Genomic DNA, 72089 nt, shown 5'->3' with positions numbered 1-72089 from the left:
GACAACAACAAAATAACATCTGCAACAGACACAATAATAAAACAGGACAACAACAAAATATTAGCTGCAATAGCCTAATTAAAAGATCATTACCCACACAAAACCAGCAGCAACCCATATCAGTAGAAAATGGACATCAAAGCAAGAACATCAGCAACAACAGCCAATTGAAAGGGATCACTGCCCACACAGATCAACCACCACAGAGTAGATACTCCTTTTCACCAAGTAGAACCAGCATTATTAATAAGCACAACATTAGTAGCCCATCTTCACCAACACCAACCCAAACCCTTGGAATCGAGTTGGAAAGATTCCAATAGAACAACAGAAACAGCAAAAACACCCAAGCTTACAAAAAAATCTATAAGCTTTCAGCCTCCTAAACATTTTCTAATATGAGAAAAATTAAATAAAAAGTTAGAAATAGAATACTGGTACTCTTTGAAGTAAGCCTTCAACCAAATAGCTAATTTGATGATGATTGCCTCCTTCAACTTCCCCATTATTGGTTGTATACCGTTGAACAAGCAATCATTTCTATACTTCCATAAAGACCACAAGGCAACCAGAGGTAAAGCCATCCAAATTCTCCTCTCAGATTTTTTGACTCTGTTACCATCCCACCATTGTACCAACCTTTCCACTAATTCAGGAACCACCTATTGAATTCCTCACCACTATAGCAAATCAGTCCACACCCTCCAAACCAAAGGGCATAAGATTAGCACATGCTGAACTGTTTCTAGCTCATTATTGCAGAACGCACATTGATAAGACACACTTCCGTCCAAAATTCCTATCCTCTGCAAAAAATCAGATGGTTTCACCTTGTGTTTCCATGCAAGCCACCCAAAGAATTGCACTTTGGGTGGGAGATAATTCACCCATACCAGTTTACTAACAGTAGACTGCTCACTAGCCTCTAAATCTGTATACTTATAGAGGGTGGAAACAATATACTAACCAGATTGTGCTGCTAACAGAACTGGTTTATCCTTTTCATTTCTATTTAGTGATAGACCCAGACATAACTCCCCTCTAAGCTTGTTGAGTTCCTCCTTCTCCCAAACAAATAAATTCCTTCTGAAGCTAATTTCCCAACCACCAGTACTATCTTGCTTTTCAACAAAAGACCTTAAAGAACCTCCTCTATTAATGGATAACCTAAACAACCTGGGAAATTTCTCTTTGAAACAACCATCACCACACTATTTATCCTGCCAAAGCCTCACTTTGTTCCCATTACCCACGCTAATCTGAACATTGATTGTGAAAAAATTGAACATCATAGGCCTGTGCTCTGCAGCAGCTAAAATATCACTCCACAACTTTGATGCCCTCTTACCTTAGTTCAAAGTCAGAAACCATACTCTCCCATTTAGATTGCATTTACTATAGACCACCTTTTTCCATAAAGCCTCATCTTCATTAGCAAACCTCCACCACCACTTTATCAAGAGACAATATAGCGATCCCGGATTTACCCTTGTTGTACAGTGATCCGGACATGTGTCCGTGGATGTTGGATGTTGTTTATTATCTTGTTTGCATCCTTTTTACTTTGTATATTGAGTATGGGATGTGTTGGGCAGGTTTGTTACAGGTTGGTTGTGTTTGGGAGCCTAGTGTTGCTGCCCAGATTTTTGGTTCTTCGCTCGAGCGAGGAGTTTGTCGCTCGAGCGAGAGTAGTGTTGCCCCGGTTCTGGACCTGAGAGTTGTAGTTTCTGGCTCGAGCGAGCTTTTCGTGGCTCGAGCGGTCTGGGTTTTTCTTCGCTCGATCGAGGACTTCTTGGCTCGAGCGAGAGTTTTCTGTGTCTGGTCGCTCGAGCGACCAATCCTTCGCTCGAGCGAGAGTGTTTTATATCAGCGGACAGCAGCGATTTTAAACTTAACTTTTTCACTTTCTTTTGCATCCAAAACCTAAATCCGAGACCCTCTCACTCTAAACTTACACTCTCTCTAAGATTTCATCTCCCTAGAGTGTGAATCTAGCCTAGGGCCTTTGTTAAAAAGATAGAGGGTGTTGAGAGCTTCGTTTTAATCTGAAAAAGTTTGGATTTGGAGCAAGTTGATCTTGGAGTCTTCATCTCCTTTTGGGCTAAAACTTCGAGGTAGGGATATCCTACTCCTCTCTATGGGTTTTGTCTTTAAATTTTGGTATTTTGAGATGTTGGGCTTGGTTTGGTAATTTTGTGAAAGTTTGGGGCTTTTGTGTAATTTTACAAAAGTTGGGGTTTTATTCATAATAAACCTAGATGCATGTTTGGCATAGAAAAATCGAATGATTGTTGAATCATTGATGAAAATGGGACCTAAGGGTTGAAATGGTAATTATGGAAAATGGCCTAATTACATTGTTTAATTAAGTGGGATAATTAATTGGTGAGAAATGAGGAAATGAAATGTTGATTGAACATCCATTTGTGCATTTATTTTCTGTTTTAGAAATAACTGCTTTGGGCTATCGGTGGAGGATAGTCGTGATTGTTGTAGACAATGCATGATGATTAGGTAAACGGAAACTAATCAATGGAATGTGTCATGGAACTTGACGGTTGATAGAATACATTAATTGTGTGTATTGTGTGATTGTATATAGAACCAATGTGTTTATATACGTTATGTGTAGAGGAGGAGATAGGGGATGTACTCCGCGGTTTAGGGGAAGATAGGGGATGTACCTCTAAACCGGATAGGTATTTGGAGGAGATAGGGGATGTACTCCGTAGACAGAGCTCATATGCTTGTCTAGAGAAGTGAAGATAGAGCTCATATGCTTATCTTTGTGAAGTGAAGTGTGGATACAGCTTGTATGCTTATCTGTGGATATTGTTGATATACATATCTGTTGTAGAGTGTGGATACAGCTTGTATGCTTATCTGTGGATATTGTTGATATACATATCTGTTGAGAATGTGGATATAGCTTTTATGCTTATCTGAATGTGAGATATAGTTTTTATACATATCTGTGGAAATGATGATAGAGCTAGTATGCTTATCTGTTGAAAAAGGGAAAATGAAAAGTAATTGGGACTTGTAAGTCGTTGACATAAATATGTAATTTATGTGATTGTATCAGCGTTGACCAACTATCAATTGCTAATGTTTTAGTCATTGTCCATGGTTGGTTTAGTGTATTTCTACTGGGCTGTGGCTCACCCTATATGGGAATATCATTTTCAGGTGCAGGAAGCATGCCACCTCCGAGGACATAGCTGGGAGGCTAGTGGCGGGCATAGTCTTGTCGTTTTACTTTTGATGTATTACATGTAATTTCAAGCCAAGGGCTTAATGTGTAAACGAGTTAGAACTCTTCGTTGTAACCAAGTGTTAACTTGGAAAGCTGTAAGCCCGTAGGGCATTTTGTTATGAGGTTAACATGTAATACTTATGTAATGGAATTCTAATGAATGAAAGGAATGCGGTTAGTTTAAATGCAAATGCATGTCTTATCTGATGGGTTTATTGTTATTATTTTGAGGGCGTTACAACTTGGTATCAGAGCGTGCCGGGTTCGAATACTTTGGGTACGTGGGAAGTGATTAGGATCACAATGGGTTTGTCTCGCTTGATAGAGACGTAGATGTAGTACCATATGCTATGTGTTTAATTGATAACATGCTTATGTGACTATGTGGGTATGGGATTTAATTTCTAGGATGTTGATTGGATCCTTGAGTTTCTGGGAGTCTTGTTGGAAAGGCACTTGATCAATGCTGTTTCTAACCGAAACTCTAGTAACGTCTCGGGACTATCATTATCCGGAAATGAAATTCGTAAGTGCTTATGTGTTTATGTGCTTATGTGGAGTGAATTACACTTGTCCATGCATTAGGACGTGAGTGTTTAGTTTCGGCACACCTATGAATGTGCTAACGTTCTGTGTTACCTTTATTAGGATGTCAGGACGAGGAAGAGGTGCTAGGCGTGGTAGACCTGCGAGGCAGGAAGTACCGTCACAGGGTGAGATTCCAGCAGTGCAGGAGGGAGTTGGGCAGGCCAATGTGGCCGAGCCAGTGGGTCAACAGGCTATGGGTGCCTTGGCCAGAGAGATAGCAGGAGCTTTGGGTATTCTTAGAGCTGGGAATCAGGCAGCTGAGACAGGGCCTTCCTTCTTGAAAAGGGAGTTCTTTCGGTGTAATCCGGACGAGTTTATCGGGGATCCTAAAGAGCCGCTTAAGGCAGATGAATGGCTCGAACAGACAACGAAGACGTTTGAGATGCTTGGCATCGAGGACGGAGCACTGAAAGTGACCTTGGCATCCTTTCAACTGAAGGGAGATGCGGGTCAATGGTGGAAGTACGAGAAAGCTCGTGTTGGGGGTACTTGGGAGGCGTTTATAAATGCTTTTCAGGAGAGGTTTTTGTCTGCAGTAGCTAGGGAGAAGCTGAGAGATCAGTTTAGCCGGCTTAATCAGCAGGGCTTGTCAGTGGCCGAGTTTGAGGCTACTTTTACCAGTCTGTCTAGGTTTGCACCTGAACTGGTGGCGTCTGAGGAACGCCGTTGCTATGAGTTTGAGCGGAAGTTGAGGCGGGGCCTCAAGTTGAGAGTTGGTGGGTCTTATATTCGAGAGTATAGACACCTAGTGGACGCTGCAGCTCATATGGAGCTTATGATGCAGGAGGAGGATGAGGGTCAGAGAGGCTCCAAGAGGAGCCAGGATAGTCAGAGTGATGGCAGGAGGCAGAGGGGTTCTAACCCTCAGCAGTCTCAGGGTGCAGTCTCTAGATCGACCTTTCCAGTGCCTAGTGTAGGCTCGGGGAGAGGCAGTCAGGGAGAATTCACTTGTTACAAGTGTGGCCAGCTGGGTCACAAGGTTTCTGTTTGCCCGCAGAAGGGTGGGGGTCAGAAAGCTGCTTCTTCTTCAGCTAGACCGCCGAGTCAGAGTTTGGGCAGGGGGCAGCTCTTGATTTGTTATCAGTGTGGACAACCTGGGCACATGAAGAGGTTTTGCCCACAGTTGAGTGCCACTTCGGGAGCGTCTGGTTCTAGGCAGACGCAGGGTTTTCAGCCAGCTCAGTCTGTGCAGGCCTCGAGGGCCAATCCGGGAGCTTCGTCATCCCAGTCTGTGCAGCAGTCTTTTGCTCCGAGAGGTGAGCAGGTAGACCAGGGGCCTACGGGACGCGTGTATGCTGTTACCGCGCAGGATTTAGTACCAGCTCCATCAGTAGTGAGAGGTACTTTTTTATTTTGCAACTCGGTTGCTAATGTGTTGATAGACACGGGTGCATCTCATTCTTTTGTATCTGCTGCATTTGCATCTGTTTTGGAATTGGAGTTAGCACAGTTAGCATCTCCTATTTGTGTGGTATCGCCTTTGGGTGGTGAGTTGATTCTGAAACAGGGTGTTAGAGGATGTGATATAGAGGTCGCCGACTATAGGCTTCCTTTTCCGTTTGTTGTCATGCCCATGAAGGGTTTTGATGTTATTTTGGGTATGGACTGGTTATCGTCATACCGGGCTGTTATTGATTGCTACCGCCAGAGGGTTACATTGTGTACCTTGAGCGGGGAGTGGTTCCATTTCTTGGGAGACCGGGTTGGTAGTGTTTTGCCACCGGGGTATGATTCGCGAGGGCGAAGTGAGCTTAGTGGTCTACTTGCTAGCTTTGAGAGTGGTGAGAGTGGTGAGACCCAGCATGTATTGCCGAGGGTGGTTTGTGAGTATTCGGATGTCTTTCCCGAAGATCTTGTTAGTTTGCCACCTCACCGAGAGATAGAGTTCTCTATTGATTTAGTGCCTGGTACGGCACCGATTTCTATGGCACCTTACCGTTTTGCTCCAGCAGAGTTGGTTGAGTTGAAAGTTCAGCTTCAGGAATTGCTCGATAAGGGCTTTGTTCGCCCTAGTGTTTCACCGTGGGGAGCACCGGCCCTCTTTGTTAAAAAGAAAGATGGTGCCTTGAGATTGTGTATAGACTACCGGAAGTTGAATCGGGCTACGGTTAAGAATAAGTACCCTATGCCCCGTATAGATGATTTGTTTGACCAGTTGAAGGGTTCCCGTTGTTTCTCTAAGATAGACTTGAGATCGGGTTACCATCAGTTGAGGGTCAGGGAGGAAGATATTCCTAAGACGGCATTCCGTACGCGGTATGGCCATTACGAGTTTCTGGTGATGCCATTCGGACTTACCAATGCACTGGCAGTCTTTATGGACTTGATGAACCGGATTTTCCGGGAGTTCTTAGATCGATTTGTGGTTGTCTTTGTGGATGACATCCTTATCTATTCGTCTTCTGAGGAGGAGCACGAGGCACACTTGAGAGTGGTGCTTGAGTTACTTAGAGCCCATAGGCTGTATGCCAAGTTTGGAAAGTGTGAGTTCTGGCTGGGGGAAGTCAAGTTCTTAGGCCATGTGGTATCCGGGGAAGGGGTGTCTGTTGATACATCCAAGGTTGAGGCAGTGCAAGATTGGGCACAGCCTAAGAGTGTGTTTGAGATCCGCAGTTTTCTGGGATTAGCTGGGTATTACCGTCGGTTTGTGAAAGATTTCTCCAGGTTAGCGTCACCGTTGACCAGATTGACTCGGAAGGGAGTCAAGTTTGTGTGGAGTGAGACTTGTGAAAAGTCGTTCCAAGAGTTGAAAGTTAGATTGACTACCGCTCCGGTGTTGATTATTCCGGAGAGAGGGTTGGGTTATGCGGTTTATTGTGATGCCTCACGAGAGGGTTTGGGTTGTGTGTTGATGCAAGAGGGGAAAGTGGTAGCTTATGGCTCACGTCAGTTGAAAATACACGAGAAAAATTACCCTACACACGACCTAGAGTTAGCAGCTGTGATCTTTGCCTTGAAAATCTGGAGGCACTACCTTTATGGTGAGAGGTTCGAGGTATTCTCGGATCATAAGAGTTTGAAGTATCTGTTTACACAGAGAGACTTGAATCTGAGGCAGAGGAGATGGATGGAGTTCATCGAGGACTATGATTTTGAGTTACATTATCATCCGGGAAAGGCCAATGTTGTGGCCGATGCCCTTAGTAGGAAAACCATTAGTGATGTAGCTTGTATAGCCATCCGGGAATGGGAGATGTTGGGAGCACTTGGCGAGTTTGATTTGCTACTGGGCGAATCTGTTGAGGCTGCGGCCTTGTTTTCTGTTGTTGCGCAGCCTACACTTGTGATTAGAGTGTTAGAGGCACAGAGAGGTGACCTTGAGGTAGAATCCCTCCGAGAAAAGATCTCCAGTGGGAAAGTTGAGAAGGGTTTGACGGTGTATCCCGACCTGAGTGTGAGATACCGAGACCGTTTGTTTGTACCGGAGGCTTGCCGAGAGGAAGTACTCCGAGAGTTTCACCATTCGCGCCTTGCGGTGCATCCGGGAGGTACTAAGATGTATCAGGATTTGGGTCGCCAGTTTTGGTGGCGGGGTATGAAAAGAGATGTGGCTGTTTTCGTATCGAAATGCCTTACTTGCCAGCAAGTGAAGGCCGAGCATCAGAGGCCAGCGGGTTTGTTGCAACCCTTGCCTATAGCCGAGTGGAAATGGGAGCATGTCACTATGGACTTCGTTGTAGGTCTTCCGAGGACTCAACGGGGTAGTGATGCTATTTGGGTGGTTGTAGACCGGTTGACTAAGTCGGCGCACTTTATTCCTATGCGCGTGAGAGATTCGGTAGATCATCTTGCCGACTTGTATATTCGGGACGTAGTGAGATTGCACGGGGTCCCAGTGACGATTGTCTCAGATAGAGATCCTCGTTTTACTGCTAGGTTGTGGCAGAGTTTGCAGAGTGCCTTGGGCACTAAGTTGACCTTTAGTACGGCTTATCATCCTCAGACTGACGGGCAGTCCGAGCGTACTATTCAGATCCTCGAGGATATGCTTCGGGGTTGTGTCCTGGACTTCAGTGGGACGTGGGAGAGGCACTTGCCATTGGTAGAGTTTGCCTACAACAACAGTTTTCAGTCTAGCATCGGTATGGCACCGTTTGAGGCCTTGTATGGCCGACCGTGTAGGTCTCCAGTTTGTTGGGCCGAGGTGGGTGATGCACCTTTGTTGGGTCCGGAGTTGGTTAGAGAGACGACGGAGAAAGTTGAGCTTATCCGTAAGAGGCTTGTTACAGCCCAGAGTCGACAAAAGAGTTATGCCGACCGTAGGAGGAGGCCTTTGGCGTTTGAGGTAGGTGATCATGTCTTTCTGAAAATATCACCTAGGCGAGGCCTGATGAGGTTTGGGAAGAGTGGAATTGCACTTTGGGTGGGAGATAATTCACCCATACCAGTTTACTAACAGTAGACTGCTCACTAGCCTCTAAATCTGTATACTTATAGAGGGTGGAAACAATATACTAACCAGATTGTGCTGCTAACAGAACTGGTTTATCCTTTTCATTTCTATTTAGTGATAGACCCAGACATAACTCCCCTCTAAGCTTGTTGAGTTCCTCCTTCTCCCAAACAAATAAATTCCTTCTGAAGCTAATTTCCCAACCACCAGTACTATCTTGCTTTTCAACAAAAGACCTTAAAGAACCTCCTCTATTAATGGATAACCTAAACAACCTGGGAAATTTCTCTTTGAAACAACCATCACCACACTATTTATCCTGCCAAAGCCTCACTTTGTTCCCATTACCCACGCTAATCTGAACATTGATTGTGAAAAAATTGAACATCATAGGCCTGTGCTCTGCAGCAGCTAAAATATCACTCCACAACTTTGATGCCCTCTTACCTTAGTTCAAAGTCAGAAACCATACTCTCCCATTTAGATTGCATTTACTATAGACCACCTTTTTCCATAAAGCCTCATCTTCATTAGCAAACCTCCACCACCACTTTATCAAGAGACAATATAGCGATCCCGGATTTACCCTTGTTGTACAGTGATCCGGACATGTGTCCGTGGATGTTGGATGTTGTTTATTATCTTGTTTGCATCCTTTTTACTTTGTATATTGAGTATGGGATGTGTTGGGCAGGTTTGTTACAGGTTGGTTGTGTTTGGGAGCCTAGTGTTGCTGCCCAGATTTTTGGTTCTTCGCTCGAGCGAGGAGTTTGTCGCTCGAGCGAGAGTAGTGTTGCCCCGGTTCTGGACCTGAGAGTTGTAGTTTCTGGCTCGAGCGAGCTTTTCGTGGCTCGAGCGGTCTGGGTTTTTCTTCGCTCGATCGAGGACTTCTTGGCTCGAGCGAGAGTTTTCTGTGTCTGGTCGCTCGAGCGACCAATCCTTCGCTCGAGCGAGAGTGTTTTATATCAGCGGACAGCAGCGATTTTAAACTTAACTTTTTCACTTTCTTTTGCATCCAAAACCTAAATCCGAGACCCTCTCACTCTAAACTTACACTCTCTCTAAGATTTCATCTCCCTAGAGTGTGAATCTAGCCTAGGGCCTTTGTTAAAAAGATAGAGGGTGTTGAGAGCTTCGTTTTAATCTGAAAAAGTTTGGATTTGGAGCAAGTTGATCTTGGAGTCTTCATCTCCTTTTGGGCTAAAACTTCGAGGTAGGGATATCCTACTCCTCTCTATGGGTTTTGTCTTTAAATTTTGGTATTTTGAGATGTTGGGCTTGGTTTGGTAATTTTGTGAAAGTTTGGGGCTTTTGTGTAATTTTACAAAAGTTGGGGTTTTATTCATAATAAACCTAGATGCATGTTTGGCATAGAAAAATCGAATGATTGTTGAATCATTGATGAAAATGGGACCTAAGGGTTGAAATGGTAATTATGGAAAATGGCCTAATTACATTGTTTAATTAAGTGGGATAATTAATTGGTGAGAAATGAGGAAATGAAATGTTGATTGAACATCCATTTGTGCATTTATTTTCTGTTTTAGAAATAACAGCTTTGGGCTATCGGTGGAGGATAGTCGTGATTGTTGTAGACAATGCATGATGATTAGGTAAACGGAAACTAATCAATGGAATGTGTCATGGAACTTGACGGTTGATAGAATACATTAATTGTGTGTATTGTGTGATTGTATATAGAACCAATGTGTTTATATACGTTATGTGTAGAGGAGGAGATAGGGGATGTACTCCGCGGTTTAGGGGAAGATAGGGGATGTACCTCTAAACCGGATAGGTATTTGGAGGAGATAGGGGATGTACTCCGTAGACAGAGCTCATATGCTTGTCTAGAGAAGTGAAGATAGAGCTCATATGCTTATCTTTGTGAAGTGAAGTGTGGATACAGCTTGTATGCTTATCTGTGGATATTGTTGATATACATATCTGTTGTAGAGTGTGGATACAGCTTGTATGCTTATCTGTGGATATTGTTGATATACATATCTGTTGAGAATGTGGATATAGCTTTTATGCTTATCTGAATGTGAGATATAGTTTTTATACATATCTGTGGAAATGATGATAGAGCTAGTATGCTTATCTGTTGAAAAAGGGAAAATGAAAAGTAATTGGGACTTGTAAGTCGTTGACATAAATATGTAATTTATGTGATTGTATCAGCGTTGACCAACTATCAATTGCTAATGTTTTAGTCATTGTCCATGGTTGGTTTAGTGTATTTCTACTGGGCTGTGGCTCACCCTATATGGGAATATCATTTTCAGGTGCAGGAAGCATGCCACCTCCAAGGACATAGCTGGGAGGCTAGTGGCGGGCATAGTCTTGTCGTTTTACTTTTGATGTATTACATGTAATTTCAAGCCAAGGGCTTAATGTGTAAACGAGTTAGAACTCTTCGTTGTAACCAAGTGTTAACTTGGAAAGCTGTAAGCCCGTAGGGCATTTTGTTATGAGGTTAACATGTAATACTTATGTAATGGAATTCTAATGAATGAAAGGAATGCGGTTAGTTTAAATGCAAATGCATGTCTTATCTGATGGGTTTATTGTTATTATTTTGAGGGCGTTACAGACAATCATTAAAATCTCTAGTTCTTCTAATCCCCAGCCCTCCTTGCATCTTGCTCTTAAGAACCTCCTTTCACTTCACCAAGTGTAATTTCCTCTTCAAATCTGGTCCTCCCCATAGAAAAGCAGCCTGAATTCTTTCAATCTCCTTTGTTATTCGTGCTGGCATGTTAAATAAAGAGAGATAGTACACTGGGAAATTAGATAACACAGCCTTGATCAATGTCAACCTACCAGCAAATGATAAAAGCCTTCTACTCCATCCAGTGAGCTTTAGCTTGACCTTATCAACAATTAGCTTCCAAGATTTCTTCCTACCTGGGCTAGCACTCAATGGCACCCATACTAATCAAAACAGTAATGTTAAGAATACAAAAATCAAACACAACATGGGATACAATCCTCTCACAAGGGATGGGTCCCACATATTGTTGTTGTTGGATAGGTCATTTCGTGTTCTTTCCAATTAATGAGATTGTGCCTGTTGTATTCAAGATTTGGAATTCGAACTTTGAATGATGTCTAGCCATGAAAATGATCTATGAATGAATGTGGAGGTGAGGTCTATTACATTAAAAATAGTAATGACACATATCTTTCTAAGCAAATTTGATATAAAAATTTAGTTATATCTTGGCATTACTCAAAAATATAAATGCTAGTTTGTTGTGATTAAATTTTCTTAATTTGAAAAAATATCAAACAAAACCTCTTTCAATTCAGGATTTCATTTTTATTAATCTTTTGCTAAGATTATTGTTATTAGGAAAAAAAAAAAACTAAAGTTTGACATCTGTAACAAAGCAAATACTAACTTTTTGATTGTTTGAAATTGTTTTGATCAGCAAAAAAAAGTGCAACCAATTGCATTAGTGAACAATGGAGTATTATATAAAAAATAATACATCAATACAATCCAGAACAACAAGAAGTAACAACCAGCAACATTACCACATTGGAGAGGTTCCCAAATAGGTAGCAAAGCATAAGAGACACTGAAACAAAGAAACTCATAATTGTTTCAAATTAAACCATCAACATTAAAAATATATCAATTCTAACCTTTGAAATCCTTATCATGTGGTTTCCTCTACATCTGAATATGAGTTTCTTTTTCTTTTTTCTTTTTTTTTCTCTTTCAAAAGATTGATAGACAAATACACTTAACATGCACAGTCATGAATTAATTAATGAAAAGCTAGTATACATGACTTTGATACTATTGATAAAATATTTCAATTTGAGATTTAAAAAGGGCAAAAAATTCTTTGCAAGAACCATCCTAATACATTACAATAATTGGAGGAGACGTTATTTTTAGCAAACAACCACTAATTCCCTACATACATAAGGTAAAGAAATTAAAATTTCAAGTTCAACTTCTCATTTCTTCCCTGCATTACGATTTGGGTATCACAGATTTAAATCAAGAAAACATTCTCTCTCCACACAAGAGCAAAAAGCTTTCTATATTTGACCCTTCTCAAATCTTCTTGTGCAATACATTGGCACAACCCTCTTGTAGCATAAATGTGATGGGGACTACAATTTATTTCACAACACTAAAAAACTATCCAACAATCTTGGAAAGCACTAGAATGATACTTGTGGTCTTCGGTATCTTTGCTTCCAAATTTGAAACTACAATGTGAGTGAACTTCTCATATAGTTTGTAAATGATTTCATGTCCAAATTGGTTTGAAATTATAGGCTCTGTGAAGGCCCTAGCAACCTTGGCAAACTTTTCCCCTCTAACCCATTTATCATTCTCTCGCATCTGTGGGCTATCAAGTTCAAACCCCTCCATATGATCAATTGTGAATGATCCGTTCCTTTCCACTATGTCTTTCACTTCCTCAAGTGATGGAAAATAGCTAGGTACATTGAAGGTGTCTAATTTATCTTCATCTATCAATCCCTATTATCGCGAAGGAAAGAGAGAAAATCAATAGATTAGAATAAATAAAGCAAATAATTTTAGGGTAGTGCTATGCCAAATATGTATATATATACAAATGATGGGATACGTATTGATTTTATTGTTTTAAAGGAAAGAACGCATCAAGATGACTTATATTTTTAAAATGTTAGGGAGAAAAATTAAACAAAAAATTGTTAATTTTGGACACATTGAACTCTATTTTTCATGATCCGAAATAGTTGGAAAGCTTTAAGAATCTAATTGGTTTGAGAACCAAACTCTTAGTACATTTTTGAGTTATGAATATTTTACCTTCAGACGGTAAAATATGAGTCAATGTGATAACATGTTCATAATAATTTCATTTTAACTCTGATTAAAGCGTAGTATATATATATGAAATGCTTTTTGAGAGCAATGAAGAATACCCATTTTTGTAAAATGCTAATAACTATTTCATGTAGCCGATCCCATTTTATGAGACTTAAGGCTTGGTTTGGTTTGATTTGGCTAATAACTATTTCATTTTAACTCAATTAAAGAATAGTTTATATATGTATGTAACGAATTTTGAGAATAATGACGAATATTTGAAACGAATTTTGAGAAATGAGAGATTTGGCACAAAAAATATATAACAAGCGAAATCAGACCTTTGTGGACGGCACCTAAGGGAATTTTCGGTTTATAGTTTGCATGTTTTACCATTTTAGGCCTATAAAAATTGTGTTCTAGAGGTATGTAAGAGCTTGTGAACATCAAACAAAGACATTTAATAGTAAAGAAGTGTTAAAAATTGCAGCTACCTGTGAAACCAATTCAGCGATGGCTATGGCTAATAGTTCCCAAGTAAAGCAGCTCGCCATGTCTGAAGGATCAGAAGATAGCCTACCACGAAGTATCAACACCATACAACCATTTGGAACCACCTCTTGGGATCTAGAGTTGAGAAACATTGTGAAATCTTCATGAAATTAAGATAAGTAGGCTTCTCTTACAACAGGAGGGCTTGTCTTTGATATGTAAATCTTCTCCTTGTTTAATGCCAAGCCTTCTTTGCTTGTGAGTCCTTTTGGTGCCTTTTATTTCACCAAAGAAACCATTGAAATGGTTAGTGTGCAAGCTTATTACACGTCAAAAGCAAATGGGTCATATGAAATAAATAATACAACTTATACAAGCAGTACAATGATATTACATTAACAAAAAGAGAGTAGGATCGAACCATCATTCATTGCTTAAGAAGCACATCCTAATTAAGTTGCACATGCATCAAGCCCATCATATGAAAATTCTAGACTTTATGAAATTTTCGATAAACACTGGGAAAGACATGGAGAAAGACCATTTTACACGAGTTTATATTGCCCATTTTTTTGAGTCTACATATTTTGAATAATTTAACAATTTTTTAAAAACTTTTATATGTATCCATACAACAAATACAAATAAATACATATAGTACCCGTCATATAGTTAGAGTAAATATTGATCTTTCTCTAGTGGCATGGCATGGTCAATGAAAATTATTCATGTGTTCATCATAGTATGTGACCAACATCTAACTCCTCTGCTCATATTGTGATAGGAATTAACATAGGATAATTTGATAAGCACAAGGTTAATTACTAGTTGAAACAAATGGATGTACAAACCTGAGTAAGCCAATGAACACTGTAACAGGAATGAACTAAATGCAAGCTGTTACAAGGAAAAAGCCAGCCATGGAAAGACCCCGGTACTCCCACCACATAACAAGAAACTTCCTCACATTTGTTACCAACTACCTTAGATGACAGGCCTTTGAAGAGAGTATTGAAATCATTTCTAGGAAGATCATTCAAGTAAACCTGAAGTTCCAGTGTTTGACAATTCAATTCCCTGCATTTCCTTTCCATCATTCTCTTGATTGTAGAAATCACTGTGAACATGGTTGGACCCGCTGCACAACCCAAGTCCGCTACGTTAAGAGCTTGAAGAAGGTGGAAATCTTTGGAGAAGAGGGTTTCAACTGCATTTTCTAGCACTGGCATTGTCATTGAGGCCACTTTTTGCTGCAAGAGAGAACAACTTTTGCGTTTGTTCCAGAAAAAGTTATATGAATCTGAGCACATATCACTTACGACATGTTTGATTGACAAGATTAGAATATGAGATTTAGATTATTAATCTATGAGCCCAATAATCCTGTGTTTATTTTAAAATTTTGTTTCAGGATTATTAATCCAATGGATAATTAATCCAATAAATTTGTGGGATTATTAGTAATGGGGTAAGGGTGGGATTATATATCCTGAGTTGGGACATAAAATAAAAAGACTCTTTTACCCTTGACTAAAAATTAAAAACACTTATTATTCTTATATAATTTTATATTTCAGAAGGCTAAAAATAATCTTTAAAAGTTTAAAAATATTTTTTGATATTTATTTTATCAAATTAGTTCACATTTGAAAAAATAAAAATAAAAAACAAACCAAACATGGCCTTTGTATTTTGTATTTTTATTTTTCTTTTATTTATTTATTTATAATTTTTTTCAAAACCACGTTTATGAAAAAATTTTGATAAAGTAAAGATTGTAAAGAAACATTGATGGATGGTAAGATTGGAAAAGAAGATAAATATAGTTGTAATCGTACATTCATATGTTTTCTTATCTAATGCAAATCAAACAATGGACAATGGGATAATTTATCCTACTAATCCAATTGGATAGTAAATACCATACTAATTTGATGAGATTATTAATAACTTCACTATTAGTCTTGTGAATCAAACATGGCCTAAAAGTATTAAATTGTATTGTAAATTTAAACTTGTATGATGTATGTTAAATTTAAAAAAATTTGGTTCACACATTTCATTATTTAATTACTTTTTATGGTGTGAATGATAGAGTTGTTACTTATCAAACTAAAGATTCGCATTTTTTTTCTTCTCTTAATTTATAAATATTGGGAAAAAAAAATTATTTATAAAAATGCTGCACTTTTCAAACTATTTAGCAAATTAGTGCATTTTTTTTTAAATCATATTTTCAAAATGCAATTTCAATATAAAATCACAAGTTAAAGATATGATTTCATTGTGATATGACCATCTCAAGCATCCACTAGCATTGCATAGGGTGCCAACGTGACAGGTTGAAGATACGATTTCTTTCTTGCAATGTCTTATTAAAATTATGTTTTTAAGATGCGATTTAACATGTGATTGTAATATGCACATTGTGACAAATTAGCCGAGTAATTGAATTGTAAAATTATAATACAGGTCTTGGAGTGTTGTTTTTCAATTTCACTCCAGACGATCTATTTTTAGTCTTTTAAGTACATATGAGTTTTAGAATTTGCTTGTAATTCTCTAATCGGGAGTTCTATCAATGTCGCATATGATCCATTGTAATATCTATTTTTTTGTTTATTAAATTCATTAAAAATAGACGTAAAATCACAGACAAAAATACTATAGAGTGACATGAATCAATTCATATCAATGATTTGCTACATCATTACGTCTTAATGATATGAATATAATTTAAATGATTACAATTTTTAACTATCAACGACTTATTTTTATTGTCGGTGACTTATCAAGTTGTCTTATTAGTAACATGGCTACAGTTTCTATTGTAGTTAAAATTAAGGGCATGTTTGTTTGGGCGGATTAGATTTGGTTGAATTAGTATTTCCATGACTAATAGTCTTAGGATTACGAATTCCTTTGGATTGTGTACCATATCCTATGTTTGGATTGAGTTAGGATTATAAGGAGGGATTAACAAAATATTATCTAATCCGATGTTTGTTTGAGGGGATTGATATGGATTGGACATGACCAGACATGGGACATCCAATATATTAACCATAATACCCTAGTATAATTATTGTAAAATTTTGCACTAGCTTGTGTTATAATTTTTAAAAAGCAAATTTCGCTATTGTTGTTCTACATTCATTTCGATTCATTTGAATTTAACTTACTTTTTTTTAATAGAAAAAATCAAAAATCATTCAACTATAAATTTTTATATATATATATATATATAAGCAACCGTTAAAAAAAATACACTGCTATTTTAATCATCTAACCATTCATTGCCCAAATTCAAAAAAGTATTTATTGGAACAAAATTTAACCCTCACCTTTTTTTAATAGAAAAAATAAAAAATCATTGAACTGTAAAATTTATATATACACAAGCAATCATTAAAAAATTTGAATTGCTATTTTAATCATTCATTGCTCAAATTCAAAAAAGTATTCATTTAACCCCCTTTTTTTTAACAGAAAACATCAAAAATCATTTCACTATAAAATTTATATACACAAGCAACCATTAAAAAAAATGCACTACTATTTTAATCATCCAACCATTCATTGCCCAAAATTCAAAAAGACATTCATTTAAACAAAAATTTAACTTTTTTTTTTTGGAACAAAAAATATCAAAAATCATTCAACTATGAAATACAGCTATTTAGAAAAATAATGAAATCAGAAAATATAGAAAACGAAGCAAATATATTTATGAGAAGATGCATACAGAATACCAATTATAGCCAAGTTGAATTAAAAGTCTAGGGTGGTAATTAATGATTACTGCCATTCATAATTGTTATAAATAATAATGTTATTGCTCTTAGATCATCTCTAGCAAAGAATATGTTAATATCATGTTCCTAGTTGCATTTTGAAATTGTTTTGGTTTTTTTTAAAAAAAAAAAAAAATTAATTTTCTTAATTTTTTAAAATATTTACAAATTAAAAAAAAAATTATGTAGACACCCCATTTTTGACCGTCCTCAAGACTTGGACATCACCGTTTGAACACTCGGTGATCATCCGTGTTTGTGTTCGTCATGAGTTCTCGGAGGTCTTAGCCACGCGCCTTGCCTCAAGATCTCTCGACTTGCCTGTTTTGTGTTTGGTTTTGCACCAAACACTTGTTGTTTTGCTTCTGAGGGTGCGAAATGGCTTGTTGGCCATTCCCACACCTCACCGGCCATCGCTTGAGGCCACCGGCCCTGTTTTGTTGCTACTGGCCATTGGTAATGGCCGGACGGCACTCTTTATGGTTGGCCGATCATTGTTTTGGTCAATTTGTCTTTTTTGGTTGGCCGATCACTGTTCATCTGCTTTTGGCAGATATTTTATGCCAGCTGTGATAGCTGGCATCCACAATGCACCCCCTTCATACACGTGTATGGAGGGATTTCCCTCTTGCTTAGCTTGTTTTGTAAGCTTTGCAAGAGTGAATCTCTATAAAGGGAGGGCTTCTCCTCCCTCCTAGAAAGGTTCCAAGAAGTTCCAGAGCTCTAAGATTAGGGTTAGAGGATTGTGTATCTATTCTATCTCCATATCTCCTTCTCCTTCCATTATGTGTGTGTTTAAGGTGTTTTTGTTCATAGTTTTGCATACAAACACCTAGTGCTACACTTTCTTTTAGCTACTAAGGTACTAAGGAGTTATTTTCAGAGTTCTTGAGTTGATCTAAGCTTGCAGAGGCTGCTGGAGCATTGTTCTTGAAAGAGGTCTTCAAGGGTAAGAACTTTACCCTTTTATTCCCCATTTTTGCATAGGCTTTTAGCCATCCTTGAATCTGTTTTTAAGCTTTGTGTATAACTAGTAAAAGTTCTGTTTTTGCTTCCTTTTGATAGTTGTTTAAGGTCTCTTTGAGGTTTGGGGTTGTTTAACCCCTCTTAGGCCTTGTTTGGCCTCATTTTTGTGCACTTTTGGTGAGCTCCGGGACCACCTTGTGTTGGCCTCCTCACTGGATTTCAGTGGTGGGGATGGTGTTTTGAGGTCCTAAGAAGGAGAGGGCCATCCCCTCTCTTTGTTGTCTTCAATACTTGCCATTTTAGCCTCATGTGTAAGCACCTTTCTTGAGTCCATGTTGGCCATGTCTTAAGTAGTATTTGTGCTTATTTTGCCATGATATAGCACTATTTTTAGTTGGTTTAGACACACCATGCATGCTTTGCATACTTGTCTTGTAATGTCATGAAATTGCCTTAACATGCTTTGTGCTTTGAGCCTTCTTTCTAGCATGATTTTGGCTTAGCTTTGTGAAGCTTTTATGCATGTTTTGATGTGCTTGAGGTCTGATTTTGGTCATTTGGGTCAACAATGACTTGCTTAGTGTAGCTACCATGCAATCCCCCTTTGTAGGCCTTGAGTGTTGGATCCTCTAGCATGCCCTACTTGCATCATTTCAGTGGTTTGGCACCATTAGTTATGTCATTTCAGTCCATATAGTATGCTTGTATACTTGCATTTATGGCCCCTTTGATGTTTCAAGAGGTTTGTGTTTTATGCTCCATGTTTGGGTCATCATGCATACCTTTAGACTTAGGCCATTTAGATGCCATCTAGGTGTGTCTTTGACCTTCTTTTGGTCTGCTTTAGGACTGTTTTGAGTCCTTTTGTCCCTTTGAGGCTTGCCTTGTATGACCATGGTTTAAGCCCCTTTGATAGCTTTGAGCCGTGAACCTTACTTGCATGCTTTAATTGTTTTGTTTAGTTGGGTTGGCACCATCCTTAACATGATTTTTAGAGTTTATCATGCTTGCCATTTGTCCATGTTTGTCCTCTTTTAAGTGTGCTTAAAAGTCCCCTTTCTATGCTTAAGTATTGGACCATGTTTGCATACATGTTTGTATATACATTTGCTTTCATGCGTTTAGCATATTAGCCACTGTTTTGGGCTTAAAAGTTACTCCTTCATGCTCAAGTTTTGGACCATGTGTGCATGAATGCTTGTGTGTACATTTACCTTGCATGTTGTCACATACTTGGCCCATAGGCATGTTGTCACATACTTGGTCTATTGGCACGTTGTTGCATGTTCAAGTGGTGTTGCATTTGGCATGCATCTTGGGTTAAGTTGCTTTACATGTTCCTATGCTAAGTCCCCTTCACATGTTGTTGCATGTTGGTCATTAGCATTATTGTTACATGTCTAGCATGCTTGTTTGCTTAGGTTGTGTGAGTAGTGCTCATCACTTGCTTGCACGCTCATATTGCATACTTAGCTTGCATGCTTAGGTTGCATTTTGCATGCATGCCTTGCCTCTTGAATTGATTGTGATAGAGGTTGGGCCTATTGTTTGTTTTGGTTTGCATTTCATTTGACACCAAAATGCACAACTTGATTTCTTGGGCCATCATGCATCGAAATGCGTGATTGGTGGCCCGAGGGTCGAGGGCCATCCTCCTTTGAGTCATGAACATGATAAGGAGTGTGGTGGTGCAAGCATTTGTTTTGAAATGCATTGCCATGCCTTGTTTGCCCTCTGTTACTGTCAAAACAGGATTCTGCAGGAAGATATGGTCGACCGACCATTCTCAGTGCCGGCCGACTAAATATCTTTGGCTGAGAGCCATACCAATGGTCGATGACCACTTTCCCATGGCCGGTAACCATTCCTCTTGGCCGGTGACCATTCCTCATGGCTGGTGGCATCCCACGGTGTTCATAGAGTGTTCCATGGGATTTGTGCAATTTTCAGAGTCATAAAATGGTGAAAACAGAGGCAGCTTGTGCATGGTGGTGGATTTCCAAGCGGAGCCGAGCTGTAACGCCCTCAAAATAACAACATTAAACCAATCAATAAAGATATGCATTTATATGTAAAAGTTCCACATTCTTCCATTTATCAGAGTTTCATTACAAAAGTATTACATGTTAACAACAAAAGCAAATGCCCTATGGGCTTACAGCTTTCCAAGTTAACACTTGGTTACAACAAAAGAGTACTAACTCATTTACACGTTAAGCCCTTGGCTTGAATTTACATGTAATACATCAAAAGTAAAACGACAAAAGTATGTCCGCCTCTAGCCTCCCAAGCTATGTCCTTGGAGGTGACATGCTACCTGTACCTGAAAATGATATTCCCATATAGGGTGAGCCACAGCCCAGTAGAAATACACTAAACCAACCATGAACAATGACTAAAAGATTAGCAATTGATAGATGGCCAACACTGATACATTCACATAAATCACATATTTATGTCATACGACTTATGAGTCCAAGTTACCTTTCATTTTCCCTTTTTCAACAGATAAGCATGTTAGCTCTATCATCATTTCAACAGATATGTATAAAAACTATATCCCACATTCACAGATAAGCATATAAGCTATATCCACATTCCCAACAGATATGTATAACAACAATATCCCACATTCACAGATAAGCATATAAGTTGTATCCACACTTCACAAAGATAAGCATATAAGCTCTATCTTCACTTCTCTAGACAAGCATATGAGCTGTATCTACGGAGTTCATCCCCTATCTTCTCCCAACACTATCCGGTTTAGAGGTAGATCCCCCATCTTCCCCTAAACCGCGGAGTACATCCCCCATCTCCTCCTCTACACATAACGTATACAAACACATTGGTTCTATATACAATCACTCAATACATACAGTTAATGTATTCTATCAACCGTCAAATTTCATGACACATTCTATTGATTAGTTTCCGTTTGCCTAATCATCATGAATTGTCTACAACAATCACGACTATCCTCCACCGATAGCCCAAAGCAATTATTTCTAAACAGAAAATAAATGCACAAATGGATATTCAATCAACATTTCATTTCCTCATTTCTCACAATTAATCATCCCAATTAATCAAACAATGTAATTAGGTCATTTTCCATAATTAACATTTCAACCCTTAGGTCCCATTTTCATCAATGATTCAACATTTATTCCATTTCTCTATGCCAAACATGCATCTAGGTTTATTATGAATAAAACCCCAACTTTTGTAAAATAACACAAAAGCCCCAAACTTTCACCAAATTACCAAACCAACCCCAACATCTCAAAATACTAAAATTTAAAGACAAAATCCATAGAGAGGAGTAGGATATCCCTACCTCGAAGTTTGAGCCAAAAAGGAGATGAAGACTCGAAGATCAACGTGCTCCAAATCCAAACTTTTTCAGATTAAGTCGAAGCTCTCAACGCCCTCTAACTTTTTAACAAAGGCCCTAGGCTAGATTCACACTCTAGGGAGATCAAATCTTAGAGAGAGTGTAAGTGTAGAGAGAGAGAGTGTCTCGGATCTAGGGTTTGAAAGAAAAGGAAGTGAAAAACTGATGTTCAAAAACGCTACTGTCCGCTGATATAAAACACGCTCGCTCGAGCGAAGCCTTTGTCGCTCGAGCGACCAGACACAGAAAACCCTCGCTCGAGCCAAGAAGTTCTCGCTCGAGCCGAAAACTCAGAAGTGCGCTCGAGCGAAAGAATGCTCGCTCGAGCTAACAACTCAAACCCTCAGGTCTGCAACCAGAAGCACGCTCGAGCGACAGACTTCTCGCTCGAGCGAAGAACAAACCAGACCGCTCGAGCGAAGAAAGCTCGCTCGAGCCAAGAAATGCAGTTCTCAGGTCCAGAACCAGATACAATCGCTCGCTCGAGCGAAGCCACTCTGGCTCGATCCACCAGACACGAACTCAACTCTCGCTCGAGCGACCAACTCCTCGCTCGAACGAAGGTCCAAAAATCTGCACAGCAGCACTAGGCTCCCAAACACAACCAACCTGTAACAAACCTGCCCAACACATCCTATAACTCAATATACAAAGTAAAAAGGATGCAAACAAGATAATAAACAACTACCAACATCCACGGACACATGTCCGGATCACTGTACAACAAGGGTAAACCCGGGACCGCTATACGAGCACGCATGCATTGGACCCTCTTCCCGAGGCTGTTTTACCGCTTTATTAGCTTAGTTAATTGGCTTAACTAGTTAAGTGGTCTGTAATTAACTAATTAACTTGTTAGTTGATTAATTTGTATTATTTATTCGGTATCTCCGAGAGAGAGCATAACTGTGTAATAAGTGTGGGTGCGTATGTGCATGTCTTCCAACCCCCACTTCTTTCTCCCTTTTACTTACCTGCTTTTGATGGTTAGTATTTGGGCATATTTCAATTAGCATCCTTATGCTATGCATGTGTGCATTCATTCATTTGTATTGCATGCACCCGGCTCGGCACATCATACTAATCGCATAATATTTCAAATCTAACTTGAATACATGTTATCTGTTGCATTTCACATGACATCTTAGAATAGCCGAGCCTATTTCTAGTTGCATTTTGCATGTGTTGCATTAGCTATCTTAACATGAACTAGGATCATGCATTTGATTACTAACTAGGTTCTGTTTTGGCTTGGAGTACTAGGTAAGCATTTACGCTTTAGCATCCTTGCATGTGTGTGAGTGTTGCCATGATAGTATGCTTACCATGAGGCTATTTGCGTATGTGATGTAACTGCCTCAATGCCTGTGGGTGAAGGTTGGATTGCTTGAATTGGGCCAAATCATTAAAATCCGTATTTTAGCCTACTTGCGAGTAGCAAAACTCAAACCATTTTTCCGAACAAACGGATATGCAATGCTTTGTTCCAAATTAGGCGATCTAGTCTATACTTGTTTTGCTGCGCGCATCACATAGTAATTCTAGCTAATTAATCGGAATAAGAACGCATAATGTTTTCAAAATTAGATATCATGGTTAGTAGAGGCCGATCTTTGATCGGGTGAGCGGGGGTGCTCATAGCTGACCTTCCCCAATCGTACCCAAGTTCCCGAGCCGAGGCAACTTTGGTGATGACGGACACGTGGCCTTAGGCAAACGAGTCAGGGTTTCCTAAATTCCCCCATAAAAAAAATATTTAGGTGGCGACTCTGTATCTGGCAAAGCAGTCCATGTTTGGCACTTCTTTCTAAAAAATCAGTTTTTCAAAATGATTTGCCGGATTTGGACTCTTTGGTGATTTATCAATCTTGCATTGCACTTTGCGAGACTAGATTCAGAACCGTGACAATTTGAGTCCGAACTGTAGTGAGCCCAAATGAATAGAACGGGATTTCCCTCCCGGGACGTTCGGGGATATCTACAGTTTCTGGCAACTCTGCTGGGGAATTAGAGAGCTTGACTCGAACTCATGATATTTTGTTTTGATTACACTTACGTGTTTCTTTGCATTGCATGTGCATTGGTGCACCTAAGTCACAGTGTTTGCCGTCTGCTATTCTTGAACGGTTTGCTAGAGGCGCACTTCGAGAAGCGTGCCATAAGGCTGACCGGTTACGGGCTCTACCACGATGGGAACACAAACCCCAGTTGTTACCGAGGCACCCTTTTTGACCATTCGACCTAGTGCATATTCAGAATCCATAGTGACCATTCCAAGCTAGGATAGGTCGCTTACCCGCTAGGTTGTTTGAAACCGCTGTGTGCGTAGTGAAACCCTAGCTCCTGACAAAATAGGACAGGGAAACCCTACCCCAATATAGTGGTGTATTGGCTTTCATTTGCTTGTTATATGTGCTTTTAGAGTTGTCCTCTATAGGGAATGCACATATCCGTTTGCAAGTCTGGGCATCAGGCCTGTGGGCACCAGTATCGATATTCTGAGAATTAGTTATATCCGTGGGTATCCGATTTAGTTTTACGGTAGTGATTTTGGGGAACAGTGATCAGTAGTAGAGTACGGTTATTCAACTACGCTTGTGTCTGTTCTGATTAGGGCTGAAATGCTATGTGTTTTCTCTTTCAGTTCAGAGATTTAGTATAGAATAGCTAGTGTTCTCCCTTGTTGAGGTAAGACAGATATCTGATTCGTCATTCAACCAGTTGCGTCAGTCACTGTTCAAGTTCAGCGGACCTATGATGACACAAAATGCAGAGGAGATTGTGGTTATGGCAGCTGCGTTGGACCGAGGAACCATCTTGCGGGATGAGACCAATGTTGAAATACCACATCCGCCCAGGTCGCCTATTGCGTGCCCGATCTGGGAACCCCAAATGTTTCAAGCTCGTGAACCCACCAGGTTTGAGTTAATGGAAATGATCGGCGACCTCCAGAGATCTATGGCCGATCTGGCCTATGGGATGTCGGCTCCACCACCAGCCACGTCATACGCCGGGAACTTCATGCCGCAGGAGCCCCCGCTACTGGGGCGAATTGTGATCGAGCTCAGCCAACCTGAGGTTGTTTCAAGCTATAGCAATGACGTGTCAACAACAATTGGGTTTTGCTCTGATATAGCAACCCAAACCCTTGATCAAGTTGAGGCTAGAGGCAAGAATAAGATGAAGGTAGACACTAATCCCATTGAGCAACTACTGTGGGCAATCGAGGCTTTGAAAGCCGAGGGGTTCAGTAAACAGCAAGTATTCGCAGTTATGACTAAGACTGTGGATAATGCTTTCCACACTCCAACAAAAAATCGGGATAAACCCCATCATGCCAGAACAGTTCCCTCCAATCCCAGCCCTGCATTGGGAAAAGATCAGAAAGCCAAGGCAGCACCTGCCGATCCTTTTTCGAGTACATCCAGCAAAGGTCCACAGACTTCAAAGTATCTGCCCCTGAGGGCGCAGAGTCTTTCACGCCCTCTACATGCCTTTCTCTAAGGCACTTCAAATCCTGGCGGAAAAGGGTCATCTCAAACCTCTTGAGCCTCAACCTCTCCCTAGTCATCTTCCAGCAGGCCATGATGCTACTCGATACTGCGCGTATCATCAGCAAACCAGTCACAGCACCGACAACTGTTTTCGTCTCCGTTGCGAAGTGCAAGATTTGATTGACAATGAAGTCATCCTCCCGCCAAGCTCGGCAAAGTTTGTCACCGCCAGGTTGTTGGATTTCGAGGATAGCGCGAGTATGTGATCAGGGATTGGACTACCTGCGGGCGGCACTCAGTTTGCTTCAGATGCGGCGTATGGCACGCACTGTTTTGAGCATTTGCGAATGCTAATTTTTGTAATTTTTGGCTTGGGTATTGAGTCAGTTCTTTGGTTTTGCTTTGAGTTTGTCTCATTGTCTTGAGTCAGTATTTTTTTTTTTTTTTTTTTGCTTAAGGATTTGTCTGGTTGTATCGAGTTAGTCCCATTGTATAGAATGTCAGGTGATTCTAGGGTTGTTGCCTCGAACACCATTTTTTGTTTTGTAATTATCCCTTTTGCTTTGTTTTGAGTCTGTCTCTGCTGTGAAGCCAGTTGCAACCAGGAAATCCGAATGAAACAGCGGTGGCTGTCATGTTTTTTTTGTGCTTATTGCTACTTTAAGCCTGTTGTGCCAGCAAGTTTAGATTGAAATAGCAGTACATCTCACCTGCTCTTCTGCACCTTGAAGTCATTGTAATGACCTAAGTTTTTCAAAACTTTTTTTTAACACCGTGGTGAAAACAAAGAGGAAGGAATTCCTCGGCTTTTGCAAAAATTTGATCGTTTGAGAGAAAGAAAGGCATGCTAAGCCCTTAATCAACGAAATCATGCTTGTTAGTGTGAGTACTGAGAAGGACCCTGGTTTGATCCAGATTGGTTCCACACTGTCTTCAGCGTGAGCGATTAGTCGTTTTCTTAAAAATTTTCAAAAGATGTTTTGCCCAGTCTTGTGAAGACCGGTATGGAATCGCTTTTGAGATTGTGCAGCCTAGGATCACTCTCAGCCTCAAGATTCAGCCCCTTTGCTTTCAAACCTTGAACGTGCATTCAGAATGTTCAATGGCCAAACCGCAACGTGAGGCCCGTGGGGCCAGATTCGAAGCAGCCCTTGAACAAAAGGCACCAAAGTCAGATCAAGAAGATCAGATGTCGTCAAGACAAGCTTATGAAGCTAAATCAGAAGCACCTCTCGAACTATGGGCAATAATGTCCAATGCGCTCGAAGAGCCGAAGATGGATCCTTCCGCAAATCAATACAACGACCGTTCTCCTGGATTCAGATGGCTTCAAAATCCTAAAACCATTTGGCATGGACAAAGCTACACTTTTACCCTTGAGAGGCTCGCTGGGCCGAAAACCCGGAAGGGCGACCTAGGCAAAAGTTAGAGCAAAGAAAACAAAAGAATACAAAAAAGAGAAAAAGAAAAGAAAAGAATACAAAAAAAAAAGAGAAAAAGAAAAGAAAAGAATACAAAAAAGAGAAAAAGAAAAGAAAAGAATATAAAACAGAGAAAAAGAAAAGAAAAGAATATAAAAAAAAAAGAATTGAAAAGAAAAGAAGAACAACGCTCGCAAGGTTGAAAACCCGGAAGGACGACCTTGGCAAAAGTTAGAGCGTAGAAGGTGAGAATTAAAACCCAAGTGAACCTGACACCCGGAACTACGTAAGACTTGATTCCCATGTTTGGGATACGTAGGCAACTTCATCCTGAAGTCCAGCCACCAACACTTTTAAGTGACTGTGTCCATATATTGGTTTTGACCATCTTCGTCTTCTCTTTATCCGAGAGTTCGTTTGCGATCATCATTAACGAGGACTGTTTACAGTATGCTGCGGCATTATCGAGACAAGGGGCAACTTTCTGTTGCCATGAGTCACCATTCAAACAAGGGGCAACTTTCCATTGCCATGCAGCTCTCTTCAGGCAAGGGGCAATCTCCCTTCGGATCCAAGGTTGTGCATCTCGAGAGTAAGTTTCATGCTCGTTGAGCACTAGCTGTTTGCCAAAACGGTTTTTGAGAATTTTTACTGAGTTTGACTATTTTCTCAAAAATTATTCCATCTTTTCCAAAACTAGACCATTTCTTGGACCCAAAAAGGAAAATTTTCAGTGTCATAGCCTGACTTGCATGATTTTCAAATCAAAAATCGAACAAGTATGTTAATTTAACTCTCATTTTGGTCAAAATTGTTTTAGTAGAAAACCAAAACAAAAAATGGTCAAAATAATGAACTAAGGGGCACAGTTGAGTTGGGTTTCCTATCTTTCCCCCATCGCCAGCATACTTGCCAGAAAGGGCACAACTGGAGCTGTCTGTAAAGGGCTGAAAGCTCTCTCACCCTCCGAGCAACGAGGTATCAAGCCAAGTGCGAAGCACAAGTCGGAATGGATCAAGATGCTCCATTCCCTCATCCGAAGCATCAACTAGACGTCGCCGGAAGAAGTAGCTGTGAGCTAACAGTGTTAGGCATAAACCCACAACCTCTTGTTTATCCATCAACCACTCAAGGGAGGGATAAAAAAAATGAGAGATTGAAGAACAGAGAGATGTGCGTTGAGAGAAAAAGTGAGAAGAGGGATTTTTTAGAAAAATAGAGCCTGAGGGCCGAGTGATGTGAGAATCACAAATGAGAAAGGGTGGGAAACAATACCCGGAGAAACTGGCTCCTCGCGAACTGAGAGGTCTCTTGTCTTTGTAACACGTCTGTGTGTCGTGTCTTTTGTTTTGTTTACCTCAACTCTTGTTTTGAGTTTGCTCCAAGCATGTCTCGATGTGTTTAGGTAGTGTACCTTTTGTTGAGTCGTAGGGGGGCTGTGTTCAGTCGTAGGCTCAATACCCGGTCGACAACTCATTTCTCAATTTCAAAAAGATCGTTTGTGCTCAGAGTGCTGTGTCATTCTCCACATATGTGCAAAGCAAGATTGGTTCTTTCAATAGTCGCAGGGTTCAACCCAAGCCATGTCAGAACAGTAGAACCAGGACCTATCCGAGACTATGTGGGTTTCGAACCGCGAAGCAAAAGAAAAGAGGGAAATTGTTGGAGCATCCGTGTTTGTTCCAACTTTTACGTGCCCCATTTTTGCATCCCGTCTTTTCAAGATTGAATTGTTTGTTCAAACTGGGTTGTGTGTTCAGAATGAGCAGTGGGTTGTATGTGTTGTTTTGACGTTAGCTGGTTCACTACTTGGTTATCACATTGCAAGTGTTCCAATTTTTAGACAAAAGATCAATCTCATTTACATTGTCATGTGATATAATGCAATGCGATGCGACGTATGAAATGTACAAATGCAACACTTTTTCAGACAAAAAGCTTGTTTCATTTCATCATCTTTTCAAGTACATAGTTTTGAGGAAAACAAAACCTGTCCACGGCAGTACAAAGTGCTCAAAATACTAGCTAAAAGGAAAAGAAAAGCAAAAAAGAAAGGCAACAAAAGTCTGGATCAATGTCAACTGGTCTCAGGCCTGAGGGTCTATCCTCATCCTCTTCCTGGACGAAGGTCCAGGAGCATCATTGCCAACTCCACCATCTGAGCCCGAGCCCAAGTCATCTCCGATCTCCTCCTCGGACGACTCTGCCTCCGCCTCCGACTCTGCCTTAGACTCATCATCGTCAGGGATCGGTGCCCGAGAGCTGCTCCTAACATGAGTGCGCCTCGCTTTGGTGCGGGGATATACTGCGCCTCCTCGCCCTCCTCCTCGAGCAGGAACAGAAGGTCCAGCTGGAACACCTCCTGCAGTCGGAATCTGGAATAGAGGCTGAAAAGCACAAATGGCAAACGCATCAGTATGCTACGCAAAGCAGAGTATGAATACTGTGAGCAGTGTATGAATACTGTGAACAGTATATCAGTGCAGAATGTCGTGTTTGAATGCTACGAGCAGTATATCAGTACAGAATGTAGTGTATGAGTACAATGTATGAATACTGTGAACAGTATATCAGCGCAGAATGTCGCGTTTGAATGCTACGAATAGTATATCAGAACCAAATACAGTGTGTGAGTACAGTGTATAAATACTGTGAACAGTATATCAGTGCAGAATGCCGTGTTTGAATGCTACGAGCAGTATATCAGAACTAAATACAGTGTATCATTACAGCATACCAATGTCATGAGTGCCGTGTATGAAGTGTTGTGTTGGCGGTGTGATGCATCAGATTATGCGAAACAGTTTATGTAGAGTTTGAGACTGCGTTTGAAAGACTGTGGTTGACAGAACTTACCGGGATACTGTAAATGGCTAGCAAGTCGAAGCTCCGCTGTAGCATCCCCATCACGGAGGCAGTCAACTCCAGGGACTGTCGAGCATACTCAGAGGAAGCCTGCAAAAGTGTGCATCAGTATTCTGCAGAATATCAAACGGAATGAAATGAAATGACGGTACAAAATACAAAATGCAGTAGTGCATACCGGGGGCAAGTCGCAGAACCTGACTAGCTCATGATCAGCCGGAGGGGGAGCGATGGGGATCTGATAAGTCTCCCCATCCTGCCCTCTACATGTCATCATCGTGGGCAATGCTGGCCATCCAGCTCCCTGTCCTCTCCGGGATCCACTCCTACCACGTGCCCAAGCCATCCTCGGTGCTCCTGCTCTAGATGCCGGCGCCGCAGGCCTCTCCCTCTCAGCTCGGTGAGCACTACCCAGAGGTCGCATGATATAGGTCTGGACGTACTATGCATAGTCGGCCTCGCCTCTAAAGCCCTCCGAGTCCCAACCGATCGTACAAACGGCCATCTCCTGTGGGGTGTATACTTCTGTCCGCCTCATGGTCGTAGGAGGCAAACCTGGGACTATCTGCTCCGGCATGCCCAAGGTCTGGCGCAGGAAGCGCTAGCCTAGGTACCAGGCCCGACAGACCGGGCCCTCTAGCAAAATCCTGAACCGGGAGATATCCTGAGCGCCCTCATACCACTCCCGTACTGCGCTGGGCAATGTGGCCCATGGCTGCCAGGTGATCTTCAAACAAAATATAACTTGTTATCTACTGCTATTGAAAATGCAATACAAAGCGAAGCTTAAATGAATTGTAATGTTTAACATACCTCTGTCGCGGTGATGGTATCGAAATAGCGGCGGAAGAATATGAAAGACTCATGTGGTCTCCGCTCGCACCTCACGTCAAAGTGGTGGGAGAATGGGATCATGGGAGGCATCTCCTCCTCTGGTACTGGGGCAAGCCTCAGGAAGTAGGCGTATACCCACAACTATAGTATGACAGAACAAATATCAGTATGCTTATCAGATAAAGCAGAATGCAGAATAAAGTAGAAGGTGCAGAACCATGCATTGAGCAGTGCATTGTGTAGAGTGTACAATCCATGTAGTATACAGTCAGTGTAAAGGAGATTGCGTGTTCGCAATATGTGTAGTGTACAGTCAGTTGGCAGCAGATTGTGCAGTATATGAAGTGTGTTGTGCAATGTATGCAGTGTGTAAAACAAATTATATGTGTGACGTGGGTGCAGTATATGACCAGTGTGACGAAGACCGCAGTGTGTACAGTATACAGAGTACATAGAATGTAAAGCAGAAATGTAAAATAGAAGAAGAAGACGTATCTCCCAAGCCCGCTAGTAGCCTCTGAGCAGCTGTCCGCTGAGGCGAGAGGATGAACTCATATAGCCATAGAGTGTGGCCAAGCCTGCGCCACCCCAGTCGTAGCCGCGGATCCTGGTCACGTCAACCAGTGCACTCAACAGGCAAAGGGGCACGGTGTTCGCCCGGTCAGTAAAGAGGGTGGTCCCTAGCAGGAACATCAGAAAGCCGCGTGTGTACTGCTCCTCCTCCTCCCGAGTGGTAGGCGCCTGGATCCTGAAGTGGTCCTCGAACCATGAGTATCGTACAAATCCTGGACAAGCAAGAGGCGGTAGGTCGCCGAGCAGGTACATCTGAACGGCCTCCCACTCGTCCATATCTGTATCGAAGGGGATCGGATCACCCCCTACTCCAATGCCCGTGAGCATGGAGAAGTCGAAGGGAGTCATCGTCATGTCTCCCATGGCCGAAAGATGGAAAGAGTCGGTGGTGTCCCACCACCTCACCAGAGCAGCAAGGAGAGGCCTACTCGCAGTCAGGCGTGAGAGCCCCATGCAGAAAGTACCAAAACTGGCCTGGTCAACGATACGGCGAACTGCCTCAGGAAGCTTCATGTACCACCCTCGGGCCATGACATTCCCATACCCTCGGAAGGCATGGGAATTCCCCTGTGGTCAAAACAAATAGTTGCGAAGCAGTGTTACAAATACAGTGTTGAATGCACTCCGGATCAGTGAAAATACAGCATGTGTCCACGTCTTCAGATTCAAACAGATATCGGGTGCGGGTGTGCTCGCAGTGAACTCCAGCATATGATGCAACAGTTTGCTCGGATCATTTTAGTGAAAATGCAGCGTGTGTGCAGGTGTCCAGATTCAAACAGATATCGGGTGCCAGTGTGCTCACAGTGAACTACAGCATATGAATATGTCAGTGTGTTTGAGTGATTCAGTGACAATGCAGCGTGTGTGCACGTGTTCAGATTCAAACGAATACCGAGTGCGGGTATCCTCGTAGTAAACTACAACATGTGGTGTATCGGCGTATCCAGACTAAGCAATTAAAGAACAAGATCGACTATTGCAGTTGTGTTCTACTTTGTAGAAAATGAAATGGTGAAAAATATACCTCGGAAGCGCCGTAAGACAGATGTGACTCTGGCTCGCGTAGTAGAAGCTCTGGTGGTATGCCCCTAGCAAAACTCCTGAACTGCCGAAGTCCGCCAGGAGGCAACACGTGAATCGTCGGCCGGTAGGTCGCCGGGTCAAATGGTCGGACGCTCAAAGGCAAGAGCTCAGCCTTGGGGTCCATCTCCTGCTCCGGGGGAGTCCCACCCTGTGGAAGATCGTCTGCCATGCCGAGAATGATGTGAAAATGGCCGGAAGTGTGAAAACCGGGTGAGAATATGAAAAGTCAACTGAAAAGTCAACCCCGAGAGGGTGAAAAATGAACGGAAAGCTTGGAGTCCGAAAAGGGCACAGAGATCGAGGTAAACTTGGGGGAAACAAACCCCAAGTGGTGGAAATCCAGAAAGAAACACCGAATTTGAGATTTGTTTGGTTCAAAATGTTCAAAACGCGAAGGAGTTCACGAATCGAATGACGAAACGGGCCCAAAAACGAGGAAAAGCGAGGGTAGAAGGTTGGAAAATGACTTAGAGAGATGGGGGAAGGTTTTTCGAGCAAGAGGCAAGTGAGGAAATAGGGCTAGGAGCCCTATATTTAAAGACCCGTGCCGAATTGACAAAACTGCCCCGATACAGGCATTTTTGGCCGGTCGGCCAAATATTTGGCCGATGGTCTTATTTTTCAGCCGGTGGATGGCCGGTGACCTCCCCCAATGGTCGGTGAATCTCCTACACCCTTGTTTGGGTCAGATATGTGGTTTGGGGTCTCCATTGCTCAAGATAGTGCAAGGAACTGCATTTTGAAGCTTAATCTATCTTTGTGCCATGCCTTCTGTGCGTAGCACTCGAATACGTGCAAGGTGTATCCTTTTCGTATCCTTTTGTATCTTGCAAAGGCTTGGGAACTACTTCATCATCCCTTGCATTGATATGTACTATTCATTTGCATTGTCGTGCATCTCAAAAGACGCGCGTTGTCACACATTCGAGTTCACATGCTTTGTCATGCATCTCAAAAGACGTGCATTGTCGCGCATTCGAGTTCATTTGCATTGTCATGCATTTTTCAAAAGACATGCGTTGTCGCGCATTCAAGTTCATTTGCATTGTCATGCATTTCGAAAGACACGCGTCGTCGTCCATTTGTGTCTCATTTGCATTGTCATGCATTTCAAAAAAAAACAAAAAAAAAGTTATCGCGCATTTGTGTCTCATTTGCATTGTCATGCATTTCACAAAACAAAATACAAAAAACAAACATGCATTGTCATGCATTTTCTTACCATGCATTGTCATGCATCAATATAAATATTGCACTTGCATACATACATTACATGCATATTGTATATATTGCATTGTAGATTGCATGCATTTGTTGCATTATCCATCTACGGCCTGCGCCTTTCCATGTTGAGCTTGGTCTGGTATGTGCCCGTACTTTTCACGTCGAAGCACGGTTATGATATTATGTGTTCGCAACTAGTGTTGTGGGTGACGGCACCATTTCTGTGTTAGACGTGGTCTATTTGTGTTCATGCCTTTCCTAGGCAAGATACGGTTTGCCCGCAGGCCTTATCCATTCCATCTATTGCATTCGCTGCATTATCCATCTATGGCTTGCGCTTTTCCATGTTGAGCTTGGTCTGGTATGTGCCCATACTTTTCACGTCGAAGCATGGTTATGATATTATGTGTTCGCACCTAGTGTTGTGGTTGACAGCACCATTTCTGTGTTAGACATGGTCTGTTTGTGTTCATGCCTTTCCTAGGCAAGATACAGTTTGGCCGCAGGCCTTATCCATTCCATCTACATGCACATTGTATATATTGCATTGTAGATTACATGCATTCGCTGCATTATCCATCTACGGCTTGCGCCTTTCCATGTTGAGCATGGTCTGGTATGTGCCCGTACTTTTTGCGTTGAAGAACCGTTATGATATTATGTGTACGCACCTAGTGTTGTAGGTGATGGCACCGTTTCCATGTTAAACATGGCTTGTATGTGTCCATGCCTTTCCTCGGCAAGATATGTTTCGGCCGCGCGCGTTATCCATTGCATTTTTTTTCATTGTAAATATTGTGTTGAACATAGCTTGCATTATCATACATCTTTCCTTACATGCATTGTAATGCATTGTTCCTTACTTTGCATTGTCATGCATTCTTCCTTACTTTGCATTGTCATGCATTTCCTTACTGCATCATCTAGTATTTAGGTTGCATTGTACATAGCTTGCATTGTCATGCATTCATTGTATTGTACATAGAGAGTATTGCATGCATTTGCTGCATCCTTCATCCATCGCTTGCGCCTTTCCATGTTGAGCTTGGTCTAGTATGTGCTCATACCTTTCGCATTGAAGCGCAGTTATGATATTATGTGTACGCACCTAGTGTTGTGGGTGACGGCACCGTTTCTGTGTTAAACATGGTTTGTATGTGTTCATGCCTTTCCTAGGCAAGATATGTTTTGGCCGTGCACTTTATCCATTTCATTCATTCATTGCATTGTAGTGTAATGTGTTGTGTCTAGCATTTAGGATCGTGGTCTTTCCTGAGTAGAGCATGCCTCACTTATATCATCCCACCCAATTACTTGTATCTTGTGTTTCGTCTGCACACACATAGTTCTGCATGTGTACGTGCCTATTCCACTGATGGGATTGTGGTTTGAGGGTGTTAGCACCTTTTCTATGGTAGACGAATTTTGCATCTCCAACATCTTTATGATATTTGTGTGGTTTTGTACTGCTTATAGTTTGATCATCCCAAATGCATTGCACATCATTTGCATTGTTTATACATAGTTTTGTAAATATTGCATATCATTTTGCATCCATTCCACATTGTTATGCATTGTCACATGAGTTGCATTGTCATGCACTCCTTCGCTTGCGTTGTCACGCAGTTTTAGATTGCATTGTTATGCATGTTGCTAATGATATTGTACCTGTTAAGTTTTCTTTCTCTTTCAGGCACGATATTGTATGTACGGTTCCTTTGAAGCTGGCACAACCAGACAAACCAGACAGGTATTGTGTTCTCCGCGTGAGACGTAACGAGAATTGCATAATTCTCTTACATCTTTTCTGCATTGTAATGTAGTTGGATTTGTGTTTGATTGCTTAAACTGTTGCATTTATTGTATGTATTTGCTTCGTTATAGCTCTCTTTGCATGATCATAAGTTATGCTCGGCTTTGTGCATTGTCTTGCATCTTGCCCCCGCCTTCGGGCACATACCTTTATCTGTAGCTTGTATGCTTTATCTAAGTCTTCGGCCTTGTCAAAAATGGGTCGTCTCTGGGCTTTGACACTCACTCCCGTCATTGTTATGACTTTCGAGTTCTGTCAAAGAGGAACAACTATAGACACCCCATTTTTGATCGTCCTCAAGACTCGGACGTCACCGTTTGAACACTCGGTGATCATCCATGTTTGTGTTCATCCTGAGTTCTTGGAGGTCTTGGCCATGCGCCTTGCCTCAAGACCTCTCGACTTGCCTGTTTTATGTTTGGTTTTACACCAAACACTTGTTGTTTTGCTTCTGAGGGTGGAAAATGGCTTGTTGGCCATCCCCACACCTCACCGGCCATGGCTTGAGGCCACCGGCCCTGTTTTGTTGCTACCGACCATTGGTAATGGCCGGCCGGCACTCTTTATGGTCGGTGTAGACACCCCATTTTTGACCGTCCTCAAGACTTGGACGTCACCGTTTGAACACTCGGTGATTATCCATGTTTGTGTTCGTTTGGAGTTCCCGGAGGTCTCGGCTCGCGCGCCTTGCCTCAGGATCCCCGAACTCGACCGTTTAGTGTCTGGTTTTGCACCAAACACTTGCATCTTGCCCTTGAGAGGCAGGGTAGGGCTTGTAGACCATCCCTACCCACCACCGGCAGTGGCTAGATGCCACCGGCTGGTTTTTGCTGCCACCGGCAATATAGTTTGCCGGCCGGCACTCTTTGTTGCTGGTCGGCACTATTTGTTGCCGACCGGCACTCTTTTTGGCCAAGATGGCATTTTTGGCCGGCCGATTGCTGTTCATCTGCTTTTGCAGATATTTTTAGACAGCTGTATTGCTTTTGCTCCCCTCCATACACGTGTATGGAGGGATCTCCCTCTTGCAAAGCTTGTCTTGGAAGCTTTACAAGAGGCATATAGAGAGAGGCTCTCTCTAAGGGTAAGGAAGAGCTTTTAGACATTTTTGAGAGAGGAAAATACAGACCAAGCTCTGGTTTTTCTAGGGTTAGGGTTAGATATACACTCTCTATCTCTCTTTCCCTCTTATTTGCACACTAGGTGTTTTGTGTCTCACTATTGCACACAAACACCTAGTGTTTCACCTTCCTCTTGGAGCTGAGGTTCCAAAGAGTGTGTTTTGAGATTTTGGTGTTGGATTCAAGCTCAAGAAGGCCATTGGAGCACCATTGTTGAAGAGGACTACAAGGGTAAGAAACTAGTCCCTTTTTCCCCCATTTTTGCTTTGATTTTATACCTATCTTAGAGCTGTTTTTGTGCTTGTTGTATAGCATAAAAAAGTTCTTTTTTTAGGCCCTCTTTATTGTTTATTAAGAGTGTTTTGTTGTTTGAGGGTTGTTGACCACCCTTAGGCCTTGAAAGGCCTCATTTCGAGCCATTTTGTGTTAGCTCCGGGATTTTGGTGTTGAGGTCTCTTCACCACTGAAATCTTGAGGGATTTCAGTGGTGAAGATGATGCTTTGAAGTCCCAAGAAGGAGAGGGCCACCCCCTCTCCTTGTTGTCCTTGAAAAGGGCATATTTTGGCCTCTTAAGGAAGCCTATGCTTGAGTGTGTGTTGAGCATGTTTGGTTTGTTTTTCATGCTTATATATCCATAATATAACATGATTTCAAGTTGGTTTTGGAACTTCATGCATGCTTAGCATAGTTTCCATGTAATGCCTTATTTGTGCCTTAACATGTTCTAGGTTGTTAGCCTTTGTTGGAGCATGTTTTTGGCTTAGTCTTTTGAAGATTATGTGCTTATCTTGACGTGTTTTAGCTCTGTCCATAGTCGTTTGGGTTGATCTTTGCATGCTTGACATAGCTCCTTTGCATTTGGGCTTGTTGGCCTTGAGTATGTGCATGTGTAGCATGATATCTTTGCATTGTTTTGGTGATTTGGGGTCACTTTATATGTTATTTCAGTCCCATTTCCATGCTTGCTTGATTGCCTTGCATGCATCTTTAATGCCTCATAAGCATGTGTTGCATGTCCCATGTTTTGGCTATTGTGTATGCCTTTGTATTTGAGCCACTTAGATGCCATCTAAGGAGTCCTTTGGCCTTGTTTTAACATGCTAAAAATCTGTTTTTAGTTGTTTAATGCATGCCATGTTTGGTCTTGCTAAGTGTAGTTCAATCCCCCATTGGTTTGCCTTGAACACTTGGACTATTTGTTGCATGTTTTGGCTTGATTTTGTTGCTTGGTTTGGCACCATCCTAACATGATTTCAATGCTCATGTTGCATGCTAATTGTCCATGTTTCCTTCTTTCAAGTGTGCTTGAATATTGTTTGATTTGTGCTTAAGCGTCGGTTCTTATGTGCATGTGTGTGTGCATGCCATTTAGCCCTCACTTTTTAGCACTTTGGCTACTGTTTTAGGCCTTTTTTAGAGCTGCCTAATTCATGTATAAGTCCATATTGCCATCCATTTGCATTGCCATATGTATGCTTGCATGATTGCATAAGTGCCTTGCCATGTCATGTTGCATTCCTAGCTTGTATGCCTAGGTTGCATTACATCTTGCATGCATTCCTTGTCCCTTGACTTGGGTGATAGGGATTGGGAGTTTTGTTTGATTGGTTTGCATGCATTTGAAATCGAAGTTGCATACTTGGTTCTTTGGGCCATCATGCATGGAAATGCGTGATTGGTGGCCCGAGAATCGAGGCACATGCCCCTTTGAGTCATCACAATGATAAGGGACATGGTTGGTGCATACATGCCTTGAATTGTGTTGCCATGCTTTGTTTTGCCCTCTGTTGCTGTGAGTTGCAGGTTCTGCAGGAATACTCTGCCGACCGGCAGTGTAATGTGCCGACCGGCACCATTTTCTCTGCCGACAGATTCAATTTTGTGCCGATGGCCATACCACACTGCCGGTGGCAATTTCAATCAGCCGGTGGTGATCCTCTCTGTCCAAGGGATCAGTCTTGGGGCTTTGACAGCCTCCAGAGGAGGAAAGGAAGGAAAACAGAGGCAGTCCATGCATGGTGGCACGCTTCCCGAGGCCTTTTCCTGCTTTAATTAATTTATTTAATTCGTTAATTAAATTAGTTAATTTGTAATATTAATTAGCTTGCGTAGTTAATTAATTTGTAATATTTATTCGATCCCTCCGAGTGAGGGTAAATCTGTAATAAGTGTGTGTGGGTGGTGTGTATGTCTTCCAACCCCACTTCTTTCTTCCCTTTTATTTACCTGCTTACGGTGGTAGATTATGGCACGTTTAATTTAGCATACCTCATGATATGCATGTGTGCATCCATGCATTTGTATTGCACGCATTAGGCTCGGTACATCACGCTAATTGCATTCGTACTTCAATTCCCAAACTGAATACGTGATAATTGTGCATTTTCACATGACATGTTTAGGATAGCCAAGCCTATTCTAACAACACTTTGTATGCGATGCATTAGGCACTTAACATGGACTTGGATCATGCATGTTTGCTAACAAGTTCTCTGTTTTGGCACGGAGTACTATGTAAGTATTTCTGCTTTAGCATATTACATGAGTGTGAATATTGCCATGACAGCATGCTTAACATGTAGCTAGATGCTTATGTGTTAAACTGTTTTGGATGCCTGTGGGTGAAGGTTGGATTGTTTGAGTTGGAAAAACTCATTGAAATCCGTATTTTAGCCTACTTGCGAGTAGCAAATTCCCAAAGCATTTTCAAAACGAACGGATATGCAATGTTTCTTTCCAAATTAGGCAATCTAGTCTATACTTGTTTGCTGCGCGCATAACATAGTAATTCTAGGCTAACAATTGGTTTAAGAACACGTAAAGTTTTCAAAAACGGATATCACGGTTAGTAGAGGCCGATCTTCGGACCGGGCGAAAGGGGGTGCTCATAGCTGACCTTCCCCGATCGTACCCAAGCTCCCGAGCCGAGACAACTCCGATGATGACGGACACGTGGCCTTCGGCACCGAGTCAGGGTTTCCTAAATTCCCCATTTTTAAAAATATTTAGGTGGCGACTCTGTATCTGGCAAAGCAGTCCATGTTTGGCACTACTTTTTCAAAAATCTGTTTCTCAAAACGATTTGCCAGATTTGGACTCTTTGGTTCAAATTAAGAACCGCGACAACAAAAATCGCGAGTCCGAACTGTAGTAGCCCGAGGCCTCCGCGCGGGCGCCGTCTACAGTCGGCCGACCATTGTTTTGGTCAATTTGCCATTTTTGGCTGGCCGATCACTGTTCATCTGCTTTTGGCAGATATTTTATGCCAGCTGTGATAGCTAGCATCCACAATGCACCCCCTCCATACACGTGTATGAAAGGATTTCCCTCTTGCTTAGCTTGTTTTGTAAGCTTTGCAAGAGTGAATATCTATAAAGGGAGGGCTTCTCCTTCCTCCTAGAAAGGTTCCAAGAAGTTCCAGAGCTCTAAGATTAGGGTTAGAGGATTGTGTATCTATTCTATCTCTATATCTCCTTCTCCTTGCATTTTGTGTGTGTTTAAGGTGTTTTTGTTCATAGTTTTGCATACAAACACCTAGTGCTACACTTTCCTTTAGCTACTGAGGTACTAAAGAGTTATTTTCAGAGTTCTTGAGTTGATCTAAGCTTGGAGAGGCTGCTGGAGCCTTGTTCTTGAAAGAGGTCTTCAAGGGTAAGAACTTTACCCCTTTATTCCCCATTTTTGCATAGGCTTTTAGCCATCCTTGAATCTATTTTTAAGCTTAGTGTATAACTAGTAAAAGTTCTATTTTTACTTGCTTTTGATAGTTATTTAAGGTCTCTTTGAGGTTTGGGGTTGTTTGACCCCTCTTAGGCCTTGTTTGGCCTCATTTTTGTGCACTTTTGGTGAGCTCCGGGACCACCTTGTGTTGGCCTCCTCTTTGGATTTCAGTGGTGGGGATGGTGTTTTGAGGTCCTAAGAAGGAGAGGGCCATCCCCTCTCCTTGTTGTCTTCAATACTTGCCATTTTAGCCTCATGTGTGAGCACATTTCTTGAGTTCTTGTTGGCCATGTCTTAAGTAGTATTTGTGCTTATTTTGCCATGATATAGCACTGTTTTTAGTTGGTTTAGACACACTATGCATGCTTTGCATACTTGTCTTGTAATGCCATGAAATTGCCTTAACATGCTTTGTGCTTTGAGCCTTCTTTCTAGCATGATTTTGGCTTAGCTTTGTGAAGCTTTTATGCATATTTTGATGTGCTTGAGGTCTGATTTTGGTCATTTGGGTCATCCATGACTTGCTTTGTGTAGCTACCATGCAATCCCCCTTTGTAGGCCTTGAGTGTTGGATCCTCTAGCATGCCCTACTTGCATCATTTCAGTGGTTTGGCACCATTAGTTATGTCATTTCAGTCCATATAGTATGCTTGTATACTTGCATTTATGGCCCCTTTGATGTTTCAAGAGGTTTGTGTTTTATGCTCTATGTTTGGGTCATCATGCATGCCTTTAGACTTAGGCCATTTAGATGCCATCTAGGTGTGTCTTTGACCTTGTTTTGGTCTGCTTTAGGATTGTTTTGAGTCCTTTTGTCCCTTTGAGGCTTGCCTTGTGTGGCCATGGTTTAAGCCCCTTTGATAGCTTTGAGCCTTGAACCTTGCTTGCATGCTTTGATTGTTTTGTTTAGTTTGTTTGGCACCATCCTTAACATGATTTTCAGAGTTTATCATGCTTGCCATTTGTCCATGTTTGTCCCCTTTTAAGTGTGCTTAAAAGTCCTCTTTCTATGCTTAAGTATTGGACCATGTTTGCATACATGTTTGTATGTACATTTGCTTTCATGTGCTTAGCATATTAGCCACTGTTTTGGGCTTAGAAGTTACTCCTTCATGCTCAAGTTTTGGACCATGTGTGCATGAATGCTTGTGTGTACATTTACCTTGCATGTTGTCACATACTTGACCCATAGGCATCTTGTCATATACTTGGTCTATTGGCACGTTGTTGCTTGTTCAAATGGTGTTGCATTTGGCATGCATCTTGTGTTAAGTTGCTTTACATGTTCCTATGCTAAGTCCCCTTCACATGTTGTTGCATGTTGGTCATTAGCATTATAGTTACATGTCTAGCATGCTTGTTTGCTTAGGTTGTGTGACTAGTGCTCATCACTTGCTTGCACGCTCATATTGCATACTTAGCTTGCATGCTTAGGTTGCATTTCACATGCATGCCTTGCCTCTTGAATTGATTGTGATAGAGGTTGGGCCTATTGTTTGTTTTGGTTTGCATTTTATTTGACACCAAAATGCACAACTTGATTTCTTGGGTCATCATGCATCGAAATGCGTGATTGGTGGCCCGAGGGTCGAGGGCCATCCTACTTTGAGTCATGAACATGATAATGAGTGTGGTGGTGCAAACATTTGCTTTGAAATGCATTGCCCTGCCTTGTTTGCCCTCTGCTGCTGTCAAAACAGGATTCTGCAGGAAGATATGGTCAACCAACCATTCTCAGTGCTGGCCGACTAAATATCTTTGGCTGATAGCCATACCAATGGTCGATGACCACTTTCCCATGGCCGGTGACCATTCCTCATGGCCAGTGGCATCCCATGGTGTTCATAGAGTGTTCCTTGGGATTTGTGCAATTTTCAGAGGCTTAAAACAGTGAAAACAGAGGCAGCTTGTGCATAGTGGTGGATTTCTGAGCGGAGCCGAGCACGCATGCATTGGACCCTCTTCCCGAGGATGTTTTACCGGTTTATTAGGTTAGTTAATTGGCTTAACTAGTTAAGTTGTCTGTAATTAACTAATTAGCCTGTTAGTTGATTAATTTGTATTATTTATTTGATATCTCCGAGAGAGAGCATAACTGTGTAATAAGTGTGGGTGTGTGTGTGCATGTCTTCCAACCCCCACTTCTTTCTCCCTTTTACTTACCTGCTATTGATGGTTAGTATTTGGGCATATTTCAATTAGCATCCTTATGCTATGCATGTGTGCATTCATTCATTTATATTGCATGCACCTGGCTCGGCACATCATACTGATCGCATAGTATTTCAAATCTAACTTGAATACATGTTATCTGTTGCATTTCACATGACATCTTAGAATAGCCGAGCCTATTTCTAGTTGCATTTTGCATGTGTTGCATTAGCCATCTTAACATGAACTAGGATCATGCATTTGATTACTAACTAGTTTTTGTTTTGGCTTGGAGTACTAGGTAAGCATTTACAGTTTAGCATCCTTGCATGTGTGTGAGTGTTGCCATGACAGTATGCTTACTATGAGGCTATTTGCGTATGTGATGTAATTGTCTGAATGCCTGTGGGTGAAGGTTGGATTGCTTGTATTGGGACAAATCATTGAAATCCGTATTTTAGCCTACTTGCGAGTAGCAAAAGTCAAACCATTTTTCCGAACAAACGGATATGCAATGCTTTGCTCCAAATTAGGCAATCTAGTTAATATTTGTTTTACTGCGCGCATCACATAGTAATTCTAGCTAATTAATCGGAATAAGAACGCATAATGTTTTCAAAACTAGATATCTTGGTTAGTAGAGGCCGATCTTTGATCGGGCGAGCGAGGGTGCTCATAGCTGACCTTCCCCAATCGTACCCAAGTTCCCGAGCCGAGGCAACTTTGGTGATGATGGACACATGGCCTTAGGCAAACAAGTCAGGGTTTCCTAAATTTCCCCATAAAAAAAAAATATTTCGGTGGTGACTCTGTATCTGGCAAAGCAGTTCATATTTGGCACTTCTTTCTAAAAAATTGATTTTTCAAAAACGATTTGCCGGATTTGGACTCTTTGGTGATTTATCAGTCTTGTATTGCACTTTGCGAGACTAGATTCAGAACCGTGACAATTTGAGTCCGAACTGTAGTGAGCCCAAATGAACAGAATGAGATTTCCCTCCCAAGACGTTCGGGGACGTTTACAAATTATGGAATTTTTTAAAATATTTAAATGAGGGTTTTATATATATACATATATATATATATATGTATATAGTCATGGTTAATTTGGTCATTTGATGAGTTAATCCAGACTTTGGCTTAATTCTCCAATTTATATTCTACTCCCTCTGTGGGATTGAATAGTCCATCATTTGTGGGATACTATATCCGAATGGATTATTAGTCCATACTTCAATTTTTTAACCAAATATCAGATTAATAATTTTATTGGACTAATAGTCCAATCCCAAGCACATACCCACCCAAACAAACATGGCCTAAAGGAATAAAGTTTGATCCATAATTATTTTAGTGAGTGGAAAAAAAAAAGGACCTAACAATCCAATAAAACTTCAAAACTGTTATTTGCTTAACAAAATCTATAACTTCGATAAAAATTGCAAGGTATAACAATTGTTGAGTTAGCAGAAATTTTCACAGAAGTGAGAATTGGACATACCATGAACATGAAGAGTAATGCTACTATACAAATATACAAACATTATCTTACTGTGAAAGAAGAGTTTTGTGCATAACTACTTTCTCCTTCTCTTCTGTTCATGAACAACGCTTCTTTTACCTCTTTCATCTCTCTCTCTCTCTCTCTCTCTCTCTCTCTCTCTCGCAGGTTGTGTGTGGTGCCAACTGCAATGGCAATGACGTCTTCCTTTATTATTTGTTTTTTTTTTCTTCTTTTTCTTCTCTCGAATTTGTTGCATCAGTTATCTATTTTAGCTTAGTGCAATGTGGTCGGCCACGTTGTCCTTTATGAAAGAACGAAGGATGTGATTGGGCTTCAATTATTTAGTGCTTTTCTAGTTTTGTCCTATTCCAAAATAATAATAATAATAATAAATAAATAAAATAAAATAAAATAAAATAAAAATCAAACTTGCTCTAGGAACACTAAGGCCTCGTTTGGGAGCAGCTGGTTTAGTCAAAAAGTCAAAAAGTTACTAAAAATGTCAAAAAGCCAACAACTTATACCAAAAAGTCAAAGATTCTCTTTTCTCTCTACTTTTTGCACATCTTTTCGTAAAAAGTCAAAAAGTCATCCCAAACATACTAATTTTTTTTAGCTCATATTTTAACCAAATAGTCAAAAAGTTACTAAATTAGCCTGTTCTCAAACGAGGCCTAAATTCAAGGGATACAACTTGACCGAGCTCAATTTGAGTAAGTTGACTCTAATCCTAATTTTTGTAGGATTTAGGCAAAATATTTTTGAATTCGGTACGAATTTAGACAAAAAATTAGAAGTCTGAACTAAATTTGAGAGGGCTTAGACAAACATATCAAACAACCCAAGCAGGGCCGGTCCTGAGGGCAGGCAAGAGAGGCCTGCGCCTTGGATCCCTAAATTTGGGCCAAAAATAGGGGTCCCCAAATATAATTTTGTGTTTTAGATATAAAAAAAAAAAGGCTCAAATACTATAGGCCCAATAGAACATGAGAGATGCTAAGCGAAACATGCCAGACAATAGATGCGAAGCGTGAGAGATACCAAACGAAACATGATGCTATAAACTAACCATCATAACCAAGTAAGTAAAAGGGAGAAAGACGTGGGGTTGGAAGACATATACATCATTACAATTGTACCCTCGTGCAGGAGGGTCCGAATAAACTAACTAGCTAAGTTAATTACTACGAATTAACTTAATTATTACAAACCAAATAAACTAACTAGCTAAGCTAATTATTACAAAACCAATTAATTAACTTTAACTATTTTATGGAACTAACTAATTAATTACACTAATTAATTAATTACAAATTAGAATTGACTAAATAATTACTTAGCCACTATCCCCATAACCGGCACGGGTATCAACCCAGCAAGGAGTCTTGGTGCTGCAATCGTCTTCAACAAGGACCGCGCTTGGGATGACCACGTAAGTAAACCACTCATTTAGGGTCCACACATGTAAAAATAATAAAGCATTGAGAGACGTTGATTAATGTTTTGCTAATTTTTGTTTGGTTGTGATTGGCAGTGGATTTTCTGGGTGGGCCCATTCATCGGTGCAGCACTCGCAGCTTTGTACCACCAAGTCGTGATCAGTGCCATCCCTTTCAAGTCCACTTGATGATCATGTTTGGATCCACCATATGATGCTTTTATTTGTGTGGCCATTCATTCTCTGTTGTTTTGTTTTTGGGTGTGTATGTAAAGTCCGGATTCTCGGCCGCCCTACCCGGCAGCCGTTTCCAGCAGCCCCCAAAACGACGTCGTTTTGGGGGCAAATTTCCAAAAAAAAAAAACGCAGAGGAAGAGAGGGAGGAAGGAGGAGGGAGGAGGAGGAGGAGGAGGAGGATGAGGAAGGGAAGGGCCGGACTGGAGGGGGCCATAACCGGTGGGGGAGGAGGAGGAGGAGGAGGAGGAGGCGGAGGCGACGGCGGTGCAGCTACGGCAACGGCGGTGCAGCTGCTGCGACGAGCTGGATCGGGCGACGATCGGACGGCTGCGACGGCCGGTGGCGAGGCGACGAGCTGCGATGGTGAGCTCGCAGCCCCCGCCCTCCTCCTTCCTCCCTCTTCTCCCTCTCCCCTCCCCTCTGGTTTCGAAGAGAGAGAAAGCAAGAACGAAGAAGAAGAAAAGAAAAAAAAAACAAAAACAAAAACAAAAAACCCCCAAAACGTCGTTTTGGGGGGCTGCCGGGTAGGGCGGCCGAGGATCCGGATTCGTGTATGTAATGAATTTCTTAGAAAATGTATTATATATCTATGTAATATAATCCAAAAAAGAGGGGATGGTTGATGGGGCCCAATCAGAAGGTAGAGATGGGGGTGTCTGGATCATTCCATGTTGTGTGGAGTCTGTAATATCAATTCGGTCACAAGACAATAATAACTCACCGACCAAACCAAACCAAGGGGGCAATTCTGTTTTTGAATGAGTACATCTCCCAACCTTTTTACCACAAAGGCTACAAAAGGCCGAGCTATAGTTTCTGCCATAGTCGCTAAGTTTTCTTCTTCTTTCCACTAATTCAACCAGGAACAAAAAATAAAGAAAGAAAGCAACAACAAAGCTTTGATAGTAGCTAGCTCCATGCCTCAACAAAAAAGTAATTTTTATAGCAAAGAGGCCAGCTGCCACAGTTGATGTGAATAATGGCCTGAAAGCCTATCTATAGTCTGCATGTTTGGCTACGCCTAAGTTTGGAATTTTTTTAAAAAATCTGACCCGGCCCGACTTGGAGAGAAATTATTGGTTGATTTTGAGGTATTGTCACGTGATATCACAAAAGTGTTTTAATTAGTAAAAAAAAAATGAGACTTATAATTTTATATTAAGTGATTAAAAAATAATAGAAACATGATATATTATTATTGGTGAGTAGTACGCCACGTGACATCCAATAACACCAAATAATTTTTTCAGCTTTTGAAACTAAAAGGGTGTGTTTGGTTTTTGTTTTGAGATAAATTTTTAAATTTTTTTTTTTGAGAGAAAGTTTAGAAATTTTTTTGGTTTGTTTTGTTGTATATTTTGAAAATAGTTTTGGAGTTTAGGATGATTTGATATTTTATTGAAGTTTGAGTAGATGTGTGTGAGAAAAAAAAATGATTGAAAATCACAGAGAAGAAAGAAAAAGTGACTGATTGATGTACACGAAAAAGAAAGTGATTTTGAAAAAAAAAATTCAAAAAATTTAAACCAAATAAATTTTTTTTTAAAAAAATTTAAAAATTATATCTTGAGATACAAATCAAACAAACCGAAAATCCCTCCCAATCCCTCCCAAGTTAGCCTTAAAATCTTGCTAGTACAATCTTGAACTTGCCCAACATACTCATATAAACAATTATAAATATTATAAAACTGAAAAATGATAATTTTGTGGGTAAATTAGGCCGATGTCCTTATATTTTATCTTTTGTCTTATTTTGGTTTTTACATTTTTAATTGATTTGATTTTGATTCTTAATTTTAGATTTTACATCAATTTGATCAAATTGATAATATCATTAGTGTTTTTTAAGAAAAATTATCACTAAATTAGTTGAGGTTAACTTACTATGTCTCATAATTTTGAGACACATGACACTTATGTACATATTTTTTATTAAAAAATATTAAGAGTTGTAATCCATTTGACCAAATTGAGACAAAGTCAAAAATTTAAAATCAAAATCGAGCTAATTAAAATTACACCTTAATATTTAGTCATTACATCTTAAATATTAACTTAAATAAATGCATTTTTCATTTAAGTATATCTTTTTATTTAAAAAAAGTAAAATTTAGTAAATTATATATATACACATATTAATATGTACATATGTACATACGAGAAAGATTTAAAGGGTATGCATCGTATGCACCTTATAACTAAAAAAAAATGACATAACTTCATACTTTATAGTCATAACTATAAAATAAAATAAAATAAAAAGAAGTCATAACCAAATAATACATGAGATATTATAGCGATCCCGGTTTTTCCTCTCATGTTTATTGTATTCCCGACCCGGTTCTGTGGTTGATGGTTGTTGTCTGTGTTGTATTTCCATCCTTTAACTCTTAGTAACTGAGTTTAGAATTGTTTTGGGAATGTTTCGAATAGGTGGGTTGAGTTTTGGTCTCAAGTGTTGTTGCCCAAGTTTTTGGTGATCCGCTCGAGCGGGTCCCTTTGCACTCGAGTAGAGTTTGCACACTTTTAGTACCTTGTGCATCTGCAAAGCTACTGCAGATGTGTTTTTCACGCTCAGGCGGATTTCCTTACACTCGAGCAGGTCGCACTCGAGCGGGTGTCTTTGCGCTCAAGCGGGTGTTCAATGTTTGTAAAAGTTCTAGAAGGATGTAATCTACGCTCGAGCAGGTTTCCTTTTTGCGCTCGAGCGGGTCCTTCGGCACTCGAGCGGGTCAAGTTTTGTGTTTGACGCTCGATCGTCATATTCTCCGCTCGAGCGGGTCATCCGTATATCAGATCTGGACTGTGATATTTTAAATCACTTTTTATACACTCTCTCTCTCTTACTTTTCAAAACCTCCATTGGAGAGCTCCTCTCTCTAAAAACATAACTTCTCTCTAGGGTTTGATCTAGTTTGCGTGATCCACCCCCTTAGTGTCTTTGTAAGAAGTGTAAAGCTTGGCTTAGGCTACCTATCAATCCGAAAATATTGGGGTTTAGAGCATTTCGAATTTCGTCATCTTCCTCCTTTGAGCTCCGAATTTGAGGTAGGGATAACTACTCATTTTTATGAGCTTTAACCTAAATGTTGAGCTTTTTGTATAAATGGTTTGATTTGGGAAGTTAGAGTTTGAGATGTGTTATATTGGAAAGAGGGGTTTTGTGCTTTTGGTCCAATACATGTGTATTTGGGTCCTAAAATGAGATTGTAGTTGTTTAATGATAATATTTGGACCTTTGGGTCAGTATTGGAAAAACGGGGAAAATGCCATATTTGCGTTTTAATGGGTCATTAGTGTAATTAATGACTTTCATTGTGAAAAGGTGAAATTGGCTCATTATGTAGTAGAATGGTGGAGTTGGACTTAATAATCACTCACCTTTGAGAATTATTGATAATTTATCTGTTGGTGCATTTATTATCTGTTTAGAAATAACTGCTTTGGGCTATCGGTGAAGGATAGTCTTGATTGTTATAGACACTGCATGATGATTTGGTGAATTAAAACTAATCAATTTGAGTATGTCATTGAGTATAACGGTTGGAATAATACAACGAATATCTGTATTGATTGGTCATTGTATATGTTGAGTATTTGAATACATGGGTGTCGAATCCCACTGATGAAATTTCCGTAAAATGGCAATTCGAAAATAATTATACATGGGTGCCGAATCCCGCGGATGAAATTTTCATAAAATGGCAATTCGAAAATATCTATACATGGGTGCCGAGTCTCACGGATGAAATTTCCGTAAAATGGCCACAAGAAAATAATTACACATGGGTGTCGAATCCCGCGGATGCAATTTTCGTAAAATGGTAGATTGGAGTATTGTTGGCATGAGATGTAGTCTCATCTAAGTTGTTTGGCCAGATTCTGAGCCGTGTTTATAAGTTGAGAATTGGATAAGTAAAGGATTATAGAACTGGATTGCACTGTATGTTGGTTTATATGGGTTAAACATTTATCAAGTGCTAATGTTTTAGTTATTGCTCATATTATGTTTAGCATATCTCTACTGGGCGTTGGCTCACCCTATTTGGGACAACAATTTCAGGTGCAGGTGACATGCCACCTCCAAGGACGTAGCTTGGGAGGCTTAGTGGCTGAGAGACCTTTTTTATTACTTTTTGTATTACATGTATATCAAGCTAAGGGCTTATTTTGTGTAGAGTTAGTACTCTCTTTTTGTAACCAAGTATTGACTTGGAAAGTTGTAAGCCCGTAGGGCATTTACTTTTGCTGTCAACATGTAATACATTCTGTAAGAATACTCTGATTTATGAAATGTGATATCTCTTTCTTGTATCATGGATGTATGTTTTTGGGTTTATTTTGAGGGCGTTACAGATATAACCAAAGATCTTATGAGTCATAACTAAAATAAGATCGCAACAAAGAAAAAAAATTAATCATAACTGAAAAAGAAATTTGTATAACTTAAAAGTATAATATAAGTTAAGAATACATACAAAAAGAAATATTTATAGTAAAATTTTACATGTACATAATATATATTAATAATCATGCTAGGGCGAGCAGGAAGAAACATTTCCAAATCCAAACCATCTAAGAAAAACTGTAAAAAATAATTTTGATCCAATTTAATGAGTTTAAATATCAATCTTAAGACTTTAAAAGAAGTATTAAAATTGACAAACACTTATAGAGAAATTATTTAATACTCTAACAACAAATTTAGTTTGTTTGGTTTGAATTTTCAGGATTCACTTTTTAGAAAATTGAAATTTTTTATTTTTCATTTTTTTTTAATATTCTAAGCAATTTTTTTTAAAATTTTTAGATACACGTAACATAAATATACTTAAAAAGTATAATATTTGTAAAAAAATCTTTAAAAAATTCACTAATTACCAAAAACATAAATAAAAAAATACAAAAATTCAGTACACTTTTCGTATTCTTATGTATTTTGTTAGACATATTTGATTTTGATAATTTGTTTTTGTTTTGATTATGTTTTTGATTATTTGAAAGAACTAATTTGATTGACATATCTCAAATTATTCATATTAATCTATCCTATCACAATGTTATTTTTGAAGATCAAAATGAAATTCAATCTTGCCTGTTCTAAGTTCCTTAAATCATCTTAGATTAATTGATTATTTGATGCTCTAATTTTGTTGTTTTTTGAGTTCAAAATAAAGCTTAAACATATGATAAATCAGCCCAAAAATGACAGCAAAACAGCCCAAAGCAGCAACATAACAGCAACAATTCAAAACTGTAGCAAAAGGAGAGCAGCCAACTGAGGGGGCTGTCGATCGGTCGGTTGACCGATCGGACGACTAGGCGATTAACCGGTCAAGCCAATTTTCAGCAAACTTTTGCTTCTCTGCAGGGACATCCGGGTGGACACTCGAGAGGACATTGGGCGGATGACCGGTGGGTGATTTCAGCTCAGCTTCGCTCCGGTTGTCAAACCAACAATATACTCGGCAACCGCGGCAGTCATCCTTCTCGACCGGGACTTGATCTGGAACATCTGGGTGGACGACCACTCTGTGTTGTAACAGCTCTTTTTCAAATGTTCTTGTCATTAATCAGACCCATCTTTCAACATCTAATCATGTATGGGAAATGCAAGTTTGAGTAGAGTAGAGTAGAGTAGATTTAACCAAAATCTCACTCAATCTTTTCAACACAAGCAATAGACAACGGTCGATGAATTTGTCCTTAACAAATAGAAGTGCTCTTGCTGAAAAAAGATAGCAACAACACAAGTAAGAAAATATTTCTGATCTTTCATTAATCTCATTCTCTCTGATCATTTGAGAAGTTCTTTATCTGGTTTTCATTTTTCTCTTAGAAATTATACATTGAGTCTTATAGCTTTGAGCCCATTTACTTGTATGAGGTTTACTAATACACATACAGAGCTTCAACATTTTATATCTATCTTTGAAAAATTATCCTTGTAGCTTTCTTTGAAAACAAAAACACCTTCATTAAATCTTGTAAGAGTGTGGTACATTTAGTGTTTTTGATTCCCTGAGAATGATTGAGAATTACCTAAGAAGTGCAGGGTTTAGGACTTGGAAAGTCTGTGTAAAATCTGTGGAGGTTTCCTCCATTTGTAAAGAGGTTGCTAGCACTCTTGCGAAGCTAGGAGATAGTAAAAAATCTCTAGTGAAACTTGAGGAGTTAATGTAGGCTTGGTTGAAACTGAACCACTATAAATCTGTTTGTTTCTTCTTCCCTAATCTCTTTACTTAACTGATATAACTATTTACTGTGATTAGCAGCTTACACTGTTAAAGTTGTTCATTGTGATTAATCATTAATTGTTATTCATTAATATCACAACCCAAGTCAACTCACATAATTATGAATGAATTTTTTTAACCAATGTAGAGGAATTTATTTATTTATTTTAGAAAAAAAAAATGGACAGATGATACTCTAAGTTAATTTCACAAGCAAGAAATTAGGTGAATCATCAAGTTAATTGCTGCTTCTACTACTACTACTAGTACTTTAAAAGTAGAAATGATTGACAAAAGAAAAAGAAAAGAACATTTGAGGTATCTTTTAACATTATAATGCATACTTACGAACTGGTTGAAATTGGAATTTGAACTTATAGCGATTCCGATTTTCACCCTTCATGTATTGTATTCTGAACTCGGGTTCCATGGTTGGTTGTTGAAGTGTTCATCTTGTTTCCACCCTTAATTCTTTGTATTCAAGTTTTGGGATGTGTTGGGCAGGTTTGGAACAGGTTGGGTGTGTTTTTAAACAAATGGTTGCTGTCCAGATTTTGGTGTCTTCGCTCGAGCGAGGTTTTTGTCGCTCGAGCGAGCTTTGTGTTTTCGTTCCTTCGCTCGAGCCAGGGTTACTTCGCTCGAGCGAGCTTTGAGCGGTGTGTCTCTTCGCTCGAGCGTGCGTCTGCATCTCTTTTGGACCTAAAGGTTGTCATTCTTGGCTCGAGCGAACTTTCCTTCACTCGAGCGAGCAAGGTCTATGTTTTGGGTTTCTTCGCTCGAGCGAACTGTCCTTTGCTCGAGTGTGCCTCTGGGTTGCAGACCTAAAGCTTCGCATTGTTCGCTCGAGCGACACTTATTGTGCTCGAGCGAGGATCTTTTGTGTCGGGTTGCTTGAGCGACCACTTCTTCGCTCGAGCGAGCCTCGAGTTTATCAGTTCGCAGCAGCGGTTAGAACATCACTTTTTCATCTCCATTTCTCTCCAAACCCTAGATTTGGCACACTCTCTCTCTAAAACACCCCTTCTCTCTTCAAGAGCACTTGATCTAGAGGGTTTCTACCCTACTCCCTTTGTAAAAAGTATGGAGCTTTGTGTGGGCTTCATTTTGATCTGAAAATCTTGGGATTTAGAGCATCTCGAGTTTCTTCTTTCATCTCCTTTGAGTACCTTTTTTTGAGGTAGGGATTTCTTGAGTTACATATATATATGTTTTGCTACCTAAACGTTGATCTTAAAAGTGTTTGAGATTATTGTGTTGAGTTTGATTTTGCTCCAAATGTAAAGAGAGTTTTGAAAATAGGGGTTTAAATATCAACCCTTTTGCTAACCCTAGAGGGTTTCCACTTTTTTTAACTCAAGGAGTATGATTTGGATGGGTTTCACCATGAAATGGGTAATGTGGGGTTTTCGATGAAAACCCTAGAGATTGGGGATTTTTGGAAAAACGTGGAAATGTTCTTGGAACCTTCCTTTCTTTTGATAAAAAGATGAGTGAGCCTTGACTTCACAATGTGCTTTGCAAATATGGAAAATTCTTGGCATATTGAAATGGGTGTTTTGCTTTAAAAACTATTGTTGAGTAAATGATAATATATAGTTGTGGAATGACAAATGTTGTGCACCATGGATAATGATTGTAGCTATGTATTAATGGCTCATGGGGATCTTGTAAAAGAACAGTGAAGAGGGGAAATGGAAATTGTGAATGTTGACATTAGTGTGGAGGCATTGAAAATGGAGAAATGTTATGAGATATTATGTATTGCATCATGTTCTCATTTGATTTATCACCATTGTTACACATATTGAAATGAATTGGGAAAAAGTTTACTTTCAAAAGGACTATGTTGTAATGAGAATTATGAAATTGTGAGTGGGGTAAATACGTGGTAAGTCTGGATAGGGGGTGTAGTTGAATTTGATAAGTTGGCCTAAGTGTCCAGGGTGAGACCCGAAAGTCGCGCGGATAGGTGTCGAGCCTTCTGGTTAATACTGGTAAAAATGACAGTTTGGTAGTACTCGTAGAGTCTACTTGCAGACACCAGCCTAGGGATTACCAGTGTCGTATTTACTGCCCCTGTTGATTAATGATTGGAAATTTGGGGGAAAATGTTGAGATTGCAAATGATTGTTGGAAAGATAAAAACTTTTAATGTGCACGAAGTGGACTTTCTCATAAGGATACATGGCATGGCATTAACAATTGTATTTGTTTTGAAGAGTATGCATAATTGTATATACTTTGTAAGAATTCTCTACTGGGCTTTGTGCTCCCCCCTATGGGATTTGGTGCAGGTAAAGATGTGGTGATCCCGCCGAACTGAGGCCGTGGATATTTTGAGAAAAGTACATAGCTCTTTTATTTTGTGTAATTCTTTTACGCCTAGGGCTAATGTGTACGGGTTGCAGAAACCATTTTTGTGTAACCAGGTTCATGACTTGGAAGATGTAAGCCCTTAAGGGCATTGTATTGTTTTGTGGATGGACGCTTTGCATGCTATAGATTTATGTTTTTGTATTGATGAATGTATGTCCGCATGTAAAACCTTTGTAAAGACTCATTATTAATTATGTAAAGATGGGCAGATTGTTGTTATTGTTGGATAAATGTTGATTATTTGTAGGTAGTCCATGTTGAATTATTTTGGGGTGTTACAGAACTCTACAAATAATCGATTAATTCAACTAATACAAAAATTTCACATTTGAACTCTTTTAAACCATTCCACATAGTTATGAGCGCAATCCACAACAATTTTTTAATTCAAACCCTTTACTTGAACAGAAAGGTACGGAGTTCTCAAAGACTGCATTTCCTTTGTTCCAAAAAGGCCAGTCAACCAAAAGTTGAGATAATTTGTCATAGATATTCCCTGCTGTATGAATCCACATGATCCTATCATGAGTAATAGAATATAATGAAAATTCAAATTCCAAATCCTCAACCCCTGGTGAGCCCATGCCCCCCTTGTTAGGCATTAGTGAAGTCAACTCAAACCATAAAAATTATAGTTATGCAATATAAATGGTGAAAATGGGAAATAAAAAGCATCATGTGAATAATTAGAACTGGCTAATTAAATAGATTAATCCACTTGGTAAATTTTAATTGCTAATTTGTTTAAGAGTTTGGCCTATTCACCCCCCTCTAGGCACAAACATAACTGTTTCCGCAATTTTAGCGAATAACACTACAAGCGTAAATACATGTATATAGCATACAGAAAAACTAATGAGCATGTATGGAAAATAATTTTTAGCATTAACCCACAAATATATTCCTTGCAGTCCACAAAGTCAACCAGAGCTGAACAACCAATTAAACTAACATGATTCAAAGGTTAGTGTAGTTTTAAAAAATTGCCATTTTTGGATCTTTTTTCTTTGAAATTTGAGTTTGTCAAGTAGATTTTGCCCAACATATACAGAAACAAAACAATTATAAGAGCTCAGTCAGTCACAAGGAACCAAATTTATGCATTTAAAATTGAAAAACATCTAAGGATTAAATAAATAAATAACAGATCATAGTAAAAGGTGGGTTTTCAACCGTAATCAGAGAGTGAAGAAGAGAGAGAGGCGTTTTCAACCCTAATCACAGAGTGAAGAAGAGGGACATTTCACAGTAATTAGAGAGAGAAATCTTATATATATATATATATATGTGTGTGTGTGTGTGTGTGTATTGTATATAACTTCTCAGTCATGAAATCAACCCTAATCGATGTCCATATGTATTGTATATAACTTCTCAGTCATGAAATCAACCCTAATCGATGTCCATATACATATATATATATATATATGTATTTGTATATATCACAGTCATGAAATGTTACCTTTTCGATGCAGATGAATGGAAAACAAGGGACGACTGTTCTTGGAGAGGTAGACGATGTTCTACAAGCACCGATCTGTTGCGATCAAGAAGCGGACAACTATTCTTCTCGGTCGCTAGAGAGGAGAGGAGAAGAAGAGAGAAGACTGTGAGAAGCGAGAGTGTGTTTAGGGCAACAAAGATAACGGGTATATATAATGGCAGTTTCGTAAATATTGAAGTTTGGGAGGGACATTTAAGTCATTTAACCCCCAAATCCTAGCAGCGCGCTTAAGTCGAAATCCTTAACCACCCCCATCACCAACTTTTGATATAAATTGAAAAATAGCTTAGTTTAAGCTATAAGTTGGTAACTTAAGCTGTACCAAACACACTATTTTAAATTAAATTAAGTTAAAAGCTAAAATAATCAGCTTATAAGTCCTACCAAACAGGCCTTTTGTTTGGCGATCAAAATGGTCAAAAAGATAAAAAGATAAAAGATTTTTCGACCGCCACCATGTGTATTGACAACTGTAAAAGAAAAAGCTGAAACAAAATCAACGAGAATCATGCAGTTTTGTTTGGTGATCAAAATGGTCAAAAAGATAAAAGAGTAAGCCCCAGTTTGGTTTTCTTATTCGGCTAAATACTTATATATAGACAAAAAAAATAATAATAATTAAAAAAATTTACAAATTTAAAAGTCAAACAAAAAAAATTTAGCATTCACAAGTAAAAAGTCAAGCAAACAAATCAAACAATTAAAAGTCTCAGGCTAAAAAAGTCAAAAAAATTAAAAAACCAACTAAAAAAGTTATTGCCAAATGAACCCTAAATTATAGCATCTCCATAAGTCTTAGCAAATTTTGAGTCAAATTATAATCTAAAATCTACTTTTTGTAGAGACCCTAAGTTTTTTGTAATTACACTTGAAACCCTGAGCTTAAGTTAATAGCATTTTAGCCCTAGTTCCGTAAAAGTCTACGTAAGGGCCCAAATAAAGAATAATTTTTTCGTGTATTACCAAATTTGGAAATACCCTAGAACTTGGTTTTATTTATTTTACCTCCTAATTTCTAAATTAACTCACACATTTTATTTTTATTTTTTTATTTTTTTTTGTTCTTTCATTTATTGTTTATTTGAATAGGATACTATTATTTATTTGAATATGTACATAGCTTAAAATATATATATATATATAATATTTTGGTGGAAAATTTGGTTGGATAACAACAAACAAAAAAATAAAAAAATAAAAAATATCTAGATATTTAGCTTTCCTTAGTCATTAAGCTAGGATCCCTTATACTCTATAAATTGAGAGCTCGTCCCAAATTCACTCTCACGTTTTCAACAGCCCAAGGAGAGGGTGAGAGAGGGAGAGTTGGCTTAAGAGAAGTAAGAAGAAGAAGAAAAAAAAAAAAGAGAAAAAGAAGGAATCAAAGGTGATTCAAGAAGGTGAAGGTAATAACATACCTCTCTCTTATCCACTCCAATCCTTTCACCATCTCATCTTATTGTCTAGTATGCCTCTTGTGTTACAAATTAATGATAAATAGGGTTTTTGGTGTATGTGAAAGTGTGGGTATGATATAGTGTCATTGTCTTGCAAATTTGTGAAATTAGGCACTGCTGCAGCTTCTCTAATTTAAAACAAAATATCAAATCTATCTAATTCTCAAATCTGAATTTATTGTAGGATATTTTGCGTGTTTAGAGCTTTTGATAATTTTATTAGTTCCTAATTGTGTGTTTTTAGGGCTTGGATAATTTGTTCAAAAATATGGTCCTGAGTCTCAAAAAAACAGCCCACTTTCAGGAATTTTATAAACTTCTAGAAAAATCATCTTGTGTTGGTTCTTCTGTCAAAATTTATAACTTTGAGTCCTCTTTCCAACAGATTTTATTTGAGTGAAAACCATCAGGTAGATTGAGAGAAAAACTAGTTTTCCCAAAGGGTGACAAATCTAGACAGGTTTTCGAATATAGTTTGTAGGTGAATTTTTGGAGGTGCTGTGCAACTTCTGAAAATTGGAACTGAAACTAGACAGATTGAATATTGTTTCTCTGCAATTTCAGCCCCTAATTTCACCTAGAAGTATTTTTACTAAAGCGTTCTTGTTAGCCCAGCAGAACGAAACAGTGCTGGAAATTGTGTTCTATTATGTTGTTTGTCTATAAGTGTTTCAAAGCATTCCTAATGTTGTTTTCTTGCCTTACTATACTTATGTATGATGATCATGGACTATATTTCCTCTCGTATGTTTTTCTCACACTCTTTTATATCACCGAGTTACCGAATGTGACTAACTTACTTAGCAAAAGATCTAATAAACGGGAAATGATAAGGGGTTGGCAATGGGTGACGTTCATCTTAGTGTTTTAGAACAATTTTATACATATGAATGACATGAATTATGATGGGATTAATACAAAAATGAGTTAAGTCCTATGTAAGCAATTTAAGCGAGCACCTAGGTTGACTCGGATGTATTCAGACTCTATGCGGTGGTTTCAGGATGTAAGCGAGCCCTTTGGTATGGTATGTGCAGGGTGTAAGCGAGCCCTAGGCATGATTTGGTATGGTATGTGCAGGGCGTAAGTGAGCCCTAGGCATGATTTGGGTGTAAGCGAGCCCACTCGTTGGCCGTCCCTTTTGAGGTCCATCAATGCCACTGACAGGTAAATAATCGGAAGGCAGGCATTGGTGGTAAGGTCTGCAAAGCAGCAAAAGGGGGAGTTCTGAATAGTCTGGTGTTCAATCCTTGTGGTTGGGTAGAAGGATCTCTTTGGGGGGATTCTAGATGTCTAGTCTAACTACTAATCCATAGATCCTTGTTGGAAGATTGTATGTTATGTTACCTGATTTGTTCTGTGTATGGTTGATTGATTGGTAGAAGATATGGGGGTGTGTGTGTTTTTACTGGGCATTCCAAGCTCATGGCGTGTCATGCCAGGTGAGGAAGCAGCTTACGACGGGGAAGGTTATCTCGAAGACAATCAAGATGAAGTGTTGGAGCCGTGGTTCACTTGAAAATTTGGATTAGTAGTTTGTTTTTGTTTTCCCTTTTCTTTTATCTTTTGGCTTGACAGTGTTTTGTAAACCTCCAGTGGAACTCAAATCAGTTATCTTTGCTATAACTCTGCTTATATATGTATATTAAAATATTGTGGTTGTCTCTCTTGTTTGAGTTGTACTTTACGTATATTCTTTTACGATCTCAAATTTTGGGGCATGACAAATTGGTATCAGAGCTCTAGGTTCAACCCTTGACCCACGCGTGTTGACTCGTGATTTTAGATATCCTTGCCTTTCACCTTACTATAATCTGTTAACATTATACTATATCATATTAAAGGTGGACTAAAAAAAAATTCTTTACGTACCGTTGGATAGATTCTACGTCAGAAAGCTATTCGGAAGAAGGAGGAGGACTTTTCATATTACACCACGCAAGCAAGACGAACGTTGGTACGCCGATGCCTCCAGTGCAAATACCGGGAGCTTAGGTTCGCTCTTCAGATAGAGCGGAATGATCAAACTTTTGCCAAGCTTAGGCAAGAGGTACTGGCAGAGGATCCGCATCCGGTGATACGTCGCGTTGGACCAAAGAGTCGTGGCTCTCATCATCCTGAGTTAGAGGTTCCTTTCGTCTCAGTACTTCTCGGAGCTTCCCCTGCATTCCCTATAGAGGTGTCATCAGAGTATTCCGCTGCACCGGCCCAATAGTTTTCAGCCTCCCTGACATATGCTCCTTCACCTCCCGAGGACCCTGGCGAGGATCCCGAGGAAGATCCCGAAGAAGACCCAGAGGAATCGTTTGACTTAGGGCTGTAGTAGTCGTGGGACGAACCTTTCTGTGTACTTTTATAAATACTATTTTGTGTGGTTGAAGCGTGTCTTGTTTTGGTGCATACACGCTACATGCTAACCTAGATAGTGTAACCTTTTGTAAGAAGTTATTATATATATAGAATATCTGCTTGGTTATTCTAGTGTTTTTTACCTTATTTTATTTTATTTCATTTTGCTTGTGTTAATTGCATCGTTCCATCAAAAAAAAAAAAAATTATACCTTAGACCACATTAAAATTAGCCTACTTATTAAATACCCCGTCGCCTTCACAACAACCTTAAGCTTATATTACCCACATACTTGGCAGATGGCGGACATTGTGGAAGCTAATGATCAAGTAAAATGCCGATGAGGACGTCCAGCTCGTAATCAAGGCGTTAATCGCAGTGGACCTATACCTGCTGAGGAGTTACCAAGACCAGTCGGAAACCAGATTCTAGAAGAGTTAGAAAGGCTTAGAAGAACGCAACCAAATGAGCGGATATATTTGTTATCTGAGTTCAGAAAGCAAAGACCACCGATGTTCATGGGTGAACCTAACCCGAGAGTCGCTGAGAGCTGGATTCGTCAAATAGAAAAGATGTTGGAAACCATGGGTATTACCGTGCGTACAGACAAGATCGCCCTAGCAAGTTACCAGCTAGAAGGAGAAGCAGATCATTGGTGGTCCTTGATGAAAAATTCTCGGGACACGACAAGCATGACTTGGGTTCAATTCAAAGAATTGTTTCTAAGAAAATATATCCGAAATACAGTTAGGCAGGAACGAATTTGGCAATTTCAAACTTTGAAACAAGGTGAGATGACAGTGACTTAGTATGTGGCCAAGTTTGTAGAGCTGGCTCGATACGCAGCCCAATACGTCGCAGATGAGAGAGAGAAAGCGCAAAAATTCGAGTGGGGTTTAGACCCTATTATCAGAGGTAAAGTGTTACCCTTGCACCTCCCTACATTTGCTGATGTGGTGGATACGACATTGGATGCAGAAAGGGAGTGGGCAGACTCAAAAAGGACTTGGATGATGAAAATGAAGAAAATGGGTCAGTCCTTTGTAGGACCAAGAAGAAATGACTGAAGGAAAGTGGTACGGACACCATACACCAGGCCGTCACAATAGCCGCAACAGCAAAGCCAGAAAGGAAGTTTACAAACCAAGCCTGTTATACAAATCAAATGCTTTCATTGTCATCAGATAGGACACAAGAAGTCGGAATGTCCCCAACTTACTGGGATTGGAAATCAAGCAGGGGGTTCGGGCGCAAATGCTCAAGTTATTGGCGGACAAAGGCCATCGATGAACAAGTCAGGAGGTGCAACAGGAGAAAATCGAAAGGTCGGACCAATCAACAATCAAAAAGCCACAGGCAGAATTTTTGCTCTCCAAGAGGAAGAGGATGAAGACCCGTCAATAATTAGAGGTAATATTATACTCTATAATTCTTGGGTTTACGTCCTATTCGATTCTGGCGCGTCACATTCTTTTATATTAACATCATGTGTTAAATCATTAGGTCTTAAATGTGAACCTTTAGAAACTACTTTACGTGTTGCATCACCCTTGGGAGGAAGTATTAGGGTAGGATTAATCTGTTGAGGGTGTGAATTAGAAGTGTCAGGGTTACACTTGAGTTGTGACCTTCGGGACATGAACATGTCCGATTTTGATATAATCTTGGGTATGGATTGGTTATCCACCCATCGAGCAGTGATTGATTGCTACCACAAGAGGATGACAGATTGCACACCTAGTGGAACGTGTTTCCAATTTAAGGGGGATAGAGAGGATTCCCTGAGCACGACAAATCATAAAATGCAGTGGCATCGACAATTTGTTGGATGGTTAGCAAGTTTGATCATTAATGAAGAAGCCCGATCGGAATTAAATCTTCCTCGTCCAGTTTGTGAATACGCTGATGTTTTTCCTGAGGAATTGCCAGGATTACCGCCACATCGTGAAGTAGATTTTAGTATCGAGTTACAAGCGGGTACTGCACCAACATCCCTGACACCCCACCGTATGGCTCCTGCCGAACTTCGGGAATTGAAGACACAACTGCAAGAATTACTGGAAAAGGGACTTATCCAACCAAGTACCTCATCGTGGGGCGCACCAGTTCTATTTGCAAAGAAAAAGGACAGAACACTAAGATTGTGCATAGATTATCAGCAACTTAATCGAGTGACGATCAAGAACTGATATCCACTTCCACGGATTGATGACCTTTTTGACCAACTTCGAGGTTCGAAGTGTTATTCAAAGATTGATCTTAGATCTGGCTATCATTAATTGCGGGTCACTGATGATGACATTCCAAAAACTATTTTCCGAACCTGATATGGCCATTACGAATTTGTGGTAATGCCATTTGGATTAACCAATGCACCAGCCGTGTTTATGAGCTTGATCAATAAGATTTTTACTCCGTACTTGGACCAATTCGTGGTGGTGTTTATCGATGATATTCTAGTCTATTCACCGTCGGAAGAAGAACACGAGCAACACTTGAGAGTGGTTCTCCAGGTTTTAAGAGACAACCAGCTATACGCAAAAGCAGGTAAATGCGAGTTCTAGTTGAAGGAAGTCAAATTTTTGGGACACGTCGTATCGGAGCATGGGATCGCTGTAGACCCCGCCAAGGTAGAAGAAGTGTTAGATTGGAAGTAACCAACCTCAGTATTCGAAGTTTGTAGTTTCTTAGGGTTGGCCGGCTATTACCGACGGTTTATTCAAGACTTTTCTAAACTAGCCAAGCCAATGACTCGTCTAATGCAAAAAGAGGTAAAATACGATTGGAACGAAGCATGTGAACAATCCTTTCAAGAACTCAAGAGGAGATTGACTAGTGCCCCAATACTCATCATTCCGGAGCGAGACGTAGGATATACGGTATATTGCGACGCATCCAGGGATGGGCTAGGCTGTGTGCTAATGCAAAAATGGAAGGTGGTGGCTTATGGCTCCAGACAACTGAAACTGCATGAAAGGAATTATTCGACACATGATCTAGACTTGGCAGCAATGGTTTTTGCGTTAAAGCAATGGCGTCATTATCTGTATGGTGAACAATTTGAGATTTTCACAGACCATAAGAGCTTGAAGTATTTGTTCACGCAGAAGGACTTGAACATGAGACAAAGACGGTGGCTATAATATCTTGAAGATTACCATTTTACTCTATCGTACCATCCTGGCAAAGCTAACGTGGTGGCAGGTGCCCTGAGTCGCAAGAACCGGGGAATTATCGCTAGCTTGGCACTCAAGGAATGGAACATGGTCGGAATAGTTAATGTGTTCGGAGTACAGATGAAAGTTCAGGACGAGAAGGTATACCTTGGAGCTCAAATCGCTACGCCCAAATTACTGAACGATGTAATAGAGTCGCAGAAGTATAATCAGGAGGTGGCGTTCATAAAAGTGAGAATAGCATTCAGCGATCCTATGGCTGATTGGATGATTCATTCAAATGGAAGTTTGAGATACCAAGGTAGAGTGTTTGTACCACAAGATAAGTCGCTTAGAGAAAAAGTTCTAAAAGAATTCCATCATTCAGTGTTCGCAGTGCACCCAGGAGGGACGAAAATGTACCAAGACTTAAAACGCCAATACTGGTGGAACGAAATAAAGAAATATGTGGCTCAATTCGTAGCCAGATGCCTTACATGTCAGCAAGTAAAGGCAGAACACCAGCGACCTGGAGGGATGCTTCATCCCTTGCCGATATCATAATAGAAATGGGAGCATGTAACAATGGGCTTTGTCACTAGACTACCCAGGTCACCTAGAGGACACGATTGCTATATGGGTTATAGTTGATCGTTTGACGAAAACTGTAAACTTTTTTCCATATAAACTCTCAGACACTTTGACATCACTGAGTCATCTCTACATTAAAAATTGTTCGACTACACAAAATTCATGTATAAATTGTGTCAGACCGAGACTCGCATTTCACCTCCCGAGTCTGGGATGCCTACAAGAAGCATTGGGGACCGAATTATGTTTCAGTGCCACATTTCATCCTCAAACTGACGGATAGTCGGAACGTACCATTCAGACCTTAAAGGACATGTTAAGAGCTTGTATAGCGATCCCGGTTTTCCATTATTTGTTTAAACTGTATTCTGGGCTCGGGTCCATGGGTGTTGGTTGTTGTCTTATTCTCATTCCCATCCTTTACTCTTGTATTTGAGTCTTGGCTTGTGTTGGGCAGGTTTGAAATAGGTTGGTTGTGTTTGGAAACCAAGAGTTGATGCCCAGATTTTGGCCTTCACGCTCGAGCGAGGTTTTTGACACTCGAGTGGGCCCTTTACTTTTGTTCCTCCGCTCGAGCGGGCATTTTGACGCTCGAGCATGATTATTCAACCCTCAGTACTTTTCGCTGCAGGTCATCGGACGCTCGAGCGTCCACTTTCATGCTCGAGCGAGGACCTTCATCTACAAAACTTCTGGAAGCATGCATTCGACGCTCGAGTGGCGCTTTTCACACTCGAGCGTGAGTCTGTGTCTGACACTCGAGCGGGGTGTTCCACACTCGAGCAGATTGTGTATTATATCAGTCCGAATTTTAGCTTTTTGGATCACTTTTTCGGGCCACTCTCTCTCTTTAGCTTTGCAAAACCCAAACTTGAGAGCTTCTCACTCTAGACTTCATCTTCTCTCTAAGAAATCATCTAGTGTTAGTGATCTTCTACCCTAGTCCCTTTGTATAAAGTGTGGAGCTTGGTGTGAGCTACATTTTGATCCGAAAATCTTTGGGTTTGGAGCACCTTCAAATTTCTTCATCTTCTCTATTGAGCTCCAAAATTTGAGGTAGGGATAACCTACTCTATTCTATGAGTTTTAACATAAATTTTGGTCATTGTGATTAGATGGTGTTGCTTAGTCATTTTGGGAAAGGCTAGGGTTTGATGTGTAAGTTATAAAAGGGGGTTTTCAAATGTTAAACCCCATGTGTATGTAAGACCTTGGAAAATGGGATTATTGTTGTTAAATTGATGAAATTGAACCTTAGGGTTGATAATGGAAAAAGGGAAAAATGCCCTAATTATGTTGGATAAATAATTTGAATAATTAATTTGGGGAAATGTGAAATTGGGTTGGAAATCATGAAATTGGATGGAATTGTAATTGAATGGTGTGGTTGGATTAATTTATCACCCACTTATGAAATTGTTGATTATTTATCTGTTCAATAAATTTATTATCTGTTTAGAGATAACTGCTTTGGGCTATCGGTGAAGGATAGTCTTGATTGTTGTAGAGATTGTATGATGATTAGAGAAAACTAAAACTAATCACATTGAATATGTCATTGAATATGACGGTTGGAATAATACAGCAAATGTGTGTATTGATTGATCATTGTATATGATAAGTGTTTAAATACATTGTATATGTATGTTGTTTGGGAAGAGATAGGGGATGTACTCCATGGTTTGAGAGGAGATAGGGGATGGGCTCTCAAACCTGTTTGGGAGGAGATAGGGGATGGACTCCACTGATACAGCAAATCTGTGTATCATTTGAAATATGGAAGTTTTTTAATATGAGTTATATTCTCATGTGAATTGTGAAGTATGTGTTATAGTCTCATTGCATTGTTTGGTCAGGTTCTGAGCCATAATTATGAATTGAAACGGTATAAGTGAAGGAAACTGAAATGAAAAATGGATGTACTTGATGTTGAATTGAAACGTGTTGTAAGTTGGTTTATAAGTGTCAACCATATATCAAATGCTATTGTTTTAGTTATTTCTCATACTTGGTTTAGTGTATCTCTACTGGGCATTGGCTCACCCTATATGGGACATCATTTTCAGGTTCAGGTTCAGGTGACATGCCACCTCCAAGGATGTAGCTAGGGAGGTTGTAGAAGCTGAAGGCTTACTTTTGTGACTATTTTGTGTATTGCATGTATATCAAGTCAAGGGCTTATTTTGTGTAAAGAGTTAGACCTCCATTTTTGTTGAACCCAAGTGTTGACTTGGAAAGTTGTAAGCCTATAGGGCATTTACTTTTGTTGTCAACATGTAATATCTCTTGTAAGAATACTCTAATGTTGGGAATATGATATCTCTTTCTTGTATCACGAATATATGATTATGGGTTTATTTTTGAAGGCGTTACAGCTTGTGTGATGGATTTCAAGGGGAATTGGGAACGACACCTACCGTTGGTAGAGTTTACATACAACAATAGTTTCCAGGCTAGCATTGACATGGCTCCATTCGAAGCACTGTATGGTCGGCCATGCAGATCACCAATTTGTTGGACTGAAGTTGGAGAAGCGAGCCTATTGGGCCCAGAGATCGTGCAAGAAACTACAAAAAATGTGAAACTTATTCGACAAAGATTAGTGGCAGCTCAAGATCGTCAGAAGAGTTATTCAGATAAGAGGAGAAGACCTCTAACTTTTGATATCGGTGATCATGTTTTCTTGAAAATTCAGGCCCACCGAGGGATCATCCGTTTTGGAAAGAAAGGAAAATTATCACCTCGATATATCGGACCCTTCCAGATACTTCAAAAAAATTGGAGAGGTTGCGTACAAATTGGCTTTACCCCCACAGTTGGCTGGAGTACATAATGTTTTCCATGTTTCCATGCTACGGAAGTATATAATGCCCCCTTCTCACATCATCAACTGGGAAGAAATCCAACTCAATGAAGACGCTACCTTTGAGGAGGGACCAGTAGCAATTATGGACAGACAAGAAAAGAACTTGTGAGGGAAGACAATTCACCTTCTTAAGATACTCTGGCGTCACCATGGTATTGAAGAGTTCACCTGGGAACGTGAAGACACGATGCGGGCAAATTATCCACAACTATTTGAGACGTAAGGTACGATTTAATTTCGAGAACAAAATTTATTTAAGGGGGATAGGTTGTAGAGACCCTAAGTTTTTTGTAATTACACTTGAAACCCTAAGCCTTAAGTTAATAGCATTTTAGCCCTAGTTCCGTAAAAGTCTGCGTAAGGGCCCAAATAAAGAATAATTTTTCCGTGTATTACCAAATTTGGAAATACCCTAAAACTTGGTTTTATTTATTTTACCTCCTAATTTCTAAATTAACTCACACATTTTATTTTTATTTCTATTTTTTTTTTGTTCTTTCATTTATTGTTTATTTGAATAAGATACTATTATTTATTTGAATATGTACATAGTTTAAAATATATATACATATATATATAATATTTTGGTGGAAAAGTTGGTTGGATAACAACAAACAAAAAAATAAAAAAATAAAAAATATCTAGATATTTAGCTTTCCTTAGTCATTAAGCTAGGATCCCTTAGACTCTATAAATTGAGAGCTTGTCCCAAATTCACTCTCACATTTTCAACAGCCCAAGGAGAGGGTGAGAGAGGGAGAGTTGGCTTAAGAGAAGTAGAGAAGTAAGAAGAAGAAAAAAAAAAAAAGAAGAGAAAAAGAAGGAATCAAAGGTGATTCAAGAAGGTGAAGGTAAGAACATACCTCTCCCTTATCTACTCCAATCCTTTTACCATATCATCCTATTGTCTAGTATGCCTCCTGTGTTACAAATCAATGGTAAATAGGGTTTTTGGTGTATGTGAAAGTGTGGGTATGATATAGTGTCATTGTCTTGCAAATTTGTGAAATTAGGCACTGCTACAACTTCTCTAATTTAAAAATAAATATCAAATCTATCTAATTCTCAAATCGAAATTTATTGTAGGATATTTTGTGTCATTAGAGCTTGTGATAATTTTATCAGCTCCTAATTGTGTGTTTTTAGGGCTTGGATAATTTGTTCAAAAATATGGTCCTGAGTCTCTGAAAAGCAGTCCACTTTTAGCAATTTTATAAACTTCTAGAAAACTCATCTCGTGTTGGTTCTTCTGTCAAAATTTAGAACTCTAAGTCCTCTTTTCAACAGATTTTATTTGAGTGAAAACCATCAGGTAGATTGAGAGAAAAGCTAATTTTCCCAAACGGTGACAAATCTGGACAGGTTTTTGAATATAGTTTGTAGATGAATTTTTGGAGGTGCTATGCAACTTCTGAAAATTGGAACTGAAACTAGACAGATTGAATATTGTTTCTGTGCAATTTCAGCCCCTAATTTGACCTAGAAGTATTTTTACTAAAGCGTTCTTGTTAGCCCTGCTGAACCGAACAGTGCTGGAAATTGTGTTCTATTATGTTATTTGTCTATAAGTGTTTCAAAGTATTCCTAATGTTGTTTTCTTGCCTTACTATACTTATGTATGATGATCATGGACTATATTTCCTCTCGTATGTTTTTTTCATACTCTTTTATATCACCGAGTTACCGAATGTGACTAACTTACTTAGCAAAAGATCTAATAAATGGGAAATGATAAGGGGTTGGCAATGGGTGACGTTCATCTTAGTGTTTTAGAACAATTTTATACATATGAATGACATGAATTATGATGGGATTAATACTAAATCAATTAAGTCCTGCGTAAGTAGTTTAAGCGAGCCCCTAGGTTGACTCGGATGTATTCAGACTCTATGCGGTTATTTCAGGGTGTAAGCGAGCCCTTTGGTATGGTATGTGCAGGGTGTAACCGAGCCCTAGGCACGATTTGGTATGGTATGTGCAGGGTGTAATAGAGCCCTAGGCACGATTTGGGTATAAGCAAGCCCACTTGTTGGCCGTCCCTTTTGAGGTCCATCAATGCCACTGACAGGTAAATAATCGAAAGGTGGGCATAGGTGTTAAGGTGTGCAAAGCAGCAAAAGGGGGAGTTCTGAATAGTCTAGTGTTCAATCCTTGTGGTTGGGTAGAATGATCTCTTTGGGGGGATTCTAGATGTCTAGTCTAACTACTAATCCATAGATCCTTGTTGGAAGATTGTATGTTATGTTACCTGATTTGTTCTGTGTATGGTTGATTGATTGGTAGAAGATATGGGAGTGTGTGTGTTTTTACTGGGCATTCCAGCTCATGGCGTGTCATGCCAGGTGAGGAAGCAGCTTACAACGGGGAAGGTTATCCTGAAGACAATCAAGATGAAGTGTTGGAGCCTTGGTTCACTTGAAAATTTGGATTAGTAGTTTGTTTTTGTTTTCCCTTTTCTTTTATCTTTTGGCTTAATAGTGTTGTGTAAACTTCTAGTGGAACTCAAATTAGTTATCTATGCTATAACTCTGCTTATATGTGTATATTAAAATATTGTGGTTGTCTCTCTTGTTTGAGTTGTACTTTACATATATTCTTTTACGGTCTCAAATTTTGGGGCATGACACTTTTATATTTTAGCTGGTATCTTTTTTTTTATATACACACTCCATCAAACTCTCAATTCTAAAATTCTATTTTATTAAAATATTATTTTTTATTCTTTTATCTTTTTCAAACCAGTGCACTAGAGTAATAGAATCACCCGGCCATAGGTTTTGTGACTTGGCTAGATTTTATTTCGAACATCGGGGGGACGATCTGCCATAGCATTTTGGCCCTGTTTTGCTTCAGTTCAGTTCTACTTCGCACTGGCATCAACTAATACATGATTGAGAGAGAGAGAGGGAGAGAGAGAGAGAGAGAGAGAGAGCCTGATGAACTTGCAAGATGGTGAGAATGAAATTTGTGAGATGGCTCTGGTAAGTGTTGACAATAATGGTGGTATGAGAGGTGGTGTTATTGTTGGCGGGACAAAGAAGCACGGGAAAGAAAATAAAATAAAAAATAAATTAACCTATGAATAGTGTCTCGCTTAATCAGGTGAGACACTGTAGCAAAGTCAAAACGAATGGTTGCTATAGAGAGTCTGATGGAGCACGTAGTTATAGCTTTTGCTCTCTACAATAGCTTCAACGCCATTGTAGAGAGCCTGATGTGGATGCTCTTACACTCACCTCTTTCTGATAATTATAAGGATATCTTATAATTTTAATAATTACAAAAACTATTCTTACTTTTAAAACTATTATTAAAATTTCTTTATTGTTAATCTTCTATTAATTTATTTAACAGAATATGATGATATCATCCTGACGTCATATACTACAAGTAAAAAATTTCAAAATTACCCTTATATATTCAAATAGTAAATTTCATTCACCTCTTTTGAGGTTTTACAAAAAATTAATAAAGACCCGCATTATTTTAATAATGTTAAATAATATTATTAAATTCTATACAATATTTAAAAAAATTCTAAATTGTTAAGACAAACATATATATAGTAGAATAACCAAACATAATCTTATCCCAAAAAAAAAAAAAAAAAATAGAGTTAATAAATTGATAACCATTAAACCTTATACTAGATTAAATACAATCATATATTTGAAAATTACGAAACGAAGTATAAAAGATATTTTATTTTTTAAAAAGGCCACCAATTTTAAAAATAATTATATTGAGAAATTAGAGTTTTAAAAAAAAATTAAAAATACATATAGGTATTTGATTTTTTGTCGTATGAAAAATACATATTTGGAGAAATTATCCCTCTCTTTTCATTTTATTTATTTTACTTCTTTCATTTTTTTCTATTTATTTTCTCATTCATTTTTTTAGTGTCACTGTAGAAAATAGCAACACCATATAATTTATTATTTTTATCATTATTTGTTCTATTCTCTCTATTTTTTCCTCAATTTTTCTCTTTCATCCATGTTACCTAGTATCACCCAATATCATAGCAACTTACGAAGCATGAATTTTTCTTTCATTTTGTAAACATATTTTTGTATTAATTTTTTTTAAAGAAAAATAAACATAATAACATTTCATATTTATAATAAAAAAAATTGACTTATAAAAATTACCAAATGTTACCTCATAAAACTTTTAAAAATAAATGTAAAAGTAAAAAAAAAAAATATTTAATCACGTTACAATAAATTAAAATTAAAATTAGATGATGGGAAATGAAAGATAAAAAATTATTTGAGAATAATAAACTATTTAAATTTGTCATTCTTACATCTAATTAAAATAGAATTTTACTCGAAGAAATAAATTATTTGAAAATAATAAAATGCTTAAATAATTTGTTATTTATTACATCTAAAATCTATATCTTCATCTTTGTTTCTTTCATTTAAATTATTTATATTAAATTAAATCTCAAATTTAATTCAAATAAGAAAGATGGATATTCTTTCTTAATTTCAGTAATGGTTGATTTTTTTATTTTAAACTTATAAAAATTCAAAACTTAAAGTGGAAAAAAATATAAAGTCAAGGGAACACCAAAAAAAAAAAAAATTTGTTGTTAGAAATAAAATAATAATTTAATATATAGATAAATTATAATTAAAGAGTATTAAGTGTAAAGGATATTATGATTATTTACATAACCAAATTAACATTGTTTGGCTTAAATTAATGAGAAGCAAGAATCTTAATAATATAAAAAAAAAAATTGTAATTGTTAAAATAATCAGAGAGTTTTTTTATAATTGTCAGAAATTTGAAGAGGGGAGGTCAGTTTAATTTACTATAAAAAAGATGTTCGGACCACCACCACGTGTATGACAACTGTAAAAGAAAGAGCTGCATTATTCAGAGCAACGAGAATCACGTGGTGTCTTAAAAATTGATGGGAAATACTCCATAATTAAAAAAGAAAAGTTATAATTTTATATTTTTTTCTTTTTATTATAAAAAAATTATCATAATTAAATAGAGCATAATGTAAAATAAAATTTTTTATAAGTTATAATTAAAATGTCATAACTAAAAAAGAAAATTGATCATAAGTAGGTACATATGATATGCCTTTTTTCAAGAGATGTATATTAGAATTTCTCTAAATTGATTGAGTAATAAAATTCTTAATAAAATTTTTATTGAGGCCTATTTTGGAAAGTAAGAAAAACATTTAATTTTTTTAATATTTTTTATAAAAAAATGTGTAAAAAATTAAAGAGCTGATGTGATTTAAATAAGCCAATTAGTTAATGAGCTGGATTTTTTTCCTAATTTTCAAGATAAAACTAAAAATATATTGTATTTTTAAGAAAAAAAACCAGTAAAAATGTTAATATTTATAGAATTATTCCAATTATATTATTCTATGTTTGTTTCAGGTAGTTTAAAATTAAAATTATAAATCAAGTTGTGAATGAAGGATTGACAAATAAAGAAATCATACGGTTTGGGTGGTTTTAGTTTGCTAGTTAATTGAAAATATTCTTCATAATATTTTCTTCATAATAGTTTGCTACAATTATGAAACATTTGCATTATATATAATATTAATTTACATAATATTTTTTTTATCTATATAACACAAATTAATTTTATATAATATTTTTCATATATATAACTACTACTTTGTAATAAATTTCACATATTAAATTTTTCTTACACTTAATTTTATTTTAATATTCTATTAGAAGTTTATATATATATATATATATATATATTAACTATAACGAAGCGAATTAATTTTAAAGATAAATTATAAAATTTAAAATTTAATTCGTAATTAGTAAATAAAATAATATGAATCGACGTGATTTTAACAGATTTAACGTTATTTTATATAATTTTAATCACGGGTGTACTTGTTATATGAACCACGTGGTTGCAGTAGGCCCACGCCACGGACAAGCCACAATTATTGATGGAAAAATTGTCAATAGATGATATAGTTACAAAATAATTATATTATAAATAAGAATATATATATTTTTACAATTTTAACACGTAGAAAGAATTACATCAAGCACAAAAATAAATTTGAGTTTATAAAAAAACACATAAATAAATTTATATCATGCACATGAGAGAATTACACTACTACAAAAATGTACTAAATTTTTTACAATTTTCCCATAATTGATTGTTTGCAAGATTGACAAAGGCCTCATTCACTATATAAATCAACTTTATTACAGAGTTAAAAATAAATAAAGACAACTCAAAGCCTGTATACTTTAATTTTAAGGATTATTTGAGAAGTGTTAAAAAATATACTAATATAGCTCTAAGCCAAACAACCCCTTAAAGACAGCTCAATAAC

The 72089-nt window shown here is 39.0% G+C and overlaps 2 protein-coding genes and 2 long non-coding RNA genes across 4 annotated transcripts; 2 read left to right on the top strand and 2 right to left on the bottom strand.

Annotated features, from left to right (window-relative positions):
- Positions 1-12182: 12182 nt before the first annotated feature.
- LOC114264949 (putative caffeine synthase 2) lies at positions 12183-43801 on the bottom strand. Its single transcript, XM_082923301.1, is given in 4 exon segments — positions 12183-12747; positions 13557-13829; positions 14406-14804; positions 43567-43801. Coding segments are annotated over 4 exon segments (1098 nt in total). The 5' UTR covers positions 43645-43801; the 3' UTR covers positions 12183-12399.
- Positions 28549-43210, bottom strand: LOC114302674 (uncharacterized). Its single transcript, XM_082923307.1, has 5 exons — positions 31926-43210; positions 30305-31465; positions 29670-30218; positions 29483-29581; positions 28549-29013 (listed from the first exon to the last, which is right to left on the bottom strand). Exons 3-5 carry the CDS (start codon positions 29913-29915, stop codon positions 28714-28716), a joined length of 645 nt encoding a protein of 214 aa, XP_082779433.1. The 5' UTR covers positions 29916-30218; positions 30305-31465; positions 31926-43210; the 3' UTR covers positions 28549-28713.
- Positions 43802-44843: 1042 nt separating the features above from the next.
- LOC145823788 (uncharacterized) lies at positions 44844-45174 on the top strand. Its single transcript, XR_014365890.1, has 2 exons — positions 44844-44950; positions 45053-45174. It is a non-coding gene; the product is annotated as an uncharacterized LOC145823788 (long non-coding RNA).
- An 18767-nt stretch (positions 45175-63941) lies between these two features.
- On the top strand, positions 63942-68274 carry LOC114264925 (uncharacterized). The gene is made up of 2 exons (XR_014365893.1): positions 63942-66582; positions 68074-68274. It is a non-coding gene; the product is annotated as an uncharacterized LOC114264925 (long non-coding RNA).
- Positions 68275-72089: the final 3815 nt, after the last annotated feature.

The sequence above is a fragment of the Camellia sinensis genome, chromosome 1 (genome assembly GCF_055761805.1).
Source record: "Camellia sinensis isolate YWXY chromosome 1, ASM5576180v1, whole genome shotgun sequence".
In the NCBI taxonomy this organism is placed as follows: domain Eukaryota; kingdom Viridiplantae; phylum Streptophyta; class Magnoliopsida; order Ericales; family Theaceae; genus Camellia; species Camellia sinensis.
The sequence above is the reverse complement of the archived record's forward strand: the minus strand, read 5'-3'. Positions and strand labels throughout refer to the sequence as shown.

Excerpts from the sequence above, each read along its gene's own strand:
- LOC114302674 (XM_082923307.1), bottom strand. The coding sequence starts at position 29,915 with ATGCGACCTCTGGGTAGTGCTCACCGAGCTGAGAGGGAGAGGCCTGCG. Across the intron at positions 29,582-29,669 it reads GGTTCTGCGACTTGCCCCCG|GCTTCCTCTGAGTATGCTCG; the intron begins GTATGCACTACT and ends ACACTTTTGCAG. Across the intron at positions 29,014-29,482 it reads TAGCCATTTACAGTATCCCG|CCTCTATTCCAGATTCCGAC; the intron begins GTAAGTTCTGTC and ends TGTGCTTTTCAG.